This window comes from Ochlerotatus camptorhynchus, unplaced genomic scaffold, assembly GCF_037179485.1.
Source record: "Ochlerotatus camptorhynchus isolate MF236.1 unplaced genomic scaffold, CSIRO-AGI_Acam_v1.1 ptg000425l, whole genome shotgun sequence".
NCBI lineage: Eukaryota > Metazoa > Arthropoda > Insecta > Diptera > Culicidae > Ochlerotatus > Ochlerotatus camptorhynchus.
The window spans coordinates 229,817-288,526 of record NW_027040911.1 but is presented as its reverse complement, the minus strand read 5'-3'; the positions used below and the strand labels follow the sequence as shown (position 1 = coordinate 288,526).

The 58,710-nt window shown below is 40.3% G+C and overlaps 2 protein-coding genes across 2 annotated transcripts; one reads left to right on the top strand and one right to left on the bottom strand.

Annotated features, from left to right (window-relative positions):
- Window positions 1–6,434: 6,434 nt before the first annotated feature.
- On the bottom strand, window positions 6,435–55,740 carry LOC135711207 (cytochrome P450 4c3-like). The gene is made up of 5 exons (XM_065233988.1): window positions 55,467–55,740; window positions 17,689–17,804; window positions 9,817–10,096; window positions 9,675–9,744; window positions 6,435–9,610 (listed from the first exon to the last, which is right to left on the bottom strand). The coding sequence occupies exons 1-5, from the start codon at window positions 55,687–55,689 to the stop codon at window positions 8,671–8,673; spliced, it is 1,629 nt and encodes a 542-aa protein (XP_065090060.1). The 5' UTR covers window positions 55,690–55,740; the 3' UTR covers window positions 6,435–8,670.
- LOC135711210 (uncharacterized) lies at window positions 20,639–21,885 on the top strand. Its single transcript, XM_065233992.1, has 4 exons — window positions 20,639–20,663; window positions 20,726–20,824; window positions 20,888–21,210; window positions 21,262–21,885. The coding sequence occupies exons 1-4, from the start codon at window positions 20,639–20,641 to the stop codon at window positions 21,883–21,885; spliced, it is 1,071 nt and encodes a 356-aa protein (XP_065090064.1).
- Window positions 55,741–58,710: the final 2,970 nt, after the last annotated feature.

Sequence of the window (58,710 nt, the reverse complement as noted above, 5' to 3'; positions counted from 1 at the left end):
TCCTGGGGTACCTTCAGGGAGTACAGTCCTCCAGAAATCGTTGCTGCCGCAATCACCTTCTTGTCCTTCAAGATTCGACATCCGTTGACGTCGAAAATGACCGTAGCTCCGTTTGCCGTCAGCTTCTTCACGGAAACCAAGCTCGATTCGAAATTCGGTACCAGCAGCACCTCCTTGAGGGTTACTATTGATGGCTCACCCTCCGGAGACAGCATAGTTACCTGGCATGAACCGATGCCTTCCGCCTTCGTCACAGCACCATCGGCCAAAATCACGTCCTGCTTATGACTCTCATTCAGCTCAACAAAAATTGCCCGATCCACACACATGCGCGACGTTGCGCCGGAATCAGCGATCCATGAATTTGATACCGTTGCAGTTCCTCTCGTCGCGAACGAATACTCCTTCTTCGGGGTTTCTTCGCGAGCTGCTCGTACCCGTGGTTGGTTTCGCTGGCCATCTGATGATTCCCGTTCGCTTGTCCGCTTCTCGGCCAGAGATAGACAAAATTTGCTTCCGCTTCACGTGGGTCTTGAGCACCGAGTCCAGTCCGCCGCTCGAGCAACGTTTTGCCACCTCGTCGACCACCTTGGATTTGACCAGATCCAGCGTTAACTCGTCGTCGCACCTGCTTTCCAACGTCGTGGTCAGAGTCGAGAACGATTCCGGAAGACTCCGGAGCACCATAGCTACCTGTAGACTCTTGCTCAGTTCCTCTCCAGTCGGCGTCAGCCTCTCGAAAAAATGTGCTGCTCGATGTCTTCTCCGTCGGAATAGCGCTTCTCGCAGATTCGTTTGAGAATCGACACTTTGGACGTCAGTGTTGCCTTCTCGTAATGTCCCCGCAGCTTCTCCCAGGTAACTTTCGCCATTTTGCAGTCCTTTATTAGGTTCAGCTGGTTATCCTCTAGCAGGAGGCCGATCGTCGCCCGCGCCTTCTGGTCACCGCTGTTCCACGCTGCCCTGGTAGCTTCAGTGGCCGGATTAATCGTGGTGTCCACAGGTCCGTCACCGGTAATGTACTGCCACAAGTCTTCTCTAATTAGCAGGAACTCAACCTTGGTTTTCCAGACGCTGTAGTTCGCTCCGTTGAGTTTCATTATTACCAATCTCTCCATCATGAAAAAAAAAATCAGTTGTTTTTTTTTTACCGGTTGGGTTGAAACATGAGACTAAACTATACTTTATTGATGCCGTACTGACATTTATAGCATACTAGGATTATTATAATTTCACCGAGTTGTTTCGATCTCCTTCAAAATACCCCTCAATATGGGTATTTTTGAACTCGTGTTGACGTGTAGTGACCGAAAAACCATGTCTGACGTCTTTCTGAAATTCAATATGGCGGCTTCCGGTTAGAGAAAACCTGGAAGGTACTGTGAAATTATCCATAATATTGGTATTTTTGGAATTTTGGTGACGTGTTGTACCGGAAATAGATGTCTGACGCATCTTTGAAGCTTAAGATGGCTGCTTCCGGTTCGAGAAAAACTTGTAAATTCTATTAAATACCCCTCAATATGGGTATTTTTTGGAATCCAGGTAACGTGTAGGGACTGAAAACCATGTCTGATGTCTTTCTGACATTCAAGATGGCGGCTTCCGGTTGGTGAAAAACTTGGAAATTCTGTCAAATACCCCACTATACAGGTATTTTTGGAGTTGGGAAGACGTGTGAGAAACGGAAATCGATGTCTGAGTCCGTTTTGAAATTCTAAATGGCGGCTTCCGGTTGGAGAAAACTCTGAAAGTTCTGTCAAATACTCTACAACATGGGTATTTTTGGAATCGGGATGACGTGTAGAGCCCGGAAATCCATATCTGACGCCTTTTTGAAATCCAAATAGTGGTTTCCAGGTAGAGACAAATATAAAAATACTGTCAAATATCCCTCAATATGAAATCGTGTTGATGTGTAGAGACCGGAAATTCACGTCTGACGCTATGTTGAAATCCACGATGGTAGGTTCCGATAGAAGAAAAACTTAGAAACACTGTCAAATACACCACTATATGGGTATGTTTGTCTTGATGGTTAGAAAGAACCGGAACAGCAAAGTTTAAAAGTAGAATGGATTTTATTTAACGACTAGCTTGAGTGGAGTCTTGAACAGGAATGAAAAGTTTTTCACCGTTGTTTATTTAAGAAAACTTAGGTTGCTAGGGGTGACGTTCGGTCTCCAAGGAGGTGATCAGCACACTGCGTTACCGATTTACTCCAACACCCCCCCTGAATCGGTCAGTCCTAGGAGGGTCCTCAGTTCGCGGAAACGTCCAGGTTCCAGGGGCTTGGTGAACGTGTCTGCTATTTGGTTTGCTGTATCAATTGCTTCGATTTGAAGTCTTCCTTGTGCCACATGGTCGCGCAAAAAATGGTGCTTTACATCGATGTGCTTGACACGCTTGCTTTCGGTGTTTGTGGCCATTGCAATGCACCCACGGTTGTCTTCGTACACCTTGAATGCCGTGTCCGGTCGAACTTGCTTCAGGTCTTCAAGGATTCCGTGCAGCCACAGCCCTTCGGAGGCCGCGGCACTTAAAGCTGCATACTCGGCTTCACACGACGACAGTGCAACGGTTTGTTGCTTGCGGCTTGCCCAAGACACGGTGTTCCCAAAGACCTTAAAGACGAAGCCACTAACGGATTTCCTATCCTCAGCATCCGATGCCCAGTCAGCGTCTGCGTACCCGACAAGTGCCTCGGCGTCGTCGTTTTGCTTGTACTGGAGCTTCAAGTTCTTCGTTCCCTTCACGTAACGGACCACTCTCTTCAGGGCTTGCCAGTGGGCCTCATCAGGTTGAACTTGGAAGCGCCCTAGGTATCCAACAGCGTAGCATATGTCCGGTCGAACACACAGCATCGTATACATCAGGCTGCCCAGCAATTGACGGTATGGATGCGACACAGGATTCGCAGCTTGTGGTGGCAGGAAACAGCCTTTCTCCATTGGGGTTTTGACATGGTTACAGTCTTGCATGCCGAACTTCGTCAGCACACGGTCCACAGCAGCTTCTTGCGCCAGGTACATGCATCCGGTGGCGCGGTCGTATCGGATCTTCATTCCAAGGAAATGATTAACCATGCCGCAATCCGTCATCTGGAGCTTCTTGGAAAGAGCACGCTTGATCTCCTTCACCAGGTCCAGTCGATCGCCAGCAATGAGCAAATCGTCCACGTAGATGATTATGTATACCCCCCCTCGATCGTCGATCCTGGTATATAGACAGTAATCATGCCGGGAACGGGTAAAGCCGAAATCCAGTAGAAGGTCGTTTAGCTTGTTGTTCCAACAGCGGGGGCTTTGCTTGAGTCCGTACAGCGATCGATCCAGCTTGCAAACGAAGTTCGGCGGTGCTGCAACTCCTTCGGGTATGGCCATGTAGACGTCTTCTTCAAGCTCACCGTAGAGGAATGCGGTCTTCACATCGAGTTGGTGAACGTGCATCCTTCGGTGGGTTGCTACAGCAAGAACGGTTCGTATCGTGGCTAACTTTGCTACGGGGGAATATGTTTCGTTGTAGTCGACTCCGGGCTTCTGTTGGAATCCCTTCGCCACCAAGCGCGCCTTGTAACGGATCGGTTCGCCATGCTCGTCCGGCTTGATTCGGAAGACCCATTTCGATTTGAGCGGAACCACACCAGCAGGGCATCTCACCAATCGCCAAGCATGGTTGTCCGCTAGCGACTGCAGTTCCTCACGGACCGCTTGCTGCCAAAGAGCTTCGTCGGCTCGTCCAGCGATCTCCTTGTACGCCTCCGGGACATCGAAGATCGAACGCTCGGCCTCATCTCGTCCAACGGAACCGTCAAATAGTACATCGGAAACGTTATGGGGAACATCTGCAGAATGGGATTGCGCGGCAGTGAAAATTTTTCCAACCAGAAATTCTTTCAACTTACCGGGGAGTCTGCGCTCCCGTTCGCTGCGCCTCGGGGTTTCCATTTCGAGGTTTGAACCACGGTCTAGTTGCGAAGGGAGCGCTCCGGTTTCTTCAACACCGTCGTCTTCAACCTCGCCTTCTTCATCATCAGTCAGGATGTCGTCATGTTGAGCCACCAGCGGCTCATCGGGTTGAACGGACTGTTCAGGGGTTTGCACGTCTTCCTCATCTTGATCCTCGAACTCGTACGGAGCAACAACCAAAGGAGTTTCGTCACGGATCTGGGTGGCAAACGGAAAACTGTTTTCATTGAACTTGACATCTCTGGCTAGGAATAACTGCTTCTTCTCTTTGTTCCACAGGCGGTAGGCGTTCGGCGCATAGCCGATCATCACAGCAGGCTTGCTTTTCGGATCCAGTTTCTTCCTCTGTGCCGTGGACACCCAAGCAAATGCTTTACAGCCGAACACACGTAGTTTACTAACGTCCGGCTTGTGACCAGTCCACATTTCCGCAGGAGTCTTCCAATCAGATACCGCGGTGGTTGGACTTCTGTTTGTCAGGTATACCGCCGCTAGAACCGCTTCATTCCACAGATTCTTCGGAGTTTGGGCTTCAATCAGCATCGCACGCACCTTTTCGACGATTGTCCGATTGAACCGTTCGGACACTCCATTCTGCTGTGGTGTGTACGCTGCGGTTGGCTCGACTTGGATCCCCTTGGAAACGTACCAATCACGCTGGTCATTGGAGCAATACTCGCGCCCTTGGTCGACAGTCAGCTTTGAAATCGAATGTCCCAGAGCGGCACTCGCCATGGCCTCGTACTCTCGAAACTTCTGGAACACCTCGGACTTCTTCTTGATGGGATATACTACTGCAAAGTGCGTGTAATCATCAATAAAGGTGACGAAGTACCGAGAATCATCCCAAGCCGCTGGTGTAATTGGACCGCACACATCGGAGTGCACTCGTTCTAGAGGTCTTGTAGCACGGACTCTAGTACCCGTGAATGGTTCTCGGCACTGCTTTCCGAGAACACAAACATCACAAAAATCCAATTTATCTGGTTTCTCGGGAATACCTATTACCATGCCATGCTTCGCGAGTGTCTGCAAACTCTTGCTCCCCAAATGAGCCAGTCGACGATGCCACAGGTTACCAGTCACAGCTCCACACATGTTGGCCGCCACCGTATCGACACGGAGATCGAGCTCGTAAAAATCGCCCCGCATGGGACATCTCGCAATCAGGTCACGACCTTGCTTCATGATCGCTTCCTTTTTCGTGAATGTGACATCAAGATCCGCTTTTGCCATCTTCTTCACAGATAGCAAGTTCGCTCGAAGATCTGGTACGAAGAGGACGTTCTTCAAGCTGATATAGTTACCTTCCTTGTTGACGCCGTTGATCGTGCCACTGTGCCGGGAAATCAGGGATTGATCATCCTTCGCCACGTTTATGACGACAGGGTGCTTCAGCTTCGTGAGGTCGGCGAAACAGTGCTTCACATTCACAAGGTGGTCCGAGGCTCCGGAATCCAGCTTAAAGGAAACTGCTCCCTCGTCCTTTGTTTGGGAGCATCTCCCGGTCATAAAAGCCACCGCCTTACCTCCAGCAGCAGCGTTAGCTTCAGCGCTCCATCTGTCTTCAACTTCACACGACAGTCCTTGGCCTTGTGTCCCTTCTTCTGGCAACGGTTACACTTTCCGGTGAACTTACCAGGCTTCTGCTTCGATCCTTGGAATGCTGCAGGTTTCTCTTGGCAGGAATCCGCTGCCCGGTCGGTTTTCTTGAGCTCCTCGGCAAGAAGGCGCTCGCGAACAACATCCAGTTTTAGGTTTTCCTCACCTAGATTTTCCAGTGCCGTAACCAACGGATCGAACGACTCGGGAAGGGTAGCAAACAGCTGGGACACAATATCGTTCTCTTCAAGCTTCGCTCCGGCCAGCTTCAGTTGTCGGATCAGCTCTTCGAAGGTTTTCAGGTGATCTTTCACAGACGAACCTTCCATCATTCGTAGCTTCGCAAGTTGCTTCCTGACGAATGTCTGCGACGAGACGGACTTCTTGGCGTAGGCGGATTCAAGGCTCATCCACATCTCCTTGGACGTCTCCTTGTCCCGCACCAAATGCAGCAAATCGTCATGAACAAATGACGTCAGCAGGAACGCCGCCTTACCGTCATCTTCCTGGAACTTCGTGAGCTCGGCCGCTTCCATCGGAGGATCCTTCTTGATGATATCCAACAGCTTCACGGACTTCAGATACTTCTCCACTCGAAATTGCCAATTGTCGAAACCGGTGCCCGAGAACTGCGGGATCCCGTGGACCAAATCCTTGCGTGAGTCGCCCATAACCTCTTGATGGTTAGAAAGAACCGGAACAGCAAAGTTTAAAAGTAGAATGGATTTTATTTAACGACTAGCTTGAGTGGAGTCTTGAACAGGAATGAAAAGTTTTTCACCGTTGTTTATTTAAGAAAACTTAGGTTGCTAGGGGTGACGTTCGGTCTCCAAGGAGGTGATCAGCACACTGCGTTACCGATTTACTCCAACAGTTTGGAATCGAGGTGACGTGTAGGGACCGGAAAGCAATGTCTGACACCTTTTTGAAATCCAATTGGTGGCTTCCGAATACAGAAAAAAAGAAAAATACGGATGGGTTTTCCGTTCATATTTACCCCTCAATTGGACAGAATTCCCAAATTTTTCTCGAACAAAAAGCCACCATATTGAATTAAAAATGCAACAATACCTATATTGAGGGGTATTTGGTAGTATTTTTCAATTTTTCTGTAACTGGAAGCCACCATCTTGAATTTCAAAAAAGGCGTGAGACATCGATTTCCGGTCCCAACACGTCACCAAGATTCCTAAAATACTCATAAGGCGGTGTACTTGACAGAATATCCCAGTTTTTATTTAATCGGAAGCCGCCATCTTGGATATCAAAATGGCGCCGGGCTTGGATTTCCGGTCGATATACGTCACCCCGTTTCCAAAAATACCCATAGTAAGGGGTATTTAACAGAATTTCCAAGTTTTTCTCCAACCGGAGGCCGCCATATTGAATTTCAAAACGGCCTCAGACATCGATGTCCGGTCCCTACACGTCACCACGATTCCAAAAATACCCATATTGATGGGAATTTGGCAGAATTTCCCAGTTTTTCTCTAACCGGAAGCCGCCATATGTAATTAAAATGGCGTCAGACATGGGTTTCCGGTCCCTACACGTCACCTTGATTCCAAAAAATACCCATATTGTGGATAATTCGCCACGCAGAATAACCCTGCATTTATCAAGATTTTTCCGCTATTGAAAATTGAAGAAATTCAAATATCAAAGCAAAATAGAACGATTGGGAATTATCAAGCTTACTGGATCCAATTATTCAACCTGGAAATCGAAAGTGGAATTCCTGCTGATCCGAGATGACCTCTGGAAATGCGTAACCGGGAAACGACCAGAACTCGGTGCAGAGCCTAGACCAGCGGATGTAGCAGCAGTTGAAGCACCGACAAACCGACATGACATTTAATTCTGACTTATGCCCGAAAACCGTAAACGGCCGATTTTAATGTACAGTGATCCGAACTGTCAAAACCATAGGATTTTTAATTTGTACAGAATAGATCAGACACGAACCAATTCATAACTTTTGCATGCAGGCTCATGGCTTAGCTAAATATTTCGCGCGAACACGGAGCCAGATGTCAGTAGTGTGTTTTGGTCAGAAATTCTATTGTTTTTGCTATGGTCATTCATGTCGGTTTGTCGGTGGAATGGGTGCGATATCCTACGCAGGTGTGGAAGCTGCCTTCCTGTACATTCGATTGCCGTCAATGGATGGCAGATAGGACATCTTCAGGATTGTTAGAGCAACCGTACCAATGGGTAAATAAGGCACATTTACCAACCTCTACCATAAGGCTACTTGCGTACCGGGGGTTGCTATTCAGGTGGGGGAAATAGCAATCCGCACCTTGGGAAGTAGTGAGTTTATAAATTTAGCAACCCGGTAGCAACGCATCAGACGGTTGCTATTTTGAATAAACGCCAAAAGATTGTTTTTCCGGTGTGGAAAACGGTAACTTAACTTATGACTGTGATAGCAACGACCGGTGTGGAGAGGAGTGATTAAGCCAAAATGGAAACACTGTGCGTAAGTAAAATAGTGCCGCAAATGGCAACGACTGGTACGGTTGCTCTTATGCCAATAGCGGCAGTAATGCAGTTTGACAAAACGAAACAACTAGACGTAGCCTGGCCAATTACCGCATAGAATTTTGACAACTGATAAAGTTTGGGCAAGTGGACTTAGTTTGCCCGGGAAAGACTCAGCTTGATAATGTGTTTGGCCAATTTGGCTTTTTTCAGTTGCGTCTATCACTGATTCGCCCATTTAATAAATATATCATCCAGGATCAATGAAATTTACTGTGAATTCAATTAGCCGCCATCATTGTTTAAAAATAAAAGCTTCCCAGTTTTAGTTTCATTACATTTATTTCACTGGACAGTTATCTAGTTGACTTCTCTATCATGGTACAAGCTGTGTAGTGGTAGGTAGTTCGAACGACCCAATTCTCACTCATATAATGCTGCTTACTCTTGCACTCATCATCATCATAAAATCAATTGTCATTCATAACCAATATACAAAATCTATACACCCAAAATTATGTCATGAGAAACACAAATCGCAAATTGGTCGTAAGGAATAAAATATTACTAATAATAATAAAAAAACGTATTACGCCTAATCACTGTATCTGTGTGTTCAATCCCGCCGACTGATCTTTATCCGTAAGCCATCCTTCGGTCTCAGAATAAGTTCCCCCAGGAGCGTCAAATTCTCCCGCCGATCGACCGCCTCGATCCGGTACTTTCGCAGCACCGCCGAAATGATCGACTTCTCCTCCAGCACTGCAAACTTCTGCCCAATGCAGTTCCTCGGTCCGGCACTGAACGGAATGTACGCGTACGGATGCCGTCCGCGGCAGTTCTCCGGCAGGAAGTTATCCGGATTGAACTTATCGGGATTGGGAAACACGGATGAATCGCGATGCAGCTGGTAGACCACTATCATCGCTGTCGTACCGGCAGGGATGGTGTAGTCCTCGATCTGGACGTCCTCAACCAGTTTCCGGGCGATCAGCGGAACGCTCGGGTACAGCCGGAGACCTTCCTTGATGCAGCATTCGAGATACTTCATTTCGTTGAGTTCGTTCATGGTGGGGAAGCGGTTCCGATCGCCCCCCATGATGTGATCGATTTCGTCGACGATGCGATCCTGGATCGACGGCTCGGCGCCCAGTAGAAGCAAAATCCACGAAATGGCAGCCGACGTTGTGTCGTGACCTTCGAACATGAACGTATCCACCTCTTCGCGGATGTCCTCGTGCGATAGTACCGTTCCGTCTTGCGATGCCTCGATCAGCAGATCCAAGAACGCCAACCGCTTCTTGCGGCCAAACTCTTCCGGGTTGTTGTTACCGTCCAAAATAGCTCCGCTGGCTTCCGCGGTCTTCTTGGTGGTGTTATTGTTGGAGAGCTTTAGCCTTTTGATCTCTTCTTTCCGTTCGAGGATTACCCGGTTGGAGAACTCGTGTAAGATCGACAGGCATCGCTGGTGGTTACGGTAGTCTTCGGTACGCTTGAAGATGAAATCCGGCTGCAGCCAGATCTTCTGCTGGCGGTTCTGGACGATGCTTCCGATTCTGAATTGGAAAGAAAGGGTTGAAATTGATGACATTCCTTTAATAAAATTAACACCCAACTTACTGATAGACTGCCTTCACGTATTCCGAATCGGAGTTCTTCTGAGCGTTGATCAATCGACCCATGGCAGTTTCTGAAATCCGAAATAAAAAATCCCCATTAGTTCAACATTTTTTTCGTAGGTTTACCCGCGCAGAAAACTCACCACAAACGACATCCAGTGCGCACAGGGTCACGTACGGGAAGCAGTTGAAGCCCTGCTCGTTGCCGAGTTCCTTCTCCAGTCGCTGCACCAGCACGGCACTCTGCTCCTGGAAGATGTCGACAAAGTCGTCCAGGATTTTGAAATGGAATGCCGGCGTGAGGATCTTTCGGCGCGGGTGCCATTTCTTGCCCTGGCTGGTCAGAAGCCCGGTGCCGAGCCATGGCTTCAGGAACTCGTAATCGTGACTCTTTTCGATGTGACGTGGACTGCCGAGAATGGGCTGCAATGTGAAGGTAGGCATGGAAGAAATATGAGTGGATGATTGCGGAAATAAAGCAAGGAAGTATGGAGCGGAATGATGTACGGAGGTTTGTGCTTTTCAGGGCTGGAAGCGTCGATCGTCGAGCTGGCGTTTAGGGCGTTTAGGTTATCAATCGCAGTTTGTTTAGCGAATTCGATCTTCTCTACGTTACAATATTGTTTCTTGTTTTAGAAAAGCATGAACAATGGAGCATATCGCCAAGTCAATCATCAAATCGAATCAGCTCGCGACGACATAAAGGACATTGCGATAACCTAACTAATAGCGAATTCGTTTTATTATCAGGTTTGGAACCAGTGCGAAACGCGCAACTGAAAAATAACACAGCAGCGGGAACATATGGAGCGCAATCGGAACTGATCCGACATGGCCCGGAGTCCTTACATCACACAAACCGCTCCGCTGAAGTGAAGATCAAGTATTCATAGTAAGACAGATACTAGATGAGCGATGGAGAAAAGGTAAAGTGACATCTCTGTCAAGCCTTCGACCACATAGTACTTCGTGCGCTAGGAGTACCGGTGTACCTAATAAATCGGATCGTAAAGTGTTGCTTAACGGAACGCACCTCACTTCAATGGTGCAAGGATGTCCACTATCGCCAAAGTTGTTTGTATACCTTTTGGATTGCTAACTCTTCCATCGCAGATCGAAAGACTTATTGCAAGCCTTACTCCTGCCTTAGAGGCGTTCGGTTTGCAACTCAATGTATCCAAAACCGAAGTTCTAATGCGTAATCTATCAATAACAGTTGCTCGGGACCCTCCACGCCAAGGCACTTTTGGGCGTTACAATACGGGTGGTAACAAAGATGAGATACCTAGGGATATATCTCACAAGCTCTCTGAATCGCAGGGAGGCAGTAGCTGAAAGAATTTCAAGGGTATGGTGGAAAACATCTGTCCGCATATATCACGCGGTAATCGCCCCAATCATCCTGTATGGTCTAAAAGTGACAACGTTGACAAAACACAATCGAGATCGTCACGAAGGTGAGTTCAGAGAAAAATTAGCAATTGGCGTCCGATTTGACAACCGAAATTGAAAATCGTCACTGACAGCAGCTTTTGGGATTTTCACTAATGGGGCTGTAGTGGATTATCTCATTTGTTTCAATACATAAAGCTATACTGTCTTCGACAAAGTTGCTGTACTGGGTTAGACCAACAAGCCTGTGCCATTGGATTCAGGTTAAATTGGGATCTACGCCGCTAGAGGCGCTTCACTTTTATGTTACTTATGACGGGCGCTATAATATATGGATCATATTTCCAACATAGAATATTTCGTGATCCTGACCATATAGAAAGTTACTGTCTTCAGCAAAGTTGTTCAGGTGACCAAGTCCTTTCGGATGGTGGCTATATTAGTTCAGAACTCTCTCATTACGCAGCGCTAGTGTGCATGTGCAATTCCTATATAAACTGTATCTCGAGAGCCTGGCCATATAGAAAGTTGCTGTTTTCAGCAAAGTTGTGCAGGTGATCAAGTCCTTTCGGATGATGGCCATATTAGTTCAAAACACGCTCACTACGCGGCGCTAGTGTGCAAGTAAATTTCCTGTATAAGCTGTATCTCGAGAACCTGGCAATATAGAAGGTTACTGTCTTCAGCAAAGTTGTTCAGGTGACTAAGTCCTTTCGGATGATCGTCATATTATTTCAGAACTCTCACACTACGCGGCGCTAGTGTACACATGAACTTCCTTAATATGTTATGTCTCCAAAGCTTGTCACATTGCTGTGCAATGTGAGAACAGGAACCGGAAAAGGGATGACGTGTAGAGGCCGGAAATCGATGTCAGATGCCATTTTGGAATCCAAGATGGCGGCCATCGGTTCAAGAAAAACTGTCAAATACCCTACAATATGGATATTTTTGGAAAGGGGACGACGTGTAGAGGCTGGAAATCGATGCCAGATGCCATTTTGAAATCCAAGATGGCGGCCATCAGTTTAAGAAAAACTGTCAAATACACTACAATGTGGGAATTTCCGAAAATGGACGACGTGTAGAGGCCAGATATAGATTCCAGACGCTATTTTGGAATCCAATATGGCGGCAACATGTTTTCCATGGTCACCATAGCCGATCGAACTCCAGACGAAACTAGAACCGCACTACCGTTCTTACTGGTGACAACGCTCTGATGAGACAACGAAACCTTACCCAAGCTCCTCCCCTGATCCTATCCTTCGACAATGTACCTCTCTTACCTCGAGTAAGCCGCGAGTTTCGGCCCAACTCCTACTAGACATAGAATTAAGTGAATGTTGTTACAAACAAAGAACAATGAACTATCGGCTCCGTAAAGCTAACGTGATTGAGCCTTCCAAATAAACGAACTAGTTAAAAAAAAACATGTTTTCCATATATAAGGTTTACCAAGAATATTGCGTATAATTTATTGTCTATAGCGTATCACTGAGCAACCAGATTTAAATAAAATGCTCCATTTGCAAAATAAAAGCATGTTAAGATTGCACTCGTATACTGCCCCGTGGAAAATTTTGAAACCACCCGAGTAGCACACTTTCATCACAATAAGTTACAGCAACTTGTTTATGACTGAAATACGTCGTATATAAGTTTCTCCAATTGATTTGTAACAGGCGTGCTACTAGGGCATCATCACTTTCATAGTTCTTCTATTCTCCACGTGTGCCAACTTTGATTTGCCAATTACCACTACCTACTTCTCTTCCTTCCGCTCTCAGAATTCGCCGATTCGGTGTCTCTCGTTGTGTTTTCTGCTGAGACTGAGCAATATTCGATACCGCGAAACATCTCCGCAGTTATGTTTTCTTTCGGCGCAGGAGATGTGCGGTAATCAAAAGTTAAGAATGTAGCTCAACATTTACAATAACATTCCACCAAATTTTCATGTGCGTAGTCCACTGCAACAGCCGAACGTACGAACGAATAGGGTGACCATAGCGCATTTTAAGAAAACGTCACAAGTTTTTATGGCTGTTTTAAATCAATAATTACGAAGAAACCATAAAGCCTACAAGGTTACTACCAAAGGCACAAATCTAGGGAACTGCATGGAAAATGTTTTGTAGAACAACTTAATAAACAGAAATGAAAATTTTCAACTTATAAACACTACAATGTATGAAATTTCACCAGTTTTTTTGAAACTTTCAACATACTTTTCAATTTTAATGTATGATAATTAACTTTAATCGAGTTCAAAGAGTTTCAAAGAGCATTGATAGCTAAGACTTTAATCTTTCATTTGGTATGTTGAAATCAGAAAACCACATTAAGATTAAAAAAAATATAGCTAACCAAAGTTGACAATACAAAAAAAAACATCAAATGTTGAATAACTCACTTAGCAGTCTGAAAATATGTAAAACCCGGAACCAAACACCCTGTATGTATACCAATTTTTCGTTTTCTTTTTTTTCTGCCTTTATTTTTTACAGTTTTAATGGACATTGAATAACCTGTTTTATTTTTTTATCATCCTAAAATGCACACTAAAAAGATGTTTTCGTCAGATCTTTGGTCAGCAAATAAAGCGTTGTGAAGTTCAGCAGTGCAGCAGTTTCGCATACCTTAAAGGGCGAACACGAAATTATTGCGACACATTCAACAGGGCATAACTTTTTTACCATTGGGTAAAAATCAACCAAATTTTGCACACTTTCTCATTGATGTGTATTGTGTACATGCTGTCAAACTCGAAGTCGTGTTTTTCGATTCAACGAAAATGGAGGTGAACCAACGCGAGTTGAGAGAACAAATTCTTTCCAAACACCTGGAATTTCCTGACCTGTCGCACCGGTAGTTGGGAAAAATGTTGAACATTCACCATTCAACCGTCTCCAGAGTGTTGAAGCGGTTCCAGGAGCGGTTGACGTTGGACCACGGCAAAGGAGCTGGAAGAAAACCGGGACCGGAGAACAAAAAGACGGAGGGAAAGGTGAAGCGGATGATTAAAGCAAATCCCAACGTCTCAAGCCGTGATTTGGCTAAAAAGATCGGCATGTCGCAGAGCTACGTCCAGAATGCAAAGAAGAGAGCTGGACTACATACATACAAGGTACAGAACTTCCCAAACCGCGATGAGCGGCAACAATTGACGGCTAAAACTCGGGCACGGAAGCTCTACGAGAAGATGCTGACAAAATATGGCTGCTGTGTGATGGACGACGAAACGTATATAAAAGCCGATTCTAAGCAAATTCCGGGGTTGGAGTTTTTCACCGGCAAGAGCAAGTTCGATGTGGACGACAAATTCAAGAAGAAGAAAATGTCGAAGTTCGCCTTCAAATATCTCATTTGGCAGGCCATCTGCTCTTGCGGACTGAGGAGTGAGCCTTTCGTGACAAAGGGCACAGTAAATGGCGAGATCTACAAATCTGAGTGCCTCGAGAAGCGCCTTTTGCCGTTCTTGCAGCAGCACGACGACCGCTATTTTGGCCAGATTTGGCATCATGCCACTATTTTAAAAGTGTCCTGGAGTGGTATGAGGCCAATTCTGTCCATTTTGTTCCAAAGGACATGAATCCGCCAAACTGTCCGGAGCTGCAGTACTGGGCAATAATGAAGCGGGAACTTCGCAAGAGCAAGAAGACAGTCAAAGACGAGAAGGACATGTTAAGAAAATGGAAAAAAAAACTGAGAAACTGGTACCGGATGACACTGTAAAGACTTTGATGGAGGGCATCAAGCGAAAATGCGTTCAATTTTACACTCAAGGCTCTCCATCGATTAACTTTTCCTTTGATTTTTGAAGTAATTATATGTATAAAACTACCCTAAAATTTTGGTTTGATTCTAAACATTATAAGAAAATTGGCATGACATTTTCGGTGTCGCAATAATTTCGTGTTCGCCCTTTATGGTTTTACATAGGGAGGGTCTAGACTCTTTCTGGTTTTACATTGTTTCACAAGGATTCCCAGTCATGGGAGAGGACAGTAATAGCACAGTGAAAAAGTTCACTACCACCAACAATCAATACGAAACTAACGATTTTAAATTGGCTCACCACTTTAGTAGCCTATTGGTCCCAAGCAAACGATTAACGTACCCTATTCTAGTTGAAATTCTATTACTACACTATGTTTGTTTTGATTCGCTATGAAAATTTGACAGATAACATCAGGGGTGTGTGGATTCATGCAGAACATGCAGGGGTGAGTGAAATAGCTTGGGACTGCTTGGGACCGTTGTTCTGGTACTGAGTGAGCCAAAAATAATAATGATTTTCTTCGGGACCCAGTGGTCTTAGAGTTACCTCTATGCTACCACTTATATTCCCAACCATCCCCTTCATCCATAAAATGAAGATATAACATGGTGAGTTCACCATGTTATATCTTTATTTTATTCTAGCAGACAGCAATTTCAACATTTATAAAAAAATCTACATATGCCAGCAATACCGACTGGGTGTATCCTATGGCTTACCTTCCCTACTAACATAATTCCAAAATTCCCTAGACATTTATGAGGGGTCGTAGAGTTCTCTGCATCTCTCTTAAGTAAATGTTGGACTAACATACCTTTCCTATCCCTACCAGTTGTAAGGACGTGGCCAGGACAATCCTTAACTGTTGGAGCTGGAAGTGTCTTTATCTGGGAAATAGTAATGTCCAGTTACAGATATCCGTCTTGCTCTTAATAGTTTTGAATTCGTACCACCTACGATATTGTGCAACTTGTTCGATGCTAATGCTAATGCTAATGCTAATCATTCCCGAGAAAGTTCTTCAAATTGTTAGGATCCGGAATAGTCTCCAAGTCCAGCCTTGAAAGTTGTACGTGGCCAGAATCTTGAGCTCACCTCTGCATCTCCACAATTGCCACACGGGAAGGATAGTTGTTGCTAGTGGGTCGGGTTATTTTTAGATTCGGGTTCACTGTGCTAAGTAATTTCAGTAAAAAGCAGCAGTCTGTTTTTTTTTAATTCAAATCTAGTGCGAAGGAGGGGACGAACCTGAGATTCAACTCACGACCTTCTGCTCAGTACGCAGAAACGGTAACCGCTTAGCTACCGAGCCTCGTCTCAAAACACAATTAATGTAATAAGGCTTCGCTAGAAAAACGGCTTTTCAGTTGACATATTTCTTCTGTGTCCAAATGAAAGCACGCCCTATGCGTTCCAGTCTGCTAGCTTCAGTTTCAACGGAATCTCAAAAACGCATCAATTTTAAATTACGTGCTGTGCTCACCGATAAGGCAACACTTGCTAATACAATTAGTGAAAACCTTATTTAAAAATGCAGGATGTTTAAGTGTTCAGGCGCCATGAAGTCTCCGCAATTACCCACTATACTACGCACACGTTGTAAGTAATGCATACACTGAAAAAAGTTTTCACATAGTTTCCATTAATCTTTTTTCCAATAACATCTGAATATCACATTAATATAATAGATTTCATTGGACAGATAAGGTTCATGTGATTAAGTGGTGCAAATTCAGGGATCACATGAAAGTAATTTTATGAGTGTACAACAACAAACGATGATCATTATCGCACACTGGCTCTGCGCTGCGCAGCGTTCATTCATTGTCGAATTGAAACTGGCTTTTCGCCGAGTAGTAAAAAGCAGTTACCGGTAACCATTCAGAGAGACAGCCAAACCAGATTTCGGTATTTAGGTACGACAGTAGGTATGTATTTTATTACTATTGAGGCAGGTCAGCCGATGGAAACGTGAAAACGTGAGGAATTGCGGTTTACACTTGAACAAGTACGATGCTTGACGAGTACGCACAGTCGCTGGAAAGGTAAATGAACTGAAATGATGGCATCTGTCTGACGAGCGGTATGTGTACTTCGAGGTGAGGTTCATGACTTAAGTAAGGCACATGGGTTAGCAAATTACTCTTTGTATTCACATTCACGATGTCCTTTCATATTTTTGCTTGATTTTTTAAGGAAACTAAAGACCGTGGACCCCCGGTAAAATGCCTAAACGTCATTCAGTATATGGAATGGTGGAAAACGAAATGGAACAATGCGAAACGGAACGCAGAATCTAAACAAAACAGCAAATAAGGCTACCAGAAACATGTATTTCTGATGCTTATAGGGTTACTAGAAGTGCTCATTAAAAATGAACCACGTCAATATGCATGAAGATTCAGATTAGCGGTACGATAAAAGTTCACGCAAAAAAGGACCTGGCAAAATAGAACCTATTACTTAAACTAGTTTATGGGATCGTTAAATTCAGGTGCCAATCAACATATTCATACGGATTCATTGCTTGGCAATATCCGCATTGGCCAATGCGATACGAGTTGCTCCTTCGAGAAGATGACTTTGTTATGTGATTCGCAGACAAACTTGTTTTTCCCGTTCCAAACAGCTTATAATTTTGATTCTTTCCACTAAACCAGTTTAGTTTTTTTTTCCGCAGCATCGTTTCGGTCGGTATGCGATTTTCTGTTGAGTCATTTGGTCGTAGCTAATCAATTCTCGAATAAATTGATTTTGTTTCTGTCTTGCATGTAGGCGTCATGGGCCCGTTTCAACCTTTAATTTAAATCTACGAAATCGGTTTGCCCTAATCGCATCTTACCTCCACTGCGCTGGCTTTGGAGATCAACACATAGGGCATGGGGCCGTTCCACGCTCGGCTAAATCCTTGCTGACGTCCGTAGAGCTTGCGAATGGAAATGATGCGGTTGAAAATCTCTGTGGTGCATTCGTTTCGGGGATGGGGTACCGGAAAATAAAGAAGTAAGGTTGAACTATTATTTAGTGATTAATATTAGATACGCACTTAATTAACTTCGATCTTGCCACAGCGCAGACGATCATAATGTATGTAGTATCACTTACACACTTAGAAATTATCGCCGACTTCGGTAATTTTTTTTCCGAAATCTGAACAGCTGAACTTTTCGGTAAAATTTATGCAATTCAATTCAATTGCTTTTCAGCTACTTTGAAACTAAATCTCCACTGAAATGACAAGATTTGATCATTTAAACAAGGTTGAACATGTTTTGACATTATTTTCAATAGCCTTTAAAATGAAGGTCAAAGTTTTACCGAACGTGCAGCTGTTCTGATTTCGGTAAAATTTACCGAACACGGAAACAAAATCTTAGTGTGTATGATACCAAATTCAGTGAAAAATTCGAGTGATTTCTAATCAACTGGATAGTTGCATGTCCTATAAACATCATTAATACGATAGATGGAGTAGATGAAAGCATAGAGTTGATAGTTCCGTTAGAGTACGGCAGTGTGAAGATTGCATATAGATATTAGAATAGAGAGCTAGGACAACTTTTAAGGTAGGTACAAATCGGTTTTTTCATCTCTCTTTACCAAACTCCCCCTTTGGAGAGGGATGGTGAGGGGTGTCCCTCCCCCCCCGCCATCACTGGCAAAAAGAGATGAAAACCGACCCGCTCAAGTACCAACTGTGTGTTTGAAACAGTTCTACCGATTTTTTACCGCACTTCAGTTGTTATTTGAAGGAAGGCATCCAGTCGTAGGTTTGGAAATTGCAACTATTGTTTACCCCTACCACCCCAGACAACCATTTGTTACGTATACCACAGTTACAATTGAAATATGCAAGCATATATACCATTTGTTTAAATCGTATGTAATGTTCAAAAATGCCCTTTACGTACAAAAGTGGAGGCAATATACAAGCATCGCCAAAACATTAAAAAAAGAAATGGCTAGATACGATTTTGATAAGTTATTTTTAAGACCTACATTAGCATTTTCTCCGATTTCTGATAGACTAAATAACGATTCCTATTCCTGCATTGATTTATGGTTTATATATTTACGATTAAATTTTTACCACAAGACCATTTTGTCTATGAAATATTACGATTTGAAACACTTTTATACACGATGCACTAATTGATTACTGATTTACTTCACCATTGTATGCAATTTTCGAGGTCCATAGTTACGATTTTGTTTGATATTTTAAACGACCAATAAAATTAGCGTCAAAAAGTATTTTTACATGCACACAACATCAATCAAAGCCCCAATGCACTAGGACTTCCGTATTTGGCATGAAACTTATGTTATACTTACATCTTACACCATTAAAACCATCACTTACTGGAATCGAACTTTGAACACCCGGGTTGTTAGTTGTCGAGCTATCCACAGCATCACACATGAGTTGTGAGTTTTGTTGATTCTAATCAATAACATTTCACATCTATCGTATGAACCATCAAAGTAAATCGTTTATCCATGTTGCTAAATGTTGCTGCAATACGAGTTGATTCATTGATAAATACAACTTTTTTTGTCGTCGTTTTTCACTCGTCACCCTATACGACACATATTTGACAAGGCGATGGAGCCATACTTGTTTACATTTGCGTCGCTATCAATAGTCTGTATGAATTCGCGTGAAAAGCAGTGCAATTCGCTTTAAAACTCAGCTCCGTGGTCATTTTTCACCCAGAAAAGGTAATACACAATAAAAAAAAATACATAAAGGTACCATAATATAACATCAAATATATTTTCCAGATGTTTACCGTGGCGCAATTTTTCGAAAAGCAACACCTACGAGTATTGGCTATTCCATCCTCTTGGATTCGAGGCGGCTGCTTGCTATGGCCAAAACTTCTATCAAACGATAAAATTGACAAAATGCGTGTAGATGGAACTGATTTTCACGGGGCTTCGAAAAAAATTCCGGCCATAGTAACCCGAAAATACCGGAGTCTTCAAGCAGCAGAAGCAGCCGCTGAAGATCTTTTAAAGCATGAAGTTTCTGACATAGAAACTAAACGAAAACTTCTGAAACACAGCAATGTGAAGCAAAATCCACGCAAGGATTACAACCGGGCCATTGAGAGTATGTTGCGCATATAGCAAATTATTTCGCAGCTATAATATCTATTTTTTTAGAAATTGTTTCTTCCAAACAGGCGAAAGTGCAACAAACCGGATCTCATGGAATCACTGTCGGTGCTAATGGGTCGATTCAGTCTCCCGGAACTCGAAAAACTACACCAAGGTCATCGTTCCAGACACCAAGTAAGCAACGACAAATCGAATCCTGCAATCTTATACGCCAGCCATCCGTACCGCTATCATCGTCCCTAACATCCAGCACTTCCAGTGCTCTAAGGACTGCACCAGGTGCATCGTTCCAGACTCCGAGTGTACCTCGAAAAGTTGAACTCACCCTAGCACGCCAGCAGATTTTACCAGAACGAGGACCATCCGAAACTTCCGCAGCACGAGAGATAGCAACAGGCGCGTCATTCCCGGTACCCGGTGTGCAGCAACAAGTTGGATTCGACAAACTGACACATCAGAAGACAACATCACGACAAATAATCCAAACACCAGGCACGTACGACATTCGCGAGACTGATCCAGGTCTTTCGTTCCAAACATTGTGTACCACACCATCCTCGTTTATAGCACCTACAATGATACATCAGGGACCAGCTCCAGAAGTTGTACCAAATCTACAAGAGCTATCTGATCAGTACAAAACTGAAAGGATCCCAACAAATGAAATGATGTATGCACCATCTTCTCCGAAAGGTAACGATAATTAATTCAATATCTGATTTTTTTTAAATTTTGTTTTGTTTTCTTTCAAACAGATCCAGCCTTAGGTCATCAGTCTACTTATCAGCAACCTATATTTGTTAATGATGATGGCATAATGTACATCACTCAAACAGACGACTCCGCCAACGCTGGTAAGAAATCGTCTGAAAGCATTCCTATATGATCATGTCACTAAGATATTTTCCTATTTTTAGGCAATCTGTCGCTCCTTCCTTTTGATGATTTCAAATGTGAAGTCGAAGCCCTCAGATCTGAAATGGCTAATTTGAAGACTGAATTCCACAATATGAAGCAGGAATTCAAAGAGACTATCTCGAATTCAATTCGCCAAGCCGTGACAGATTGCTTCGAAAGCAATTTCATTCGATTGGCTGCCATGATGGACATGTCTAAAACAATCGATGAGCCTGTGATGCAAACAGGGCAAATCGTCGAGGAGCATGTACCTATCAATGACGCAGATAATTTAACTAAATTTAACATACTATTGGCAAATGAGGATGTACGCAAACAATATGTAAGTTTTCTTTTTAATTTATCGACAAATCTTGACATACTTTTGTTTCAGATTGCCTACTACACGAAAATTGTTATCCCAGACACGTACATTGGAAGAGGAGATTCGGCTTTTTATATAATAGCAGATTGCCTATTTACGCGAGCGTTCTGGGACACATTTACCTGGACGGGAATCAATCGTGGCAACAAATCCAAAAAGGGGTTTCGCGAATTTGCCAACGTTCTTCAATTACTCCTGGCAATTGTACGTATTGGTGATCCAACGTACACATTACGAAATCTGGAAACATTTTGCAAAACTCGACTCTTCCGTTACTCGAAGGCAAGGTCTATCAGTAAGCAGCTACGGAAATCGGCTTGTCGTCTGAATCGGAAAAAGAAACACGACGGAAATGCGGATATTCCCATTGAATGCGAGCTTGGAGCAGGTGCTACAGATGATGAGGTCGATGAACCCGCAGCCGAAACTTTGGAAAATGCCGATGATGATGCTTCACATGCAGACAGTTCTATTGAGGGAAATGAACGTGAGCCAAACGCTGATGATACAAGAGAAGCTGATGACGTCGATGCAACCACTGATTCCTGTGACGACGACGTACCCGAAGTGAGCACGCTGTTCGATTCCGATGATAATGCTTCACCAGATTTTGCCGGATTTGAGGAAAATTAAATTCAATAATTTGGTTTTCATACGATTGCTTTGCTGTATTTCCGAATTCCATGATTCCAACATTGAAGTTGCGAAAAACATTGTTATTCTGATTCATTGTTTAGGTAAACTACTTCACAGTATGTATTAGAGGAACAAAAACAATTTCATTTTTCCATGGTATAGCAACTAGTTTACACATGATCGAACTGATATCGCACAATTGATTCTTGGATAAGTTACTTTTCTCTGCCTTAGCAACAAAAATATGAATAAAAGAAGATTTGAAAGGTTTAACGAAAAATTCATTCTTATGCGGTACATAACTACCTTCAATCACCCAATCCGAATTGTTTTCAATTACATTTTCCATACAAACAATATGAAGGTCTTTAGTTAGAATCCATTTATCTTCAAAGTTTGTACTCAAAATGAAGTCCGTTAGGGTGATCTTGATTTTAGATATTGTCTTCTCAACGGAAATAGTAGTTCTTGTATTAGTTGAACATGCATGGCTTATGTTTTTTGAAGTTTCATTATTAACAAGTTCGATCAAACGGTTTGCTATTTGATTCAAGGGCAGCGGTCCTGCTTGGATCATTTTTTTAATAGAATGTAAGTAATTTTCGAACGGATAAGCAGTTAGTGTACACAACGGTCCAAACCTTTCTACTTCATCTACTACGTGGCACAGATTATGAACATTGCTTGTAAGGTATTCTACTCCGTACAGATCTTTATATTCATTTATGAAATCATTCAACAAATCACGGGCAACTGGAAGATAACCATTGTACATTTCAATAGAACATATACGAACTGCACAAAACAAATATAGAAAATGATGATAGAATTTGTCAGGTAGAAAATCTTTAAGAAGTACCAAACTAACGTAGTTAAGAAAATTACGATACTCTAAACCTTTCCACAAAGAAACAAACTGCAATGATCGCATTCGTCGATGAATTTCTGAAGGAAATCGAATTTTTACAAGGAAATTTGATATTTCTGCTTTATCTTTGATACTCCATTTAGCACGCTTTGTCATTGAACCTGTGCGCCAACCGTTCAGCAGTTTCCTCATCACACCTAATTCCAACAAATGTAGAGCGTCAGACACAATAATGTCCTCTATTAGATCTATTGGTAAACGTATGAGAGGTGTATCACTTCGTTGATGTTCGGGATACTCCTTATTCCGAAACTTCTCATCAGTTCTAGGTGGGGCATTGATATTGGGGAACACTACTGTACCAGCAGTGTGACAATATTTGCCCTTGGTAGTACACTTAAGGCAGTTGTGTTTGCCGTTGAAATTGATGACTCCTTTTATAAAAGACCGAGCAGGAGAATCGCATATAAAACATCGAATGCTGACCGCAATGTGGTGACCATTTATTACTAATCCATCCTTAAGGATTGGTAAAATCTCATTTATAAATGGAGTTAAAAATTGAGTTACACTTTTAGGCTTGCTGCTGCCATAAAACATGCCTATTACCATAGGTGTAACTTTGGGCAGCTCATGAATATTGCAGAGTATAGGCCAAAAGTTTTTCAGGCTACTTTTGTAGATTGGAAAGCCGTCAATATTAATATTTATAGATATTGACATTGGGCGATCAACCTGTTCCAAAGCTTTCTTCAAACAGTTTTCAATGCCTTGATGCCAATACAGTCCATTTTCAGCCATGTCAATGATGTTCAGGTTCCTTGGGGTTTTCATAAAAGTACGGGGATCACTTGGAAGATTTAACTCCAAGTTAGAGTTTAAAATCCCTACAAGTGATTTCAGCGCTGCCTGACTGATATGAAATTCGGTGGACCAACTCCGGATCTCTGTAACCAGATCCCTTTTCGGTGCTGAAAATGTTATTTATAAATAAATAAATTAAGACTTTAAAAATAAATGTATGCTTACTGTTTTCTGCCTGATCATGTTCTTCATTGACAATATTCGAAGGTTCTTCAACCTCGTTGATAGGAGTAACGACGCGCTGACTTTCAGGTTGGAATTCTTCAGAATGTCGTGTAATATGATCATTTTCGTGACTTGAATGTATATGTTTAGCGAGATACCACTTTTTTCTGTACTTTTTAAGAAGTCGACTATACGTTCCGCTCTTACGAGCCTTGATAAGTTTTCTTTTTAGCATATATTCACGCATTTTAACCACAACTAACTGTTTTCGTTGTTAACGCTGATGGAGATGTGATTAACACTAGTCGTATGTCTTAATAAAAAAATAACCCACAGCATTACATACGATTGAAAATTCACATAAATCGATTTTGTATGCACATTGTTCATGGCATCAAGCGAAATTGTAATTAGTGTTAAAAGTAGTATTTCTTACGACTCTGCATAAGCACACTATAATTTGACAGTAATAGTGATCGTTTATAAATCACAAGTTGGAAAACATACAATCTTGCTTATACATATTATGATGTGCATTGTACATTGTTACGATGTGAAATATTGGTCGTAACAAATGGAAGAAAAAACATTAAATACGAAAAAATATACACATTTAGTATGCTTATGATAGACAGATATACGATAGTAATTTCAAGTATTATTTTATACGATTCAAACTGTGTAATGGTATACGATTTCTGGTTGTCTGGGACGATATGTGCTCCTGTCATCGTCGACTTGACGATCTCGAGGGGACACGGTTGGGGTAGGTGCTGCTTTTGGAATATTTTATACTGGGAAATCCGGATATAAAATTTTCAAGCATCTGAACACTCCTCTTTTCACGATTAGAGCCATATTTACGGAGATAAATCGATTTAAAGGTTTGGTTGGCCCATCAGCCGATAAATAAATGAATTTGGAATATTTTATACTGGGAAATCCGGATACAAATATTTCGAGCATCTGAACACCCCTCTTTTCGCGATTAGAGCCATATTTACGGAGATAAATCGATTTAAAGGTTTGGTTGGCCCACCAGCCGATAAATAAAGGATTTTGGAATATTTTGTACCGGGAAATCCGGATATGAAAATTTCGAGCATCTGAACACCCCTCTTTTCGCGATTAGAGCCATATTTACGGAGATAAATCGATTTAAAGGTTTGGTTGACCCACCAGTCAATAAATAAATGAATTTGGAATATTTTATACTGGGAAATCCGGATACAAAATTTTCGAGCATCTGAACAGCCCTCTTTTAGCGATTAGAGCCATATTTACGGAGATAAATCGATTTAAAGGTTTGGTTGACCCACCAGCCATATTTTATACTGGAAAATCCGGATACAAAAATTTCGAGCTTCTGAACACCCCTCTTTTCGCGATTAGAGCCATATTTACGGAGATAAATCGATTTAAAGGTTTGGTTGACCCATCAGCCGATAAATAAATGAATTTGGAATATTTTATACTGGGAAATCCGGATACAAAATTTTCGAGCATCTGAACAGCCCTCTTTTCGCGATTAGAGCCAAATTTTATGGAGATAAATCGATTTAAAATTAAGTTAGATTTTTGATTTTAATGATAATAAGAACCACCCTAGAATGCATTGTCATGAAAATGAGGGTCTTACTATAAGGAACAAATTTTTAGAAAAGACTTTTAGTCTAAAGTTTCAGGCTCAAAACATATCATTCCACCTAAATCTGCATTCTGGACCACTGTGCTGGCAATGGCTGGCGACAACACTCTGATGAGATAAGAAAACCCCAACCTCAAGCTCCTCCCCTGATGCTACCCTTCGAAAATGTACTCCCTCTAATCGAACGCTTTTCCGGTAAAAATGTTATCTTTCTTAATTCAACAACACATTGCGTGATTCGATAATAGCCCACACCCTTTCACAACAAATAACTTAAGGCACTTAATTCAAAATCGTTGTACGTGTTCCTCGTCCAGAAGCGTTGTTGTGTTGATATGGCGATATACATGCTGTACTTGGACATGTGAATTGAATGTAAATTGCCCGCATTTGCCAAACAAAGCCGATCGAGTTCTGGGTAAAGATGAGCCTCTGCTTTTTGCATGTAGGGACAATCGAAGTCTGAAGAGCGTTCAAATCTGTAACGCTGCTGGAGCAGATAATACCATTTTTGAAAGAAGAGCCCCGATACGGGCACAAAAGCCGGGGCCCTTCGCCGCGGTGAACCTTCAGCGTTTAAGTGCGGGCAATCCGCTGTCATCCGTGGATCGTAAAAGGTGTCCCAAACATACCTGAGAGTAATTAAAAGTTTGTGCTGAAGCCGGAGCCCAAGATGCTACTAAAGCGATTAATTCGAAATTCGTAGCGTGGTAAAACAAATTTCAGAAATTGGCAGGACTTGTAGAGGGACCACCTTGAAGCGAATGGCGTTACGAAACCAGGTTTTCCAGATGAAGTTTCGTTGCTTCGTATGCTGATGACTTTGGCAAAAACCGAGCTACTCATCACTAATTTGCATACAAACTGATTTTCGTGTCTCCATTCAATCACTAGCGACCTTCACATTAACAACTTTGAACGAACAAAAAGCAATCAATTTCCATTCCACAAACTAGCTTCGCGTAATGCGTTATGCAATCGCCCTAACCCACATAAGTTCGTCAACGGCGCCGGTGGTGTAGTGGTAAGCGTGATTACCTCTCACCCTAGCAGGCCTGGGTTCAATCCCTGAGGCATAACATCTCTGATCACGCCTTCCTTCGGATGGGAAGTAAAGCCGTTTGTTCCCTGGTTCATGAGTTGATGGGTCGATAGGTAGGGTTCAGGTGTGGGAGCTGCCTTCCTGGCACGTCGGTAGCATTGGTACTCAGCACGGATTACAAAATCAACGGAAAAAAACAAACCAAAGGAAAAAAAAAACATAAGTTCGTTACACCCGAACGAATCGAAAGAAACTTTTTCCTTTTTCCTACTCCCACGATCGGCACGAACGAAAATCAAGTTCAACTCGATTGAACATACGCCGCAAACGATCTGCAAATTGCACCTATTTACGGCACTTACCCACCGTAGGTAAGTGGTGTTTGTTTACACTTATAACGGCGTCAATTTCATACTTACTCTATGAATCAAAGTGAAGCAAAAAACCATGGAAGCAAACAGACTCATTCACAAAAAAGATCCGTAGTTGAGAGCATGTGCTTGCTCGTAGCTAAATGGCGCATGACGGACGATCGCATTGGAGTTAGGGGTCATAAACGATCAAACTATCGTATAGCTGTTTGACAAACAGTTCGAAAGACAACTGGCGCTCGGAATTCTTCGACTCGAAGGGAAATAGTGATTCACCGCTGCCCCAACAGTCTCAGAAATGTTTACTGCCTTAAGGCACTGTTTGGAACAATGATTTCACAGTCTATGGTAACTAACCAGTAAAAGGTGGTTTCCCAATTTACAAACCCCAATAGCTCGTTTGGCTTTTCAAGGGAAATAGGCCCTCGGACCAAGATGGCGAAGGGTATTAGATCACAACACTACAGCGGTTGCTTGATATCATCAGACATACGCAACAAGCCGCGGATGGTGGAAGGTTTTGAATTTTGATTGCATTTTTTTCCAAGCTTGGTCAACCATGGCAACCAGAAAACAACCGACGACGGCAACCAGAAAACAACCGACGACGGCGGCGGCGGTGCGAGAGGCCAAAAGACAGGTTTAGCTGCTGGGATTAGATTCAAAATGTGACGCACGTATTGTGTTTTTGTTTTTCACGCGTTCCCACAGCGGTGTAACCTTGAAAATTGAGGTCGAAACTACGTCAAACTTTTGTGGCTGGCACGTGTCGGATGTCGCTCTATGGGTTATAAGCGAAACATGTGTTTCGAACTGTAAAATGCAAACTTTTTTAACGTCATTAGGATTAACGGCGCCGGTGGTGTAGTGGTAAGCGTGATTACCTCTCACCCCAGCAGGCCTGGGTTCAATACCAGTCGGCGCCGCCGGGATGTTCTGAGGCATAACATCTCTGATCACGCCTTCCTTCGGATGGAAAGTAAAGCCGTTGGTCCCCGGTTCATGAGTTGATGGGTCGATAGGTAGGGTCCAGGTGTGGGAGCTGCCTTCCTGGCACGTCGGTAGTATTGGTGCTCAGCACGGAAAACAAGATCGACGGAAAAAACAAACCAAAGGAAAAAAAAAAACGTCATTAGGAAAGTGACCTTTTCCACATTCTTACATGCAAAAAATCAAACGCATTAATCGTTTCAGATGAATGAGACTTATGCAGCTAGTGGCGTTAAATGAACAAGATGTCTTGTGGGAAAACCAAGACTAGCAGAATGCACGTATAGTAGGGTGTCCCGAAATAGCTTTATGTCATGAAACCTGGGGGTTCACCCTTCAAATGATATTTTAGGGCAGCGTATCTCAACCTATGAGTCGCAGCCGGCGCCGGTGGTGTAGTGGTAAGCGTGACTGCTTTCTCACCCCAATCGGTCTGGGTTCAATCCCAGCCGAAGTTGGTGGGATTTTTCTAAGGCAGGTGTGGAAGCTGCCTTCCTGCACATTCGATTGCCGTCAATGGATCGCAATCGATGTCCGTTGGTGATTGGCACTGGATTGCGAAACAGAGACCGACGTTAAATAAAAGAAAGAAGAAGAGTCGCGACCCACCGGTGGGTCACCGGATGCCCTCAGGTGGGTCGCAGAAATGCAGACATCTTGGTCGTAAGTTTTAAAAATCTCGTGCAAAATATATCTGCGTTCAACATTATGATTATCCAAATTGAGCCCCATTAACAGCTTAATGAATTTTTTGGTCTTGGTCATTTTGGCATTTTTCAACCCGAATGGGAAGTTTTGACCATCTTGGCGCCCATAGCACCATTTTTGAGCTATGCTAGACCATTGTTTTGTTTTAAATCGATTTTGGCAATAATAGAAGCGAACAATGGCGCTATAGCCCTAAGCCATAAAAGGCTAGGAAAAGAGTTAGTGCTCATGTTTTTTAAATCATCTTGCCCCTTAAATGCTACATAGTAGGCCTTGCCGTTTACCGTGGATTCGAACCGGCAGTCGCTGATTCACAGGCATCAATCATACCTACTGGACCACTTGAGCTTATGCGGGGCAAAATCATGTGATATTATGATCATTAACTTGAAACACGTCAAATTCAAGTTGAATAACGGAAGAGTATTATACAGCAATGCAGAATTGTAAACAACAACTGCACTATGGGGAAAGTGGTGGCCAAAAATCGAAAAATTGACTTGCTTTGAATGACGTATCTTGTAAACCATTTGATAGCCAGATAGTTCAAACCTAGATGCTCAAAATTTCAGCCCTCTGTGATGAAAACTCATTGTGCCACAGACATCAGACTTAGGAAAATTTTGAAAATTGTAGAAAAAATGCATTTGAAACAAATGCAATTTTCTCAGCGAATAACGGTCTAAACATTGAATTTAATACACCGTTGGAAAGCTAATTGTCTAAACTTAAAAATGGGTATGTTGATAAGGTTACACGGTTAATTAAAATTGGTTAAAAATGGGCAATTATTGAAAAAAAATGTTTTTTTTGCCTAAGTTGGACTATATCTAACGAGCAGGGCCGAGCAGTTTCAAGAAACCACCACTACGTTTTAGTTTAGGGTCTATACTATCAGCGGAACAAGGATTCAGCTGCGTATAGCTGCGTATGAGCGTCATTTTGGCACAAAGTCATAAAAATGATTTTTTAAATGTTTTTTTTTTGTTAATTACATATATCGATTATACGAGCATTAACCAAAAAAATCGTACAAATTAAACACTGGTTGAAAAGTGGAACTGTTAAATGTCAAATTTGGTCTTAAAAATGTTACACACTTAATTATTATTGTTGTTAAAAATGGGTAAAAACAGACCGAAAATTATCATTACATATAGAAACCGTATCTACCCAACTGGACTAAAAAGTTTTCAATGTTTTCAATGTTTTCTACCCACTAAACTTAGGTAAAACTATTATTGATGTTACCTAAAGGGTGTCCACGATGAAATTGCCACACTATGAAATTGCTCTAACTTTTTAACCGTTGGGTAGAATTTAATGAAAATTTGGGTGGATTTAGTTCATAGTGCATTATTTACATCCTGCAAGTTTTAAAGTCCTGTGATCAAAACTCGCGGAAATGGAGTCGAAAGAACAGCTCGTGCGTGATAAAATCTTGCGCATTCATCACGAGAACAAGGATCTCTCGCATCGTTCCATCGCTAAAACGTTGGGAATCGCGAATTCCACGGTGTCGCGAGTGATTAAGCGGTTCGAGGAACGGTTGACCACCGATCGGAAGCCCAGAAGTGAAGGAAAAAGTATTCCGTACAACACCAAAAATCACAACCGCGTAGTTGGGGCCTTCAACCGAAATCCGAACGCCTCCGTTAGGGATGTGGCTAAGAAGCTGCACCTAAGCCGAAGTTTTGTCCAGAAGGCCAAAACTAAGGCTGGGCTTCGAACGTTCAAGGTACAAAAGGTCCCTAATCGCAACGAGAAGCAGAACAAGTCCGCCAAAACCCGTGCCAGGAAGTTGTACCTCAACATGCTGACGAAAGTTGAATGCTGCATCATGGACGACGAAACATATGTGAAGGCCGACTTCAAACAGATCCCCGGCAACCTGTTTTTCACGGCCAAGGATAAGTTCAGCGTTCCGGAGCATGTCCGCACTCAGAAGATGTCCAAATTTGCGAAGAAATTCCTGGTTTGGCAAGCCATCTGCACGTGCGGGAAGCGGAGTGCACCTTTCGTGACCCAGGACACGATGAACGGACAGGTGTACATAAAAGAGTGCCTCCAGAAGCGGCTGCTTCCTCTCCTGAAGGCCCACAACGTCCCAACAATCTTCTGGCCGGATTTGGCCTCATGCCACTACTCCAAGGACGTGCTGAAGTGGTATGCGGACAATAAGGTCAATTTCGTGCTGAAAATGTTCAACCCTCCCAACACTCCGGAGCTCCGCCCCATCGAGAAGTACTGGGCGATTATGAAGCAGCACCTTCTTAAACGACCTAAGGTAGTGAAGACAATCGAGGAACTGAAGAAAGTATGGGTTTACATGCAAAAAACGGTTGATTCACAGGTTGTGCAGAATCTTATGGCCGGGGTTAAGGCCAAGGTGCGGGCATTTGCGTATGGACTGTAAATAAAATACGAGTAAAATGGTAAAATGAAGTTTAATAGTTATTTCTCAATCCCTGAAAATTTGATGGCAATCGGATGAAAACTCGAATTTTGCGAATCAATTTTGTGTGTGGCAATTTCATCGTGGACACCCTTTACTTGCATTTAAAAGACGAGGACAATATTTTCAAATCATGAGTTTGTTTTCGGCTTTAACGCTAACAACGTGTGTGTGCTAACAACAATATTGTGCAGTAGTTTAATCGAAAATCTGAAAACAATTGTTTGTGATAATATGCATCATAGGAGCATCGTGTTACTTTTTGATCCAAAAGAATCTCAAGTAGTCAATGCAACAAAAGCATTTGAATATATCAAGAAAAAATATAATATTGATCTTGCCAAAGAAGAACAACTTCTTAAAAAGTTGAAGTACGTAGCACAACATTTTTACAATGCGTGGCAAAAGGCTCACCGCCTACAAGAGCGCTTTGAGAAATACAATAAGGATTGGCTCGATAGTCATTTGGAACTTGCAGAGTACATCGCAGAAACACCTTCAACGTCAACTGGCCATGATGGACGCGGACGTCCACAAAAACAGTTTGATGAGCTTAGTGATAGAAATATGAAATATTTGGCGGTAATGTTGGCACTATAGAAAGGGCTCTTTTACTCACAAGACAAATTGCGTATAGACATGGGGATTCAAATATGGTGAATTTGATTGGCCATGTTCTCATAAATCGAGAAAGTGCATTTAAAATGTTTACGACTCTCAAAGATTCGCATGGAATGATGTCACCTGGAGAGGTGTTCGAATATTTTTTTAGACTGCGATTTTTCTAAATATGCATATGAGCAAACAGTGAAAAAGAACCCATCAAGATTTCCGAGCTAAAGGGTTATACGGTCAAAATTTGGTCAATATCAACTTGACGTATTTCTTTCAATTTTGCATTTAAAAAACCTGAACACCCCTCATTTTGAAGGTGTGTGTGTGTAGAATGTTGCTCCTATTTTGATTTTGGAATTCACTCTTCAGTTGTCGAAATGCCGTCCAAGCAAGAAGAGCAGCGTATCAAAATTTTGCTCGCGCATCGCGAAAATCCGAGCTACTCGCACGCAAAGTTGGAAAAATCGCTAAAAGTTGCCAAATCAACCGTTACAAATGTAATTAAAGTGTTTGGGGAACGTTTGTCGACAGCCAGGAAGTCTGGATCGGGGGGAAATCGAAAACCGGAAGCCGCTGAGACGACAAAGAGAGTTGCCGGTAGTTTCAAGCGAAACCCTAACCTCTCTCTCCGAGATGCCGCAAATAAGCTGGGTGTATCGTCTACAACCGTGCATCGAGCCAAAAAACGAGCCGGACTATCGACTTACAAGAAGGTAGTGACTCCAAATCGCGATGATAAACAAAATACGACGGCCAAAGCGCGATCCCGGAGGCTGTACACGACGATGCTGACGAAGTTTGTCTGCGTGGTAATGGACGACGAAACCTACGTCAAAGCCGACTACAAGCAGCTTCCGGGACAGGAGTTTTATACGGCAAAAGGAAGGGGAAAGGTAGCAGATGTTTTCAAGCACATGAAACTGTCAAAGTTCGCAAAGAAATATCTGGTTTGGCAAGCCATCTGTACCTGTGGCTTGAAAAGCAGCATTTTCATAGCTTCCGGGACTGTCAACCAAGAAATTTACGTGAAAGAGTGTTTGAATAAACGTCTGCTACCTTTCCTGAAGAAACACGGTTGTTCCGTACTGTTTTGGCCGGATTTGGCATCCTGCCATTACGGTAAAAAGGCCATGGAGTGGTACGCCGCCAACAACGTGCAGGTGGTTCCCAAGGACAAGAACCCTCCCAACACGCCAGAGCTCCGCCCAATTCAGAAATACTGGGCTATTGTCAAGCGGAACCTAAAGAAGACCAAAAAAACTGCTAAGGGCGAGCAGCAGTTCAAGGCAAACTGGCTTTCTGCGGCGAAGAAGGTGGACAAGGTGGCTGTACAAAATCTGATGGCAGGGGTCAAGCGTAAGGCCCGGCAATTCGGATTTGGAAAAGCGGAAGCCTAACTGAATATTTTTCCTGAATTTTATACTAATTAAACTTGAAAAAGAAATTTAATTTGATTTTTTAAATAAACGATTTCACCGATTTACACGCGTTTTCCCTTGACCAAATTTTGACCGTATCACCCTTTACTATCAGTGACGACGATGTGCAGTTTTTTTTCATTTGCTGAATTACTATCGAAATCAAATTAATTTAGCAAAACAGTTACATAGAACCATCAAAGTGAATACGAATCATCATCATTATCAGCCTGGAGAACAATAATGTGACACAGAATGCGCAAATTCACAGTTTTTTCACCAAGGGAATCTTTGTCACTGACAAAGAAAAGAGTGAGATTTTGGCAAAGGAAATTTTAATTTTCAATTCTATCAGTGTTGCTGCTGAAATGAATTTTGTCTATATCCACTGAAGTTTTCTCAATGAAAATGACAAATCGCAGCACTGATCATTACATCTTGCCACAGTCCAAAAATTGCGTCGATCGGTTTCGGTTTGGCCAAGTTATTAACGAAAGAGAAAATCGATCAATGCAGATACGCCCTTATGATGCTAAAGGCGAGATTTGGACGGAAAAAATATTTTCAGTAGAGGGGAGGTTCGATAGACAAATAATTCTTCATCAAAATACCTGATTGGTAAAACAATACTCTTACATCACATATATAAAAAATGGGGGAGGGGTCAGGTCTTGGTTAGGAGGGGGGTGGGGGGTTTCCACCTCCACCTTTCGTATTTAATCTTATGCACAGCAACCTTATTCTAGTTTTGATTTGCATTTGAACTGTCCCTAAAATTAAAAACAAACTTTCAAGTTTATTGTTCAGGAATAAGTAGCTCATTGCTGGGTTTAATACTAGTTACACCTTCCGGATGCGATGAAAATACATAAATATGACTAATTTTATGCTTAACTTACTATAATACCATCAAAAAGTGCGGAAAAACCAATAAAATATTTTTGGCCACCACTTTGTTGAACTGGTGACAGCAAAACATTCCTCTCATTTTCAAGTGTAGTTAAAACAATGCGGACATAAGTGCGCGATTTATTTCGATGGAAATGAGGAAACTATTTTATCGCCATAATTGAGTTATATTTTTGGAATGCTATCTGAAAATTCAGTGCAATACAGGGTGCGTGACGAATTTTTGCAGTAAATGGCATATTTGAGAAAAAATACACCAGTTAGTTATTCTAGCAATGAATTTTGTGCGATTTATTTTCTTTCGCAACATATGGAAGTTGTAAGTAAATTTATTCAAAAAAATTGCCTTCCCTTTCGACGACTGTAGTGAGACGCTTCCGGAAACTGCAGTATGCACGTTTTAAAATGTTTCGGTCCATAGATGTCATCACTGCCTTGATTTTAGCTTTTAGCGACTTAAGTGTGGTGTGAGGGGTTCTATTGGTATCCCGTTGGACGACGCCCTATACAAAATAATCCAACGGATTGATATCGGGACTGCTTGGGGGCCAAATTTCTTCCTCCCAAATTTACGAAATATGTTCCCTTATTTATCCTTTATTAGCAGTATGAGCAGGTGCTCCGTCTCATCACTTTCCCAAGCCTTTTTTAATATTATACACTGTTCTTTCAGACACATTTACCGACCGAATTATTTCTTTCATGCATACTCCGGCGCGCAACAAAGCGACAACGGCCGACAGATTGCTCTCTTGTTTCGACATCTTTACGTTTACTCAACATTGTTTGTTTAAATCTTACACCTAACAGTATAAGCTATCAAGTGCTGCCAAATATATCTAAATCATGATGCACAAGCATGAGAAATTACTATTTGAAATTTACTGCAAAAATTCGTCACGCACCCTGTATAGCAGTCAAAACACAGAAAACAAATGTTAATACTTCCGACGTCGTCGCAGTCCACTTCTACCTGTAGCTATTCCTAAAAGGCTCCTCTACCGCCGAAAATGCAACGAGTGACACTGACTACATTTAACCAATTAGGCTAACAAAATATTTGTAGTGCATTGCTGATTTGTGAAGTAGTGTTAAGCTAAAATAAGGCTTGTTAAATCTTTAGATCAGCTATCTTATTTAGGTTGAATTATGGGGATACAATTAGCTTCATGCACTACCAATCAACTATATATTCAGCCTACTGTCAATCAGCTTTGTACTCCTTAAATCAACCAATAATCAGCTTCTGTTCTTACTGTTAAGCTTGAAGTGTTACTTGGGGAATTTGTGCTTAAAATTTTTGGGTGATTTGGAGATTATAAGCCAATTTAGTGTCGTTCTGATTTTGGGTTTCAGAAAATCGTGTTTTTGGAGCTTTTATGGTCTTACAAAATCTGTATTCAATATTGGTAGGTCGCGAGCTCATGTAATTCTTTGAAGTAGGTTGCAATCGACTAAAGTTTGAGAACCGCTGGTTTAGGGTGTTACAAACAAACTTTTGTGTGACGGCAACTGTGGGAAATGTTGTTTAAAAGTTGCATGATTGAGGTTTTTGAAAAAGTCCCATTTTTTGAGCTTCCAATTATTTTAGATATAGGGGCTTATTACGGATGTCACTTCACGGTGAAAACATGTCACTTGTCGTCACGGTGAAGGGATTCCCATTTGATTTGTACGGCAATCACGGCTCTTATTATGAGTATCACTTCCTTATCACCGTGTAGTGACACCCGTTGTAAGGCCCATAGTGAAACTCAACCGAGGGGGATGAAAGTCCCAGATTTATTCAAATGTTGCCAAAACTAACTCTAAAGTTCGATTAATCGATTCATAGTCATTTTATCGATTATATCCGATATAATCTAGCTTAAATCTCTAAAAACGGATAATATCTGTTTGTATCGTTCACATCTCTATAATTATCATGACAAGTAACGGTGACTGCCGAAAGGAACATCGCGAAATCTCGACCAACAATACAAAAAAGCGAATAAGCTTTTGTAATCAAACTTCTAATGCTGTTTCCTCGTGAACTGAAGCTTGCATTGCCAAACGAACAACACCATCAGGTAGGGGAAATTCTCTGCTATTCGACTGGTTAGGTGAGCTTCGGTTTGCGAGATAAGGCCATTGCAGATTGTTTGATCCGCCCTTCTGTATTGTTATTTGAGCTCGATTTTTTTTGTTCTAAAACAAATCTATAGATAGAGCTGGAAGTAGTGCGTAACAGCTTTTGTAAACAATGACTTCTCTCGATGATTAATAGGAAATCAAGGCACGCCCACACAAACCAACATAACCATCATGTAAAGGAAGCCTTCTAGAAATCACGGATCACGGACTACCATTTGGACAACCCTGGCACCCGGTGAACATAAGCATCGACACGGCATCTATGGTTTGGTCACGTTTGGCCATCAATGCCGGCAGTCAACGCTCCGTGCAGATATTTTCGATGCCTCCAGAGTTGGAACTTGAAGATTGAAGGGTTTGAAACTGTCACAGGTGCTCAGGAAGTGACAGTTCATATCACGCTACACACTAAAAATAATATCAGCATAATGCTCGATGATTCTAACACATTCAAGATTATCGATGAATAGTGGATGAAATCGGATAATATCGAAAGGCGTGCGTTAATTCATAACGAATCGAGTTGATCCAAAACAAATTCGAGAAAATTAAGCAAATTTTATTGAAATTCGTTAAAAGAAGTGTAGAACAGATTACTTTCGTCCCCCTCGAACTCAACTCTTTTAAATTGTTACAGATTCCTTAGGGTCCTATACACGGTTAGTTTGCAATGCCATATCTTAGTCATTTCCTCATGAATTTAAAAAAACTGTCGTACCACTAGAATTCCTATGGTCTGCAGATTATTTGATTTATTGAATGAATGATTGAAAATAGGTTCATCTACTCTTTTCTTTTTAAGCGAAAAGAGTCGTTGCACGTTTTTTAACATTCACGCGCCTACATTTGTATAGATTTCAAAATTCAATTAGCCCTATAAACAGCATTTCTCAACATTTTTTCTGCAAAAGAAGTTGCATTTGGTCGGAAATCTATTCAAAAATTTGAATCAATACATGGTTCCGGAGCTATTTCGGTTTCCGTTGGGATCATTCTGGGAAGGTATTCTCACTCAAATGATGTAATTGGACCAATGCTGACTATACCAATGGTTCATGATCACATTGGGGATCCCGGAAAAGTTCCGGTTCTCCTGGGGAAGTGGCCAATTCTCAACAAGTACCAAAACCCGTTGTGCTACATATCAAACTTCATGATTTTACAAAACATTGCCGGTAATGGCCTTATTGACAGTTCACTGTAACACTAGCCCTCCCGGGCATGTTCCGATGCCCCCGGAAAAGTGATGCATTTTCGGCAAGAACCAAAACCCGTCGTGCAACATATCAAACTTGATGGTTTTTCAAAACTCGGCCGGTAATGGCCTTATTGAGAGTCCACGGACACATTGGCCCTACCGGATATGTTCCAGTGCCCTCGAAGAAGTGGCCAATTCTCAATTAGTATTTAGACCCCTCATGCATCAAGCTTCATGGTTTTGCAGAACTTGGCCAGTACTAGCCTTATTTTCGAGTAGCGATAATTTTCATAAAAAAATGTTTTTGCTTTAAAGTTTCTTATCTTTTACTGGCGATACTTTAATGAGTTATGAATTTTTAAAGGAATTTGAAGTTCGGGAAAATCACTTCTGTCCACCAAAAATAAGGTCTTGATCCAATGAACAACTTCGCCGAAGAAAGCAACTTCCTAGATGGCAAGGATTTCAAGATATCATACAAATAAGGATATCACAAATTAATGTACACTAGCGTCGCATAGTGAGAAAATTCCAATCTTCTGTCCACCAACGATAAGGTTTTGATCCACAGAATAACTTCGCCGGAAAAAGCAACTTCCTAGAGGACAAGGATTTCAAGATATCACAAAAACAAGGGCATCATTAATTCATGCACACTAGTGCCACTTAGCGAGAGGATTCCGAACTAAATTGCCCACAATTAGAAAAACCTTAGCCTCCTGAGCAACATTTCAGAAAATAGCAATTTGTATCTAGCAAAGATCTCAAGATGTCAAAATTTGTAAGAGCACTAGTGCCACCTAGCGACGGAATTCCGAACTAAACTGTCCACAATTCGAAAGGCCTTAATCTCCTAAACAACATCGCAGAAAGCAGGATCTTTGTATCTAGCAAGGATTTCGAGATATCGATCCACCATTTACACGAAATTCATAACCACACTAATGCCACCTATCAAAAGAATTCCGAACTAAACTGTCCACAATTCAAAAGGTTTTAGTCTTCTAAACAACATTGCAGAAAACAGCATCTTTGTATCTAGCAAGGATCTCGAGATATCGACCCAGAATTTACACGAAATTCATAAGAACACTGGTGCCACCTAGCGAGAGGATTCCGAACTAAATTGAGAGATTTACGCGTGATCCACGGGAGCAAGAAGAATCTCCATCCAATGATAAAATGCTACAACCCGATACAGAACAAGTCGTCATACCAGAGGATGTCTCAATGAGTGGGGAGAAGAGCCCACCTTTAATTCATGAAATGTTAAGAACAGTGAGTTGGTTGTTCCACTCTACCCATCCAAATCACTTCAATCAGGATGGTCCCATCACTATTCCATGAAATCATTTGTTTATATGAAAATATGTGCACACTAATCCAGTCAGTAAGGTTTTAATACGGCAGCCGCCATCTTTGATTTCAAAATGGCGCTGGACATCGATTTTCGGTCGCTATAAGTCATCCCGATTCCGAAAATATCCATATTGAAGGGTATTTGGCAGTATTTCCCACTTTTTATGAAACCGGAAGCCGCCATCTTGGATTTTAAAATGGCGCTGGGCATCGATTTTCGGTATCTAGATGTCATCCCGATTCCTAAAATATCCATATTGAAGGGTATTTGGCAGTATTTCCCACTTTTTCTGAAATCAGCAGCCGCCATATTTGATTTTAAAATGGCGCTGGGCATCGATTTTCGGTCTCTTGATGTCATCCCGACTCCGAAAATATCCATAATGAAGGGTTTTTTTTGTAGTATTTCCCACTTTTTTTTGAAATCGGCAGCCGCCATCTTTAATTTCAAGATGGCGCTGGACATCGATTTTCGGTCACTAGACGTCATTCCGATTCCAGAAATATCCATATTGAAGGGTATTTAGCAGTATTTCCCACTTTTTCTGAAACCGGAAGCCGCCATCTTGGATTTCAAAATGGCGCTGAACATCGATTTTCGGTCTCTTGATGTCATCCCGACTCCGAAAATATCCATAATGAAGGGTTTTTTGTAGTATTTCCCCCTTTTTTCTGAAATCGGCAGCCGCCATCTTTAATTTCAAGATGGCGCTGGACATCGATTTTCGGTCGCTAGACGTCATTACGATTCCAGAAATATCCATATTGAAGGGTATTTAGCAGTATTTCCCACTTTTTCTGAAACCGGAAGCCACCATCTTGGATTTCAAAATGGCGCTGGGCATCGATTTTCGGTATCTAGATGTCATCCAGATTCCTAAAATATCCATATTTAAGGGTATTTTGTAGTATTTCCCACTTTTTCTGAAATCGGCAGCCGCCATCTTTGATTTCAAGATGGCGCTGGATATCGATGTTCGGTCTCTAGACTTCATTCCGATTCCTAAAATATCCATATTGAAGGGTATTTGGTAGTATTTCCCACTTTTTCTGGAACCGGAAGCCGCCCTCTTTGATTTCAAAATGGCGCTGGAATCGATTTACGGGTTTTAGACGTCATCCCGATTCCAAAAATATCCATATTCCAACCATATTGGTCTTGATCCACTGAACAACTTCGCCGAAAAAAGCAACTTCCTAGAGGACAAGGATTTCAAGATATCACAAAAAACAAGGGCATCATTAATTCATGCACACTAGCGCCGCGTAGTGAGAAAATTCCGAACTTCTGACCACCTTTAGGTCTTGATCCACTGAACAATTTCGCCGAAGACAGTAACCTTCTATATGTCCATGTTGGTCCCTATTAGGTCAAATCCCATATTCTACGTGTACTCCATTTACGCGATTCCTTCGCGTAAACGGAATCATTCGAGACCAACGTAAATGGAATTCGTGTAGACCGAGTTCGAGTGAAACTTAAACTTACATCTTCATCAAACTACATGAGAATTAAAAAATTAGAACATTGGTGGCCATAGTAAGTACTCAGAACCACGCTGGCCAAACATGTTCCGGGTGCTCCCGGAACCCTTTTAATAAATTTTTCGAAATTATCCTGAGGCCAATGGAACTTCTCTGGAACGTTCGGTTTTACGAATTTACCACTTTTACGGATGCTCCGGATCTTTCAGAGGACCACTCTGTGGCCCCTTAGGGTCCATATTTCAGTCACAAGCCCAAATTGGGTATGATAATACATCTACAATCAGTTTCCAAAAAACCGCAGCACTCTAGGATGAGTATCAAGAATTGACCACTTTTACGGTTGTTCTGGATCTGCTAGACGACCGCTCTGTGGTCCCCGTACTTCGGTCAAAAATTACAAGCATTTAAAAAAAAAAATCGCCACTCTGTGAACCCCCAGGGTTCGTATTCCAGTCACAAGCCCAAATTTGGTCTGATAACACAAAACTACAAACAGTTTCCAAAAAAGCACGGCGCTCTAGGTGGCACTAGAATTCTTATGAATTTCGTGTAAATTATGGGCCGATACCTCGAGATCCTTGCTAGATACAAAGTTGCTGTTTTCTGCATTGTTGTTCTTGAGGCTACACTCTTTTGAATTGTGGACAGTTCAGATCGGAATTTCTTTCGATAGGTGGCACTGGTGTTCTTATGAATTTCGTGTAAATTTTGGGATTCTTGCTGGATACAAAGATCCTACTTTCTGCGATGTTGTTTAGGGAATTAAGGCCTTTTGAATTGTGGACAGTTTAGTTCGGAATCTTCTCGCTAGGTGGCACTAGTGTTCTTATGAGTTTCGTGTAAATTCTGGGTCGATATCTCGAGATCCTTGATAGATACAAAGATGCTGTTTTCTGCAATGTTGTTTAGGAGAATAAGGCCTTTTGAATTGTGGACAGTTTAGTTTGGAATCTTCTCGCTAGGTGGCACTAGTGTTCATATAAATTTCGACATCTTGAGATCTTTGCTAGATACAAATAGATATTTTCTGCAATGTTGCTCAGGAGGCTAAGGTTTTTCGAATTGTGGCCAATTTAGTTCGGAATCCTCTTGCTAGGTGGCACTAGTGTGCTAATGAATTTCGTGTAAACTCTGGGTTAAAATATCGAGATCTTTGCTAGATACAATGATGCTGTTTTCTGCGATGTTGTTCAGGAGGCCAAGATTTTATGAATTGTTGACAATTTTGTTCGGAATTCTCTGGCTAGGTAGCACTAGTGCTCTTATAAATTTCGTGTAAATCCTGGGTCGATAGCTCGACATCCTTGCTAGATACAAAGATACTGTTTTCTGCAATGTTGTTTAGGAGATTAAGGCCTTTTGAACTGTGGAAAATTTAGTTCGAAATTCTCTGGCTAGGTGGCAGTAGTGTTCTTATAAATTTTGTTTAAATGCTGGGTCGACACCTCGTGATCCTTGGTATATACAAAGTTGCTGTTTTCTGTGTTGTTGTTCAGGGGGCGAAGACCTTTTTAATTGTGGACAATTTAGATCTAAATTCTCTCACTAGATGACACTATGATATATCGAAAGCTTTACTAGATACAAATTTGCTATTTTCTGCAATTATGTTCAGAAGACCAAGTGCTTTTTAATTGTGTACAGTAGTAGTAGTGGAAGTAGTATTTTTATACATCAAATGTATCGAAGCAGGCTCAAAAATGTAATTGCTGCAAACAGATTTTATGATGATATTTTTTTTTATTTTAAGGTACATGACCGAGGGGGTAGACAGCGAGAAATTAGAGCAATCCAGAGTAACTCTGAGGAACTCTTTTGCTCTCTGATGAACGATTTTATTTTTTCGATTGTTTTGACATCGCAGCCCACGCAATCAATGTTTTCGATGTAAAGAAACGTTAGTTTTTTCAGCTGGTGATCCATGCCGTAAAATACACTCAATTCATCGGAGAACCAGCTAGCAAAACAAACATCACGCAATAACGTTGCTGGTTTGATACAAAATAAATGGGCTAGGGGGGCGTCTGTGGGGGTTTGGTGGAATAGTTTGTACGTTTGTATTTTCCTATTCTAACAAACGAAACCCTCACAGGATTCATCCTCAAGTACATGTCCCCACCGGAGCTGGTAGCCGGAAGGGAATATCCATTCGCTTGATCTAAGCATCTGAATGCCCAATGCCTACGTACTACCACAGAGAACAGACGTTGAGACTCGAACTAAATTTCTGTAAAAACTTGTGTAAAGATTCCTATTCGACTTCAGCGCTGCCAACGCCAACTTCGCCACTTGAAAACCCTCTTTGACAACATGATGGCGCTGGCGTTGCATAACTTACTCAAATTGGTCGAAAGTGGAAAATTTATTGAGGAAATCAGGAGATGCTAGCGCTACGTAATGGCGACGTTCCCACTTATCTTTACACAAGTTTCTGGTGGAAGTTTGACGTCTGCTCTCTGTGGTACTACGGTAGCAAGATCCTGGTCAATTTCATTACCATTTGCAAAGAGAAAACTGCCCTGCAGAAAGCCATCATCAGAGTGATTTAAGAAAACGAGAACTTCAATGAACTGGTAGAGAACGAGATCATTTCCTAATTTAAATATTGCATCCATTTATTTTCTTCATTCATTGTTTTCGTTTCGTGGTCGAACTGATATTTGCATGGTCAGATTCCAAAACTATATGCCCTACTAATTCTTTTTCGTCACAAATTAGGTCAGATTCCAGAGCAAATCAGAGTAGCTCTGAGCAACTCTGAGTAAAAGAGGTACTCAAATGAAAGCCGTCTTCCCCCTCGTACATGACCCACCGTGTTTTATAAAAAAAATGTGACCATACATTTTAATTTAAAAAGGCGCTAAAAATTTATTTAGACGATATCAAAGTGCACCAGAAAAAATCACGTGTTTATTATGAATGTGAAATAATTCGAGCGTTAATGGGTTAAGAAAAATCTTCAAGACTTAGGTAGTTTTATTTAATATCTGCCGGACATGGAGACATTTCCAATTTTTTTAAAAATAGGATTAAGTAGGGGAAATGACGGCTTCGGCATGACAGACTATTTTCGGCAACCCAAATTGAAACACTATTTTCACTGGATTTTCTTACGAAAACACTTCGCTGAATGCATGCAAACGATTCTTTATGCTTTCAGCCGAGCTTTCAGCTTCAATTTGACTATATTTTTACCACTGAGAAAAAGCAATCTAGCAGGGTTTTCTTGAAATGAAACACACGCACTACAAATTGTAGCTGATTTCGAGTTGCCGATAATAGAACAGCAGATTTACATGCAGTTCAAATGGAACGGTTGCCGAAGAAAAACTGGTTGCCGACAATACTCGCTCTCACTAGAGAAGATTGGAGCTTTGTAAAAGCGTTTCAAAACAGTTTTTGACAATTCTTTCGACTGAAATTGTTAGAGCAGCTGGCAGCAAAAGATTGTAAACAAACCAATACTGCATATGTGTGCGTTCCTTAGAGAAAAAGGCTATAGTAAGAAGGTCACTGCTTAGGTTGCCGAGAATACGTAAATTCCCCTAAATGTTAAACTGAAACATTTAATAGTTTTCATTGTAAAGCTATTCTCTTAAAACTGATTGTCATGTCTTAAAAACGGTTACGGCAATCAAGTTGTTGTTTTGCCAAAAGTAACATTTTTTTTAACGAAACAGCTTTCTTATAAACCTGGAAATTTTCCGTAAAAAATCTGGAAAAACTTGGAAAACTCAGGGTATTTTATTTAGCCAAGTGACTAGACACCCTGAAATTCTTAGTTGGCTATCAGTCATTAGAGATTGGTGTGAAAAAATGCTCTATTTATAATAGAAGTGAAATCAATGTGCTTGGAAATTTGGTTCATAATGCCGAAAAACACGAAAACAGTAAAACTCGAAAGAACTGCTCATGTTGAAAAGAAGAAAAAATCAATGAAAATGTTATATTTTGATTTTTTACCAAATTTCCAAACTTAAATCTTTGAAAATTCAGTGCACTATATACAACTTCTTCAATTCTCTAAAAATAAAAATTCAAGTCACATAGATTCATGTTTGAAGCAGTTTCTGAAAGATGGGAAATGAATGTATATTTTATTCGTAATGTAATGCATTTTAATTGCTTGCCAAGCTTGCATCTTGCAACTTTCAGGGGATGTATGAAATCACTTCTATTTCGAAAAAAATAAACAAAAATCACAGTCCGAGATCTTTTAAAAAGTTTTTCAAATTCAAATAGTCTGAACAAAAATCTAAGTGACTAGACTACCATGAATCTCCATTGACACATAGCTAACATAGTCACATGGAGACGCATGGTAGTCTAGTCGCATAGGAGTATTGAGCGAAAACCCAAAACTTGATAACTTCAAAAAATATAACTAAAGAAAGAAACATATTGCGCCTAGGGGCATCCCACTCTAAACTTTGTATTTCCCTCATATACATATAAAGTTCTTAGTGATATCTAAGATACCTGAAAATACCTAAAAATACTTAAGAAATATCTAGCGTTAGTTTATTTGTTTGGTTGCTATACCGATTTAATTTGTTTATTTATCCAAGTCAGAAGGCTTGTGTGGATATTGGTGAATTTGTTATAGAATTAGCATTAATTTTATCGAGAGAGTGAGCAGAGCAGCTGTATGTCACGAACCGTTTCCGGTGTAATCTGTTCGATCGGAACCAGAAAGAGTTCATTCTGATCTGAAAGACATGAGAACCTTTTGTTGGTTACTCGTTCGGTTTGATTTCTATCATTTGCATTCCTTATCTCCATGTAAGTATTGTGTTATAATCGGGAATATATTTTTACTTTTCATCCGCTAGGTTCTTGCCCGTCAAACGATAACTACGGGTATATAGCCTAAGCAAAATCGGAAGTGGTAAAACCTTTCACACCATACTATGATGCGGACCCGGATCTCGTAGCTTCTCACCTTCTAAATGTAGAATATGTTTATTACAGAAGATAAAAAATCATCAAGGCTGTTTAGCTGGATACCATCGAAGCAAGATACAGGGCTGGTAGTGCTGATGCGATATAATAGTAGTGACTTTAGTGACTAAAATTACGGAAATAGTGACTTGTAAATACTAAATAAGTAACCATTTATATGGTAACTTAGAAATTCAAATACGGTTTGATATTGAAATAAACTTTTTAGGTCATGGAACTTAAAATCAAATTTCATAAATTCCTCTAATTTAATCGAATCTCACAACGGAATCTCCTGTGAAGAGCATTTGAAGTGATTTGAAAAAATTACTTTTGCTCACGTTATACATGATGACTAGCAAATAGTAATTCCCATTTTTCATGACCTTGAATTTGATTCTGCGTTGGCCATCTTTTTAAATTTAGATATATATAGGTAGATAACTTTGATAATTCGTTAAGAACTTTTCATTGAATTTCTTCAGAATGATCTCAAAAACTTTTGCAGAATAATTCCTCTTCTCTTAAACTTAGAGGCAAATAAGCATTTACAAAAATAATATTGCATTCTTGAAATTCTTTGCAGAACAATCAACAACATTCTTGGAAATAGATGATTTTTGTAGTTGGAAATCCTTAACATCAAACGTCATAATTTAAGTGGACATTTTATACGATAGATGAGGAGATGGAAGTAAACAGTTGATAGTTCCGTTATAGTATGGCAGTGTGAGATTTGTATATAGAAAGTAGAAAGTGAACAAAGGACATTTTTGAGGAGGTACGAATCGGGTAGAGCGTCTTCTTTGCCAAGCTCTTCCGTTAATGCGGGATGGCGAGAGGTGTTTCCCTCTGCCACTACTGGCAAAAGGGATGATCACCAATTTGCTCATGTACCGCCAATGCACAGTGGTCCAGAATGCAGATTTAGGTGGAATGATATGTTTTGAGCCTGAAATTGAAACTTTAGACTAAAAGTCCCTTCTACAAAGTTGTTCCTTATAGTTAGGCCCTCATTTTTATGACAATGAATTCTAGAGTAGTTCCTATTATCATTAAAATCAAATATCTAACTTTTTTGTTTGAATAAATTAAGGTATACATTCTTCGGCAAAGTTATAGCTGAGCTAATTTCAAGCAACTTTGTTGAAAACAACTTTTTTGTATCTCTTAAATTGGCCGATTTAGAGCTATTTTCTTGAATTGAGTTAGGGTGACTCTTAAAAAAACAGTTTTTTTGCTCTATTTTTCTTATTTCGAATTTCTCAGCAAAGGTGTTTTCAGATAACTTTTAGATCTTAAGAAGGCGCAATTTTTTGCTGCACAAAGCTTGTCAATATCTTTCGCCGATCAAGAGTTATTGACGTTTGTATACTAAAAATATACACTTTTCAAATGTTAATATCTCTGGTTGGGGCAAACAAAAAAAAAAGTTTTTTTGCAGCATTTGAAAGGGCGTATGTTATTCTTCATAATATGAAAAAATTGGAGGTATGTTATTTTTTAAACTCGTATAAAATCAATTTGAATTTATTCATATTTTTTACTATATTTGAGTATATCTTTTTTATTAGAAGAGATACAGGCAACAAATTCAGCTATAAAACATTCGTCTTAAAGAGTTTTAAAAGTCTCTAGAAGATGACTTTCATGATAAATTTCAAATAAAAAAGTTATTGGCAAAAGATGAATTTCATAGGACCACTCTAATGACAAATTTATATAAAATGTGCTAGTACATTTGTTTCAATATTTGGACATTTAGTGTCTTCGAAGAAGTTTTTGTTCTTAAAAATTTCCTTCTTTTGGTTTTTGCAAACGTCAGGGTGGTCCTCAAATTAGGGAATTTTTAAAACTAACTTTTTTGTTCTACAAAATATAAACATGTGTTGTTCAACAAAGTTGTAGAAAAGTTACTTGCAAGCAACTTAGTTGAAGAAATTTTTTTCTATCTCTTAACGTTCTCATTTTAGAGTAATTTTTCGGAGTTGACTTAGGGTGTTCCTGGAAAAAATAGTTTTTTAGCAATAACTTTTTTATTTGAAAATTCGCATGAATGTTATCTTCTAGAGACTTTTAAAACTCTTTAAGAAAAATGTTTTATAGCTGAATTTGTTGCCTGTATCTCTTCTAATAAAAAAGATATACTCAAATATAGTAAAAAATATGAATAAATTCAAATTGATTTTATACGAGTTTAAAAAATAACATACCTCCAATTTTTTCATATTATGGAGAATAACATACGCCCTTTCACATGCTACAAAAAAACTTTTTTTTTGTTTGCCCCAACCAGAGATATTAACATTTGAAAAGTGTATATTTTTAGTATACAAACGTAAATAACTCTTGATCGGCGAAAGATATTGACAAGCTTTGTGCAGCAAAAAATTGCGCCTTCTTAAGATCTAAAAGTTATCTAAAGACACCTCTGCTGAGAAATTCGAAATAAGAAAAATAGAGCAAAAAACCTGTTTTTTTAAGAGCCACCCTAACTCAATTCAAGAAAATAGCTCTAAATCGGCCAATTTAAGAGATAAAAAAAATTGTTTTCAACGAAGTTGCTTGAAATTAGCTCAGCTATAACTTTGCCAAAGAATGTATACCTTAATTTATTCAAACAAAAAAGTTAGATATATGATTTAAATGATAATAAGAACCACCCTAGAATTCATTGTCATAAAAATGAGGGCCTAACTACAAGGAACAACTTTGTAGAAGAGACTTTTAGTCTAAAGTTTCAATTTCAGGCTCAAAACATATCATTCCAGCTAAATCTACATTCTGTACCACTGTGCAATGTGCGGCAACAGTTCTATCGATTGATTCACACTCAAGCCGCCATATGACGTAAACAACTACCCGATTCGTACCTTCCTCAAAATTGTCCTATAGCGGAACTATTAAATCTATAATTTAATCTCCTAATCGATCGTATAAAATTTCCACTTTAAGTCTGATATTTGAAGTTAAGCATCTTTGACTATGTAAATCGTTAAATTCATGCATGAAGTTATAACACATGATTAGTTAAAGTAGATTATTTTCGATTTTTTATTGATTCTTCTAGGAACTCCTTGAAGGCTCCTTCCATAAATCCATTTTAAATTTATTAGAATTCTCTTTAGAATTTTCATGCAATTAACTCAGAAATTTCAGAAATTTCTGCATAGAATAATCTTGGACTTCTCCCCTGCATAAAATTGAAAATTCAATTCGTATTCTCCTCAGAATTCCCAAAGTATTTCCTCAGAAATCTCAAAACAAAAATCCATCACAGAAACTCTTCTCAGAATTACTTTGATATTGAACCCTCAAAATTCGATTTCATTGGAATTCTTCTCGGAATTTATTTCGAACTCTTTTGAATTCTCTTAAAAGTATCTTCAGAAATCACCCCAGAATTCTTTTAGAACTATCCGCAGAGACCATCTTTGGAGTTCATTGAATTTTCATCAGAGTTCTTTAAGCAAAATTTCAGAACTAATTTTGAATTCTTATTAGAATTTGACCAAGAATCCTCATTCAATCATCATTGATTTCTTCTCAGAACTCTTGTTAAAATGCACTCTCAATTATATTGGAATTATTTCCAAAATTATTTCGGAGTTGAATTTTGCGTCTCTTATAATTTAAACAATAATCAAATGCGACGCTCGTATGTGTTAAGCCAAATTTAACTATATAGGTAAACCTGGCTTTAGATTTAAGCGGAGTAGAAGAAATCGGTCCTCAGAGCACTTTATTTTACACGAGTCTGTAATTGGTATTCTTCTCTGATATATCTTGGTGTCATCCCTAGAATCCTTTGAAATTATCTTAAAATTTACTTTGGATTTTTTAAAGTTCTTAATCATCCTTGAAAGGTTTTTGAAAATCTATCACAAACAAATACCTTTGAAAAGTTTCCAAGGTTTACAATTTATTTTCTGAGAAAGAAGGTATATTTTCCGTGATTTCTAATTGAAATTGAAAACATTTTTCAATAGTTTCCTGTTGTTCTAAAATTCTGCGGTTTTAATTTTCAATTGTTTAACAGATATGTGTATTTTGTTAAAACTTCTGTAGACTTTTTTAGTGCCAAGTACTCAATTTAATCATCCTGTTGATATTTTTAAATTACGCTCTATTTTAGTAGTGAAAAGTGACTTTAGTGACTATTTTTAGGGAAATAGTGACTTTAGTGACTTTTTGGTGTAAAAAGTGACTTTTTAGTGACTGGCTTCAAAATAGTGACCAAGTCACTAAAAAGTGACCTGCTACCAGCCCTGAAGATATCTTCTTTGAACCAAAGGTGGAGCGTGTTTGAAACTTATTTTAATCATTTTTAGTTTTCAGCACAGCTCTCTTTATAACTTTCCAGGAGGATATGGTTTATATCCTATATCGATTTTGAGCTCCATACTCTCGTTGCATGATCTGGTGATTAACTAATTAAAGAGCAATTCAAAGCAATAGTTGGAGTATAATGGTCCAACGATAAAATTAAACAATTATGGGACAGTCCGCATCGTGCTCTCTTGCCGTGCGGATCTATTTTCTTTTTGCTGAAGGAAGTGTTACTACTACCTAAAGCTTACGACACCAAAACTGAACGTGTGTTCAAGGTTGTCATGAAAGGACTGCCCAGTGGTGAATCCCTGGATCAGATCAAAGATGAACTGGCAAAATTACTTGGAGTTGTGCCACTCCAAGTAATCAAAATGAAAATGAAATCCCGTCCTGGCGATTCAGGCAACGGGATTTCTAATGATTTTTATTTAGTTCACTTCAAGTCTAGTGAACTAAACAACTTTAAGGCCTTAGAAAAAGCTAGCCTTATGCTCCATGTCCGAGTGAAGTGGGAACACTTCAAGAAGACTGGAGGAAATTTCCAAAACCTCACTCAGTGCCGTAAGTGCCAGGGATGGGGTCACGGAACTAAAAATTGCTAAATGCCAGCTAAATGCATGAATTGTGGTGATTCCTCTCACGCAAAGGACGACTGTCCTGTGAAGGAAGATCCTAAGAAATTTAAATGTTCAAATTGTGGTGAAAACCACAAATCAAATTTTTGGGAATGTAAGACTCGCAAAGCGATCCTACAATCTCGTTCTAACCGACAGGTAGGAAACGCTCCACGTTTCCGACCAGGTACAAATTCCTCTGCTGTTAACAACGGTCAGCGAGGAACAAATTCTACATTCGTACCCGTAGGTACAAATATCACCCCTGCTTCAAATTTTTCATCTGTACCTACTCCCCTCGTTGCTAACAATGTTCAGCGAGTTAATGGAGCTACCTATGCTGCTAGTGCAGCGGGTAGAATTCAAAATACTAACCAAAGTAATTCTAACGGAAATTTTGACAATTTTGACTTAGGAAGCATTACCAACAATCAATACGAAACTAACGATTTTAAATTGGCTCACCACTTTAGTAGCCTATTGGTCCCAAGCAAACGATTAACGTACCCTATTCTAGTTGAAATTCTATTACTACACTATGTTTGTTTTGATTCGCTATGAAAGTTTGCCAGATAACATCAGGGGTGTGTGGATTCATGCAGAACATGCAGGGGTGAGTGAAATAGCTTGGGACTGCTTGGGACCGTTGTTCTGGTACTGAGTGAGCCAAAAATAATAATGATTTTCTTCGGGACCCAGTGGTCTTAGAGTTACCTCTATGGCATTACTGCCCCTAAAATGGAATTTTTACAGAAATCATTAATTGACATGATTTCTGATATGCTTAAATCTAACTCCATGTTTGATGCTATTCAAACTGGAGTAAAATTTGCAAATAATATTGTCATGACTTTAAAATTCAGTATTAAATATTGTAAATTGGAATGCTCGATCTCTTAAAGATAATGAAGACGAGCTATTTAACTTTTTGAGAGTTCATAACGTGCATATTGCCGTTATAACTGAAACGTTCCTTAAACCTGACCATAAGGTTAAGAAGGACGCAAATTACTTGATTTGTAGAAATGATCGTCTTGATGGACCCTGTGGTGGCGTAGCCATCATTATTCATAGAAGAATCAAACATAAAATTCTTTCTTCATTTGAAACCAAAGTTTTTGAAACTTTGGGAGTTTCTGTTGAAACAAAATTTGGACAACTCACGTTTATAGCTGCCTATTTGCCATTCCAATGCGTAGGCCAGAAAAAGAATTTTCTCAAGGGTGACCTCCCGAAACTTACCCGTCATAGGTCTAAATTATTCATTATTGGTGATTTTAATGCAAAACACCGCTCATGGAATAATGCTCAAAGCAATTCCAATGGTAATATTCTGTTTGATGATTGTTCTGCAGGTTATTACACTATTCAATATCCAAACAGCCCAACATGCTTTTCTTCTGCAAGAAATCCCTCCACTATTGATTTAGTCTTAACTGATTCATGTCAACTTTGTAGCCAATTGGTTACTCATGCTGACTTCGGTTCTGATCACCTTCCAGTAACTTTTGAAATATCCCAAGAAATAATTTGTAATCCCAATAGCTCTACTTTCAATTACCATAGAGCTGATTGGGAGCAATATCGAACATTTATGGAATATAACTTCGATCAAAACATTCCTTTGCAAACCAAAGATGAAATTAATTATGCTCTTGAATCTCTGACTACTTCTATAGTTGCAGCAAGAGCTGCCTCAGTACCAAAATGCGAGGTTAAATTCGATTCAATTATAATAGACGACAATCTTCAGCTCTTGATCCGTCTTAAAAATGTCCGTAGGAGACAATATCAAAGAACACGCGATCCTGCCATGAAAGTTATCTGGCGGAATTTGCAAAAACAAATTAAAAAGCGATTCTCTACCCTGAGGAACAAAACTTTTGAAAATAATATTTCTAAATTAGACCCGAGTTCCAAACCCTTTTGGAAACTCACAAAAATTTTGAAAAAAAACCTCAAAAGCCAATTCCAGCGCTTAAAGAAGGTGGTAAAATTTTGATCACAAATTTGGAAAAAGCTCAGAAACTTGCTAAGCAATTCGAGAGTTCCCATAATTTCAGTTTGGGTCTTACTAGTCCTATTGAGAATCAGGTTGCTCGGGATTTTCTGAATATTTTCTCTCGGGAAAATATTTTTGATGATTTCTGGGGGATTGATTTGGACGAAGTAAGGTCTATAACTAAAAATTTTCAAAATATGAAAGCACCAGGTGATGATGGAATTTTCTATATCCTCATCAAAAAACTCCCAGAGAGTACCTTGTCTTTCTTGGTAAAATTATTTAACAGATGTTTCCATTTGGCATACTTTCCTGATAAATGGAAAAATGCAAAAGTTGTTCCAATTTTGAAGCCGGATAAAAATCCAGCTGAAGCTTCTAGCTACCGCCCAATAAGTTTGCTTTCTTCAATAAGTAAACTTTTTGAAAAGATAATTTTGAATAGAATGATGCTTCACATCAATACGAACTCAATTTTTGCAGATGAGCAGTTTGGATTTCGCCATGGGCATTCAACTACTCATCAACTCTTAAGAGTTACCAATTTAATTCGTTCAGAACAAATCGGAAGGCCACTCAACTGGAGTTGCTCTTCTAGACATAGAAAAAGCATTCGACAGTGTTTGGCATGAAGGTTTGATTGCTAAATTGAAAAAGTTTAATTTTCCACTTTATATTATGAAATTAGTTCAAAATTATTTAACTGACAGAACTCTGCAGGTAAATTATCAAAATTCCAAATCTAATCGACTACCTGTTAGAGCAGGAGTTCCTCAGGGTAGCATTCTTGGGCCTATATTGTATAACATTTTCACTTCGGACCTCCCTGATTTGCCTCAGGGTTGCCACAAATCTTTGTTCGCTGATGACACAGGCATTTCCGCTAAAGGAAGAAGTCTTCGTGTTATTTGCAGCAGACTTCAGAAAAGTTTAGATATTTTCTCTTCTTATTTACAAAAATGGAAGATTTCTCCCAACGCTTCCAAAACACAACTTATAATATTTCCACATAAGCCTAGAGCTTCGTTTTTGAAACCTAGTAGTAGTCACATAGTCACTATGAACGGAGTTCCAATTTCCTGGTCAAACCAAGTGAAATATCTTGGATTAATACTTGACCAAGAATTAACTTTTAAAGATCACATTGAGGGCATTCAAGCCAAATGTAACAAATATATAAAATGTTTGTATCCTCTTATAAACAGGAAATCCAAACTTTGCCTGACGAACAAACTTCTAGTATTTAAACAAGTTTTTAGACCAGCCATGCTTTACGCTGTACCAATATGGTCTAGTTGCTGCACTACCAGGAAAAAAGCACTTCAAAGGATTCAGAACAAAATTCTGAAAATGATTTTGAAGTTGCCTCCCTGGTACAGTACAACCGAAGTACATAGAATATTGAGACTTTAGAACAAATGTCCAACAAAATAATTAATAATTTCAGGCAAAAATCGTTGCAATCCTCAATTGCAACGATTAATTCCCTTTATACTTAGATAAGATTTAGTTTTAGTTTTTAGTTTTAAGATATCAATTGTTATACTGACATGCAGGTTTAAAAAACCTGTTTAAAATACTGAATTGCCAAGACATGAACAATGTAAAAACACTTAGATATATATCATAACAATTAAGGCTGGTAAGTTACTGCAGTAACTGGAGCACCTAGGTTAAAATGAAATGTAATTTATTTTAAATTTGGAACAAATAAAGAGTAAAAAAAAAAACAATTATGGGACTGATTAAAATAGTCGGATTTAACTTTTAGGATTTCCTACGTAGAATAGAAACAAGCAATACAATGTTTAAATGTAATAGATATTAGAATTTTAATAGAAAATTTTCGTTAATTGAGAAACTCGATAGATGGATAAACTTTATTTTTGCTTTCGATCAGACGTTTTGACCCTCCTGACCCAATCATGGTCATCTTGGTTTCCTTAGGAATATTCTGTGACACGATTTTCTCGGCATCTTGAGCTTACTTTTAGTTCCTCATCTGTACTGAAAGAAAAACTACTTAGTCAGATGATTCGCTGCTAGGAAGGGAGGGGTAGTATCGATTTGTGGAAATATATATTCATCAGTAGGATCTTTGTCCATCGAAGGGCTTTATGAGAGCCAATGAACAATCTGTATTCTCTCGATCATTAGACACATCATAATTTACACTCGGGTGCATCTCATGCCAACGATAGCAAAACATCGTTTTTTGTAGCTAGGTCGATCTTGACCTTTGCATTTTAACATTTTGAATGGCTTAAAAATAGAAATTAGTAATACTATTTCATAGACATAATAAAAATATCCACCCATTAACATGAGTTTTCATATGAATTTGAATAAAATTTAATACACGGCGAACGACTCGATATAAAAAAAGACAACAACAAACCTCTACACTAGCAATACGTCATAAAAACAAGTGTTACTTCGATGAAAATATATTCTTAGTTAAAAATACTTAAAAATACTTACGATACTTACGAGGAATTTAAAAATATTTAATTGATATTAGGTCTAAAGTTAAGAGTGAGATGCCCCTAGTATTGCGCCTTCTGTCTACAAATCATGAAAACCATAATAGAAAACAAATACAATCAATGTTTTCAATACAAAATCCCAATTATTTGATAGGGGAAATGGATGTAATGTCGGCCTAAATGCCCCTAATTTGGGTCCATACATAAATTCAGCAATCGACTAAATTTTAAGTACCGACCAAAAATATCCATTAGTACCGTCCCAATGACGCGTTCATCTAAATAAAATTGACAAATAGCAGATTTTTAGCGATGAGCCCAATGTTAAATCCATAGGCCAACATTGGAGCTTTTTCCTCTATCATCATATTTATTTATAATTTTTTTTATTACCTTTCATGTGATATTTTGATCTTTGAAATTGGCCCAGTTGTTAAAAAGTTATAAATTTTTGAAAAAAGTCATTTTTGAAAAAAAAATTGAATTTCTGGACCACCCTTACATGGAAATGGTCACTCTAATGACAAAATAAAAAAAAATACTGGTCTAACATTTTGCGATAAGGAACAAAACTGCCAATATCGTTTTGCTATGGAATGGCTGTGCATATATTTTTTTCCTTGATGTGTCTTCCATCGATCTGTTTTCCGTACTGAGAACCAATGCAAGCGACGCCAAGGAGGCAGCTCCCACACCTGGACCCTACCTATCGACCCATCACCACTCATAGACCGGGGACCAACGGCTTTACTTCCCTTCCGAAGGGAGATTTTATGCCTCAGAAAATCTCGACGGCGCCGACGGGGATCACACTGACCCTCATATTGAAACTAAAGCAACACCACTATTACTGGAACAAATTGCCCCTCAACTGTACCCAATTTCAGATTCATAGAAGCTCCGCGGAGCCTCAGGCGGTGCGATATTTAATTATTAAACAGGATTATTCAATCACTCAATAAAAATTCCTACCGTCATGATCCACATTGATGTGCAAACTGTTCCCCAGCAGGGGCATGCTGGCCGGTCCGGGAATTTTCTCGATCAACTTCACCAGACGGGCTCTTCTCTTGTTATACGCGTAGACGGCTCCGACTATCATCGTCGTTAGGATTATGGTAATCGGTGAAAAGTAGCTCATCATTTTCGCTGCCTTGGACAGCACGAAACTGCTCTTCACGTATGCTTCGATCATGTTGCTATCTATTTTGCTTTCAAGGAAAAAAAAAGCAATCGAGATTCGTGTGCTAGTATCACAGATGCTCTCGCTCTCGCTTTTGTTGTCGTTGACTTGGCCTATTAGAACTTTCTGTTTGCTTCTATCGTATCACTATACTACACTGCCTACATTGGTATCACATTCACTAGATTGGAATCGGTCGAATCGGTTTATTGAATGTTTTGACACGCGGTACTCCGGATCGTCTACCACGTGTTTGTGTGTCCTGGGTCCTATGTCTTACGCGCGAGCGCGGCCGAAAGCTAAAACCAGACTAGTCCTGCCCGCATGGGCAGACATATATTTATAACTTTTGTTTGGTCGCACGCGTTGCGTTGCATGGAATAAACAACATCAACGTCGGAGATCAACGTTGTCGCTTCCCAAAAAACAAAAAAAAAAACCGAAAATATAAACCCATACATCTCGCTTGCGACAGTAGCAGCGGATTTTCCCACTGAGGCTGCGACAAAAGGTTCGTCGCTTGTGACCATACATTGGAGAGCAAGTCTTTAGATTTTGGTAGGAAACTACATACAGTTGCATTTGATGGGTAGCAGAGCGAGCGTGGTTTGGAACGTTTGATTCTGTTTTATTTTATTTTGGTGGAAGGGAATGGTGGGAGAAGTGCGTCAGAGATTTGTTTGGACCACGGTTGACTGTGACCAAAACGACGGCGGCAACGACTGAACGTTTGAAAACAAGTTGGTCAAATTTTGCAACCTATAGCACAAAGCTAGCTGTTGTCTTTTTTGGGGTCTGGCTTTCTGAAATGCATCCAAATGTAATTGGTTTGTTTTTGGCTTTGTTCCTACTTATGAGATGAAGGTGGTATTTTGTTGCGCGATGTTTGCCTTGAAATTTATTTTTAAAAATTGGCTTGGCGATATTTTTTCCAATCTTGCGGTAAGGAAAATCACTGAAGAATTATGGGCGAAAATCAACATAAATATGGCGTTGAAAATCTATGTTACGAAATGGCATTATTGCGAGAGGAATGAATGATAAGCCCTAAGGAAATAAATTACACTCGTCTACAGTCTTTGGATTTTTGATTAATAACTTTAGAATGCACTCAGACGGTATCCAGATAGACGCACGAAGTGCCTGCCTTGATTACCGGGTACCATCCCACGATGCACTCCCATTCATTACCGGATCCCGGCCAGCAGCGTCTTTATTAGCTTCCAGAAGCGTCGTCACTCTTCTTGCACACTGAAAGCGTCAAGACTCATTTTTTATTAACCACAAAATAAGACTACACGCCGAGATAATGTTCCGAGGCGTTTCCATGCTGCACCTTCCGTGTGCTGGTGGTGGTGTTGAAATCGCTTAAACATTGACTGACGTCCATCCGAAACCGTCATTGATCACACTTGTGAGCACCAGGACTGCTGCGTATGAAGAGTCAAGATCAAGTACACAACGTGCACGTACATAGGAACCGGCCGGCACGCATAACGTACGTTAAATGCCCGCAGGGAACTGTTTTCTCGCCGGTAATGTCGATAAATTACACACTCTATCGGGCTAAATGTGCCGCAGTAAAACAAGTACAAATAAGAGATTAGGTATACACAGGATCCACCATCCTTGCCTTCATTTCAGTTCATCCTGTCGGCGTTGCACAAAATTCGAAAGGGAGCACGGGTTGGGAGATCAAGGCCGACCGGCAGACCTCGGGCAGATGTGGTTTAGCCACTGATTGAGCAGAGCATTAATATGAAAAGCAAACAAATAGATTGTGCTCCTGGAAGTGGTGGAATTCATTACGATAGAGGAATGGGACTTTGATGGTTCAACGCAAAGGTTGGATTTCACAAGCTCAGCAATTATGGCAAGTGAGTCGCATTGACCAACGAGTTTGTAGTGAAGTGAATGAACTTTCTAGGGGTTTAAAGGTAAAGATATCGGAGGACTATCGTGAAATTGAGTTAAATGGGTCATTGGGCTCATTCTTCATCATACGACATTTGACATCATTTAATTTGAACAGAGCAAGCAGCAATTGGATTCTTTCATTTTGAAAAAAAAAAAATATCTGTTTTCTTCATCATCTGAAAGAGCTTCGTTTTTTGAGCACAAGGATATTTTTTCGAACCCATAGATTTTCATCTCGATTTTTAAATCAAGATTTAAAGCAAAATAATAACTTCACTATTCATGTTATCGCACTTATTTAAAATAGTTCCAGTGTACCACAATTGACATCACAACACCCTTAAAGAAAGCAATTCAAGAGCAAATTTTCATTATGTCGAAAGTAACATTCGCACCGATCCGAGAAAAATAAAGTTTTGTATTGATGACTGAAAAGTTATTCCTATTTCCAATTAAACACATTTAATCTCATAGTGTTAACAATGTTTAACATACTAAGCAGGGTTTTAGTCATAAAAAGCAAATCGCTAGCTTTAATGCTAAAAAATACTGGTTTTTGAGTCAATAGTTATCATACGTCGTTTGGTGGCCCCCTAATGTTGCTTAAGTCAAAGTGTATTTACCAGGATATTCGGGAGAATTATCAATCAAGTCTCCTTACGTGCCGCCCATTCATAATTTTAGGACCACCGAAATCATCTTAGCAACAAACAGTTCGATTTCGTATTCTAGTGTAAATGGGAGTGCAAATTGGGCTCAATGTCTCATAGAGCTAAACGGAGCCGAGGGATTAATATATTTTTACTATTATTGAGTTGTTGATTCTGTTTCTCCATTTTCTTTTTCTTATGCATCGCTTCGTATGCGGCAAGATTTGCCTGATGTTTTTGCTTTTGCTGGTAGTAGTTCAGTTAGAGTTCTGACTGTTGGGCTTCGTTTTCAGTCTCCGCGGTAGCCAGATCAATTTTCACCACCTCTTCATGAAATACCTGTATCACTTCTTCTGTTTCCTGGTTGTTGTAGTCCAACGATGCACCTCCAGCCATTACACCAGCAGCGTACGTACTGCTGTCCCGCTCTGTTCTTTACCCTGATCTAGCTTTTTTCCGACCTGTT

Excerpts from the sequence above, each read along its gene's own strand:
- LOC135711210 (XM_065233992.1), top strand. The coding sequence starts at position 20,639 with ATGTATGCACCATCTTCTCCGAAAG. Across the intron at positions 20,825-20,887 it reads AGACGACTCCGCCAACGCTG|GCAATCTGTCGCTCCTTCCT; the intron begins GTAAGAAATCGT and ends TCCTATTTTTAG. Across the intron at positions 21,211-21,261 it reads AGGATGTACGCAAACAATAT|ATTGCCTACTACACGAAAAT; the intron begins GTAAGTTTTCTT and ends CTTTTGTTTCAG.
- LOC135711207 (XM_065233988.1), bottom strand. The coding sequence starts at position 55,689 with ATGATCGAAGCATACGTGAAGAGCAGTTTCGTGCTGTCCAAGGCAGCG. Across the intron at positions 10,097-17,688 it reads CCAAAGCCAGCGCAGTGGAG|CCCATTCTCGGCAGTCCACG; the intron begins GTAAGATGCGAT and ends TTCACATTGCAG. Across the intron at positions 9,611-9,674 it reads TACGTGAAGGCAGTCTATCA|AATCGGAAGCATCGTCCAGA; the intron begins GTAAGTTGGGTG and ends TTTCCAATTCAG.